Source organism: Apium graveolens, chromosome 4, assembly GCF_009905375.1.
Source record: "Apium graveolens cultivar Ventura chromosome 4, ASM990537v1, whole genome shotgun sequence".
Lineage (NCBI taxonomy): Eukaryota > Viridiplantae > Streptophyta > Magnoliopsida > Apiales > Apiaceae > Apium > Apium graveolens.
This window is the reverse complement of record NC_133650.1, coordinates 212,260,852-212,332,940: the sequence shown is the minus strand read 5'-3', so window position 1 is coordinate 212,332,940 and position 72,089 is coordinate 212,260,852. Positions and strand designations below refer to the sequence as shown.

Genomic DNA, 72,089 nt, shown 5'->3' with positions numbered 1-72,089 from the left:
AGAAAGCAATAGTGTCGTCCGACCCAGAGGATGACGAGGAATGCGCCCTTTGCTGACAACCAATAAGAGGAGTATTACTAATAATTTACTTAACCTACTCTCTCGCATAATATCTATAACCTACACACATATCCTATAACCTATTTGGGTTGTCCAGGGACTCTAAACCGAAGCTCTGATACCAAAACCTGTCACACCCCCAACTTAAACATCAAAATAAATATAGCTATTACATCATTTTAATGAAGAATACACAACCAAATCCAAAATCTTACAGTTTAGGGTTTGGAACAGCCCAACACTACCAACTATTACATCTGATTACAAATACCGAGTCCTCATACAGCTATTATTACTTATTCTACCTGAGCTCGAACATAAGCATCAGTATCACAGGTCTTACGGGCAGTCTGCTTGAATCTAACCATAGCTCTTAGCTGTAATATCAGGGTAAAGCAAGGAGTGAGCCAAATGCTCAACAAGTGCTAACAGTACGACACAAAACATAAATTGAGATATACTTTTAAGAATGACAATGGAAAGACATAACTAATGATAACGAGAGATAAAACTATGTGAGATGGCATCATTTTGCTTGCATCAAAATAATTTTAAAATCATGTCTTAATCAAAATCATTTTATGACGCTACGAATTACAGCCGGTGATCAGCCGCGAAGTAATCCTGAACCTCGCTGGGTTCTAAAACATTAACGGGAATCCCTAGGCAACTTTTAAGCCTAATATAAGTGTGGAAAGGACTCGCGTCTCAGTCCAGATCTACTATTCAAAGAAAACATTTATCCCCCTTTGGGACTGAAAACCTACATTTTATTTATTTCAAAAAAAACTGATGCCGAATTATAACAATGTCTCTTTTAACAGTAACCATTTTTATCAAGGGATTATAGATCAACTCGAAACACGAGAAATATGGTACTAAATCTCAGAGCCATGATTCACAAAACTAAACTCTATTAGGGTAACTGAATGGTTTTCATGTGTCAGAACTTGGACAGGAAAATATGGTGAGTCTAATGGTTAATATGAAGGGGTAATGCCAAACTGGGCTCAAAGCAATGGTTTCTCGTCAAGGTACAGGTGTTGGATCATTAAGAAGATAAGCTTCACGAATACTATGGGTGTTAAGGTAATGATCTCTAGCTCAGGATGTATATATATATTAGAATTGTCAAGCTTTAGGATAGGAAAGAGGGTATCAATCAATGAGGAATCATGTTGGGTAAGTTTCTGACTATCAGAGTTCAAGGTAAGGTTCTATAGGGGTTCAAGTATCAGGAAGAGATATCAATACTTAGGAATCATCAGCATGTTAATCAAGAGGATCAATCAAGTAATATAACAACTCTTTATTTTATCATGGCATTTAACTATCATGAAAAGACTTTTGAACTACTTGCAATACATACTCGAGGGTTCATGGCATTTCTATATAATTCAAAGATAAGCGAGAGATACGCTTGATTTAAACATATAAAATGACTCAGGATGATTGCATCGATATATATGAACTGTTTATAGTAAATATGAAGGTCAAGTTGAATCACTTGCCTTGAGATAGGCTGGTCTGGTCTGACTGGTAGGAGCAACTGGAGCTTCACTCGACTTTTATGGCAAGTTTTCCCTCGTCTCGAGATCATACATAAATAATAATAATCCTCATTATAATATATTCTTACCATCTTAACCTATTTACAACTTGAAATTAAACACGGATGGCACTTAGGCCTATACGCACCTAATTTATATCCACCTTTATATTTCAAATGTATACACATAGCCACATAATCACATATCGTATATTAATATCAAATAACACCATATATACCATAATGCAACACTAGGCTTGGATGATCTCGACTCACCACTTAAGTCACTTGGTCGCTAAACTAGACAAGGTCTTCTAATTTTGGCTTCCTAACACGATGTGCATTTCCTAAATTATCCAAAACCTATTGACCCTCACTTGTGCCTTTAGCTCTACTGACCTTATACCATCTTACAACTATGGTGGTCGACCTAATACTCACCTCTAAGTGTTCTAAAACTATGTGATAAGTGAAAGTGCTCACTGGTGCAAATTTCAGAATGACAACTATGGTTTCTTGAGTGCATTAGACACTCTTAAACTACAAGTTTTCCTTCAAAACTTTTACACAAGACTCTCCTGACCTAAGGGCATCTCACAAGCTTGGTGTGGCTCAAGGGCCTGGCTTGGGCCTTCTTGGGCCTATGCTAAAAGTCCAAGGTTCCCCTGCTTTTCTGGGCAGAAAACGCCCTGACTTGAATTAACTTGTGACACATGGTTCTAACTCATATCCTATGAACTATGGTTAGAAAAACTTCTCTGACACTCCCTCTAACTAAGGCCCAATTTAGGCCTAATGAGGGCCTACCCATGACATGGTCAAATCTCCCTAATTCTAAGTTGCAACAAAACTGTCCCCTGCTGGACAGATTTTGTTATTCTACTTGTGCACCTAACCAAATGACATGCAAACCTCCAACCAACTCCTAAAACCTTTTGTATACTCCCAATACTAACTTCTGGTGGCTTGGGCCTCAAAGTGCACATCAATGACATGGTCAAAACTCACTCTAAACCTCAGGGTACTAAATTGATTTTCTGCAGAAACTATAACTCTCATTTTCCAAGGTTTTGACTTGACAAACTCAATTAACAACAACTCAATACTTAAACCAAGACTTATATATGGTAATCTACTGAACTAACTCCCTTATTCTCAAAATAACCTTGGGTGAGATCATCCATGCCCAAAAACAACAACATGCAACTAAATATATAACATGCAACTCATGGAAAGCACATAACAAGATTTCGGCTAGGCATAAAGTTTTAAATACTTGCAAAATCGAATTGCACCTAATACTCATCCTTAATAATCATGAAATATAACTTCTTTTAAGGATTAATAAGAAATTTATCATGGAACCAATCTATTTTAAGCACACCTATTTCGCATTTATAGATTTTTAAACATAACAACATGATTTCGAAAAGAATAGCATGGAAAACATGGTTGATCATCATTTTAATGTCTTAAAACTAGCATGCATGGCTAAACATAAATATATAATGAAATTTCAGTAGCATGCAAAGGATTTTAAAGCATGATATCTCCATAAAACACTTAGTTAGCACATATACATAATATATCTCATAGAGAGCTCTTGAATTCACAAGAATCAAGAGTTTCTCTTTGGAGATCACATAAGAACTACACATGCATCCATGGAACTTCAACTTCCAAGTCTCAAAACACTTGGAAAGGATATAAGATGAATGTAGGTAAAAGATTTACACTTGGGAAGACGAAGAATGAATTGAAAAATGGAAGGGGGGTGGGGGATTTGGCCTTCGGCCGAGAGCAAGGTGGGAGGGGGAAAAGAGAGAAAATTTGTGGTGTGTTGGAGTGTGGAATGAGTGGAATGATTTCTCCCACTTTGATTTTTTTGTTTTATGCTTTTTGGTTGACAAATAATGAGTGGAAGTGAGAACTTACAAAAATGTCCTTTAGCTAAAGTTAGGCCATTTTGCATGCAAGGCTAATATAGTAATTTGGTAATAATCAAATGAGTTAGTGGGGTTGGAAAAGTCTTATTTGCCCTTTGAGAGAATAGAAGGGTGATTTGCATGCATGGTCTCTTATGTAATTTGATAAATATGACAACTAAAATTTATAATGATTTATTTTTATAAAATAAAATACAAGTTCAAAAATTATAAAATTTATACCATAAAATAACTTGGATTTTTAGAGACTTTATAAAATCATTTTCAAAATTTGTGAACAAAATACCTTTTAAAAGAAAATTTTTCCAAAGCTTAGAATATTCCTTATAAATCAAAAATAAAGAAATTAAATATACTCTTGCTTTGAAAAATCATATACTACACAAAGCAAATTTATAATGTAGAAATTTTCACTCACACTAGCGTACAATCATTGAATATATTTTCATTTGACTTTAATATTATACCAAATCCACAAATAATATTACATAAAATGCCGTTCGTAACAAGGGCAATTAGGGCCTAAGATAAAAGATGTTCTAAGTATGATTGAGAGTCAGTCGTGACAGTGATTAACCTCTAAAGACTGAGGCAATAACTTATGGAAAAATGGTGATATTTTTTTTACTCATCTGATTTTAAGGAAAACATCTTCACTAAAGCAGTGATTGGAAATGAGGTAGAAAATTTAGTGAAAGTGGTTAAAATGACATTGATTGTAAGGAAATATTACTATCAGGAAGGGCCAAAGAGGTGTCCGACACTTTAAGTGTAAGAAGATAATTATCGGCGCTCGTGCCAGAAGAATACAGTAATAATGGTTAAAGTCGTGAAGGTTGTATTATGATGTGAAAGATTGACATTCCTTCTGATGACTGTGCAATACCCAACCGTAATAGTAGTTTAGGAAAGGTTTAATTCATGTTAGCACTGTGAGCGGGCTATCTATTTTAGAAGGTCCTATCTTGAGATAAGCCAGGACCATGTTACGAGAGGACTAAATGAACCTTTGAGCTTTATGTTTCCTAATAAGGACATATGGTTAATAATGGTATTAACCAGCTATCGTTGCTTTCATTGAAACTCTTCTGCAATTTTATCTGCTTCATGGCATATGTACGCCAAGTTTAGGAGTGTTCTTCATGAATCATGAAATGGTAATTATGTTTCCTTCTTAGAAGAATTCTAAACGACATGTATGGACTCCGTATGGTTAGCTATTAAGATTTAGTGGAAAGTGAATGACGAAAGTAGGTCAGTGGTGGACCATAGTAATGCAGCAACGATTCTTTGAATAATGAGTCGATTACAACCGTGAGAGTTGTAGTGTATTGGATGTTGAGATTGAGTACCACTAATCGGGTCGTGGTGATGTATAAGTTAGCATTGATAGACTAACTAGTGGATTATTTATATATTGTATATTTATTCCTTCTTATCGATAAAGAGTAGTATTACTATATGAAGAAGGTTGCGGTGTAGCAATGGATTTTAATAACGATGATGTCTAGAATGAAATCCCAGATTCGATTTTCGATGTCGAGGGAGTTTCAAAGGTGATTGTTTATAAGCTCGAACAAGAGCATGGGTCCATAGAATGATGGACGGATAGCAAAAATATTTAGGCATGTGAAATGCGATGCTATAATACTTGATGTTGAGATATATACGTATATGTTTTGTTCTCCTATGACAAACCTCTATAGTTCAGAGGTAGATTCCAAGCCAGATATTTTGTGGCAGTATATTTTTTTACATATATACAATTCTCTTCAATTCGTTCTTTTCTCTTCTTTTCATTGCATGTAATCTAAGAAGAACAACCCTTCCAGAAGGGGAGGTATTGTCGAATGACTATCTATATGTGTGATAGAAGCCTAGTAGGATACCACATGTTGTTTAATTGCTTGTCAAGTACTAAAGGCTGGCCACCTTCTGTATTAACTATGCAATAGAACAAGTGTTCATGATCATAGTGATCTCTCAATAAATTTTTTTAATTCTACACGAAGGACCAATCTTTTGAAGATGGAGGCAGCTAGAGATGAAGTGGTACCAAGTATGGTGGTATTCGGAATGGAAACACATTCGTGATACTAAGGTTGACGCATTTATTAAAAGGTTATAAAACTCTAGCGAGTAAAGGTATATCTAGAATTATATTCTGTACGGAAGAGAGTAACGACTACGAACTGGAAAAGAATGGGTATTGAGAAGCAAAAGCTATAATGCTAGAAGCTATGATGAGAGTCTGTGCAATAGACTTGAATGAATTTGGAATGGTCACTTAACGCGGATTGAGTTTTCTTACGATAATAGATCATATGTCAGTATCGAGATATCGCCTTATGAGATCCTTGAGGGAAGACAATGTCGATCCCCTTATGTTAGGATGAAGTTGTAGAGCGCAAGATGCTCGGACCAGCAGTAGTCCAAAGGACCAAGGATATAATAGATCTAGTCAGAGGATGGCTAGTAGTGGCCCAAGATGGACATAAGAAGTATGCTGATTTGACAACGAAAGGACAAGGAGTATGAAGTAGGGGACCTAGTGCTGTGAAAGGTGTCCCCTTGGAAAGCCTTGGAAAGGATCGATGAGGTTTGGAAAGAAAGGAAAGCTAAGTCCACGAATTGTTGGACCCTTGGATATATTAAGACATATTGGGAAGTTATCATATGAGCTAGCCTTACCCCCGAACATGTAGCAAGTTCATAACGTGTTCCACGTATCAGTATTAAGGAAGCATAATCCGAATTTCGGACACATAGGAGAATACAAGCACATAGATATGCAACCAGACGTGACCTATATGGAGCAACCAGTAAGGGTTATCAAACTAGTCAGAGTTTGATGGTAGAACCACAATGAGGGAAAATTAAGCGAGAGTTAGAAAGTGCAATGCTAAGAGAGTATCCCTATTCATTATCTATCTGATTCCGGGACGGAATCCTTTTAAGGAGGGGAGACTGTAATAACCCCAAAAGTTTGAACTTTTTTGTAACCCTTATGAATAGTGTTTTTGCTGATTATGCTGAATGAGAAAACTTTTCATGCCACACTATGTAGGGGTTCTGTTATTGATATTATGAGATTTTATTAGTACTCTATATGGTATATAAGTGTATGTAAAGATCGTCAGAATCCAATTCTGAACACTTTGATTTTTCCCGGAAATCCACTATATACGGAAAGAATTGAGTATAAGGTAACAGGATAAAAAGGATTTAAATTAAAGGATTATAAGAGAGGATCATAAAAGGATTATAATGTATTGAGAAAGGTTAAGGAAACCCAAGTAATAAGATCCCGGGTATGATCCCTCAAACGAGAAACGAGAACGAAAGTTAAGCGAACCGTATAACAGATCAGTGGTCATTAGGCAAACAATTAGGAGTTAATCAAGGAGGTTAGGGATGATGAGGTCATCAAACCAATAAGAAGAGGGCAAGTAAGGGGTGATGATATAGCAAAGGTGACATAAGCATGACATAGGGGATGAGGAGGTGTGGTTGGTTTTTAACCACACAATTTTCAAGGTTAATAAGGTAATTAACCAAAATCAAATCAAAAGCAACCAAGCTAAGCTAAACAAATCACAAACACAAAAATCATTTCCTTTCTTCTTCAACTTTTGCTCTCGGCTTTTCTTCATTTCAAGAAGAAGAAATTTCAAAATTCAAGTTCCAAGCTTCCTTAATTAGTAAGGTAATTATCTAATACTCCTTATGCATAGATATGGCTATCCTATAAGTTTAAGCCTCCAATTCATTCTCAATCTCTTCCAAGAAATAAATGAAGAAGATAATGAATAATGATTTCAAGATTTTTTTAACTTGATTTTCTTTGTTTTTCCTTTAAGATCCAAGCATCCCTAAGATATCTCAAGGCTTCTTAAGGCTTCCTAGCTACTCAAATCACTTCAAGGAAGGTATAACATCTCCAAACCCTAACTTTACTTTGTATATCAGGATGGTTTTGATTGTTATGGTAAAAGAGAAGCTTGATGCTTGTATGTTTAGAGTTTGGGAGGGAGTTGTAGTGAATTGGATGTTGAAATCTTGTTGATTAGTTAAAGGACTTAAGTAATAGGCAGTTGGTAAGACACTCGCGAAAGAATCGCCTTAAAACTCGTAATGGTTAATTTATTAAAAATGGTGGAGCCGAGGGTACTCAAGCGACTTAAGTGAATCGTTAAGCGCAAATCGAGCGTTAGAGTCTAAATTAGTTAAAGTATAGATTTATAAGTGACTTTGGTTTAATTCCAACTTATATGTTGTTTATAGGTTACCAGACTCGTCCCAAGCCATTTATAACCCTCAGTCGCTCAGGCAAGTTTTCTACCCGTTATATTGTTGTTGTGATGTATATGTGTATATGCATGATCTTGTGGTAAATGCATATTTGTTATTAGAAAATTCTTGCGATATATTGGAGCATGTGATATGGTATATATGCATGCCTGTTTCGTATTCTTGATTTATATATCTGTTGGTTCAAATGCTTATTAGTTGCATAATACCTATGCTAGAGATAAGCAGTAGTTGCATATACCCTGAGTGTAGGGGACCCAAAGGTGAACCCTTTTCTAAAACCGGGAGTAGATGTTCCCGAGTATATTATATATATATATATATATATTGAGGTAGTTTTCAAAACTATTAATCGAATAAGGTTTATTCGATAACTTTATATTATTTAATGAATATTATTTCGAATATTCATTCGGGGGCTTATGACTCCTTTTATTTTATTTAATGAATATTATTTCGAATATTCATTCGGGGGCTTATGACTCCTTTTATTTTATTTATTGAATATTATTCGAATATTCATTCGGGGGCTTATGACTCTTTTTATTTTATTTATTGAATATTATTCGAATATTCATTCGAGGGCTTATGACTCAGTATATTTTATTAATTGAATATTATTTGGATATTCATTCGGGGATTTATGACTCCGTTTATATTATTTAATGAATATTATTTGAATATCCATTTGAGGACCTATGACTCCGATTATTTACTGAAATATATTCTTTATTTTATTAAAGAATAAGGTGTCGATAATCAAACTTAGTTTTGATTATTCAAATAAAGATAGTACTTTTATATAAGTATATCTTTCGTTATTTAATACTCATTTCAAGTATAAGTTTTACAACTTCTACTTCAATTGTTTGTATAAAGATTATTCTTTATTGGAATATTATTTAATTAATAATATTCAGATATTTCCTAATATATTGGGACTGATTTACTTTATTAAATCAGCATTACTCCAAACACTCTTTAAAGTATTTTCGAGTCTTTAAAATGATTTTTAAAAGTTAGAGCGAATCCCAAAACTCATTTTTTTTATATATTTAAGATCTTCCTTTTAAAGGGGATTTAAATACTCGCTCAAAACCAGAGGGATCAGGCTCTGTGGTGTATTTTATATTCGCAACAAGGTTGCGGTTTTGGTAAATGAATTGATTACTTACCCAACGTTCGGGAAGTAAGTCCATCTATTTGAGTCGGCATAAGCAACATGGGCTCAGTGGGCGTCTATGAAAGTGTAAGTGGCTCAGTAGGAGTCCATCAAATGCGTAAGTGGCTGAGTGGCAGTCCAGCATAAGGTCCTATTGCGGCCAGGGTGATGACCAGTGGGGAATTCGTCCATCTACTAGTAGAAAAGGTTACTTATTGGTATCTTTGCCTGATCAGCAAGATATCAGGTTTATGCCAAGGTTTTCTCCTTTCCAAATTCATTGGATATTGCAACTCTGTTTATAATTTTCATAACAGAGGTTTTCAAGGAGTGTATGAAATGTATATATATATAGATGTATATATATATCGGGACTTAATGAAGTATCTCGTAACTTCATTATTTATAATGATGTTCAAAGATTGAATCTATTCAAATCTTGTCTTGTAGTCTCATCTATGTGATGAACTTTTGAAACTAATTATAACTTGAACGTGGTAGTTCAAGTAGTATTTGGAAAAGATATAAGTATATTGGAGTATCTTGTAACTTCATCTTTTAAACTTATATCTAGCAAATGATTATCTTATGCATGTCAAAGATTTTCAGAAAAATGTTGAGACAAGGTTAGATATATGAGATCACCTTGCAACGATAGTTTTATACAGTTATAAACTGGAACTCTGTATATATTATGCATGGAAGAGGACTTCCAAGATTTTGAAAAGTATATATGTATATATACTGAATATTTTGCGACTTCATCGCATTAAGATATCAAACTTGGTCCATTTCTTTTGACCAAGACTTTCATGAGTACTATGAGAAGGCTCATATATTGTTAATCATTATACATATTATTTTGGTGGGCTTGCTGCTCACCCTTGCTTTCTTCTTTCATCACACAACAACAGATAGAAAAGATGAACAGGACCAAGCTCCCAATTTGCGAGCGGATAGGAAACGTTCCACAGTTTCCTATAGGCGTTGATGTCGTTGTAGCTGAGGTAGGAACTACCAATAGGCTAGGCTTTCAACTTTTGATGTACCATACTTATGTATCTTTATCAATTGTAATAATGGCAAAGAAATGTAAATCTATTCGGAAACCCTTTTAAGGTGTAATGGCTTATAATTTTGGAATAAAATGACTTATGTTATTTTTGGTATTCATCTCTGAGACTATAACTTGTGGTGTGTGTGTGTATATTGTGGGGTCACAGTACGCAGTAATTGGTTGATTATTAAGATTAAGTATTATTAAGGGAAATGGAACTCGTGACAACCCGGATCCCCGACCCCAGATTTGGGGGTGTTACATTAACAGGAGATGTTCCCCTCGTGTCCAGCAATCCATTTATGCAATTTATTCGACCAACAAATCACTAAATCGCCTGGAAAAATCAATTGAAATTTCTGACGCCGTTGAACGGCGTTTTTCGACGAACACGAATTATAGGTCCTCAGTTCTTCTCGTTTATGTCAATCGATTGTTTTTAAAATGATCTAAACAATGGTTGCATTCGATTCAACCCAGGATCAACGACATAAAAACCCCTAAAAATCAATTAAGAACATTCAACCAATATAAACCCTAATTTCTAATCAGAGAATCAAACATCATTTTAAGCATGTTATTGAACTCAGTTTTTAACATATAATATACCAAATTGACCAGGAAGAAAAGATCTATACGATTATGACATCAAATCATAACAAAAACATCAAGAACAAAAATTCATAATTTAATCCATAATTAATTCGAATTTAAATAATTAAATCAGAAAAATACCTTGATTTCTGGGCAAAAACAAATGGTTGATTCAGAAAGAAGATTTCGAGAGCTTCGATTTGATATGCTGCACGCCCGAATCGGAGTTCGATAACGCCTTCATTCGTATGTTTGATTCTCAAGAACGCGATATTAATTCGACATTTTCTCTGTATTTTACGGGGTTTTATTGAATGATTAAGATTATACGAATAAAATGAAATGATAAAAGGGATATATATATATATTTGGAATATTGGTTTGTTTTGGATCGTTTTGAATCGTTAAATTAGTTACTTAACCGCTAAGTAACTGTAAAAACGATTGGATTCGATACCCGTATTGGATAATTATCCAAACCGGGATTCTTATAAAAACTATATATGAAAATAACGTAATAATATCCCGTCTTTCGAGAATACGGGGTTTGTTGAATCACCGAAATGATTATCGTATCGAAAATCTTGCGCCGGGCCGCGCACGGGTCAAACCGTAATGCGGCTCGAAAAAGTGAAAACGCGGAAAATGTCCGGAATTAGCAGATTAGGTTAGGAAGGAGTTTTCGGAAGAGTTTCGGGTTGTAAAAACGTAAAAGCGGTTGAAGTCGGACGATTCCCGGCTTTATAAAATAATTTTGAAATTATTCAGAAAATAATTAATAAATTCATTAATCAATATAAAATCATATAACAGTCCAAAAATTACCAGAAAAATACCGTAATTATCTATATTTTATTCTGGTCATAATAAAATTAACATACTTATACTTTATCACATATAAGCATCCACATATCCACACCAATCATAAGATAATTTACCAAAAATCACATAATAATCATATAAAAATTATTTATTGATAAAAATAATTACACGCGATATCTCGGATGTTACATCCTTCCCCCCTTAAAAGGATTCTGTCCTCAGAATCACTCTAAGGATCAGACAGTGATGCCTTCAAGTATATCACTCTCATTTTCTCGGGTTGATCTCTCAACCTTACAACTTTCATAAACTTTTACTCGCAGCATCAATCATTACCTAACAACCTCTCGCTGACCTCATATTCTATCTGTTGCTTATATAACTCAACTCAATTCTCCATTTTATATATAATGGAGCTAAATTACTTTTCCTGAGTATACACGTATAAATACCGTATGAATCTACTAAACGTGTAGCGGTGAAGCCAACTTACTTGCACTTATCCTGACTATTTTACTGCCTCAAAAGGATCAGCGTAATTCTTACTAATTATATTTTCTTTACAATTCTAGTAATTCGTGCTCAGGAACCTTTATAATAGCTACTGGTTATTGAGCCCCATTCCCATATGTTTCTCTATTCAATTAACTTAGTTTATAATCGCTTCCAATCGCATTCGAGGCTCTTTAATCGTTCTCTTAATCTTCTCGTCCATCTGTGAATGCTATATTGAGACCATAGCGTATTCGATTTCTAACGTTCTCGAAATTACTCCAGAGTTAAAAATTAACGCAAAAATCTCGACTGGAAATGACTAATGCACAAACTTATCACTATATCTTATTTTCCTTAAATCACAGTTGAGTATATCCGTCGAGCGAACATCTCTTACCAATTTGAAGAAAGTACACTAACCTGGAGGTATCACCGGCATATTTTTAACCCATATCATTATTTATTTTGATTCTAAGGAGTTCTCATACGAAACTGACCGCGATGCTTTCCTTGACGTCTAATCACATATAACGTTTATTCTTTCCTTATGCCATACTATCAGAAAATTTTCTTTGACATCCATGTCTCGTATCATACCTTCGGAATAGCTGGAATCTCTTGAGTTATCATTGTTCAACCAGATTCCTATCTTTTTAGTTCCGCTTTACTTAATATTCGTTCATCTAGGAGTAGTACATACCATTCTTGTTCGACATAATTTATCGTATTCTGAATACTTCTGTCAAATTTCAAATCACACAATATTGACTATCTATAGTCAGTTTCTGGATCTGATGACGTACCATCATTTCTTTAAGCAACAATTAACCCACTTATGGGATAAACCGTTTATTCCTAAATGGGAATGATCAGGTCTAAATAATCTATCACTAATAATGCATTTAACGCTTCCCTTACTTTTGGTTTTCAGGTTACATCACCATGACGTTTCTTGGGGAAATATATCCATCTAGTCTTTGATATCCTGCCTTAACTCCTTGATACGTATAACATATGCTAATATATCCTACCATTTCTCTCTTCATATCTGGCCACCAATAATTTTTTTTTCTTTTCTAAATCTCTATACATATTGGAACTTTATGGATGGACCAAATGTCTTGAGTTGTAAGCTTCTTGTAAAGTTCCATCCTTCAATTTTGTCACTAGTGGAATCCTAAATTCTGAAATAAAATCTGGGAATGCCTTGATCATCTCTTTGAGTATATATACAAATATATTCTCTAATGATAATATCTTGATCTATTATTTCCCCTTGACGTTTCTTTACCTTCTCTAGCAATTCTGGCTGAAAAGTCATACTATACATCTTTGCATTGTTAGGTTTGCAAGCTCTGGCTTTAACTTTTGAAAGTCCTTGTATAATTCATCTGACACTGTCAACATGTTTGGTCTTTCTTTTCTGATTAATGCATCTGTTACTACGTTTACTCTTCTTGGCATCTTATGAAATTTCTTTATCACCCTTTTGATTCCACTTCCTTTTTTTTATCTCCGCTCTTTATTCTCATAGCTTATTCAAAACCGAACTTTTGACATTAATACTCATTTTGTTGTCATATCAAATTAAATATTAATATGAACTTTGATGCTCACATCATCCCATTATGAAGTAAGCATAAATCATCTGCATTAACACCACTTTCTATATTTAACAACAACCTAAGTATCAACATCAATCGGAAACTGAATTAAAACTGTATCTCACACTTTATCCAAAAAAAAATACTTGATAAATCATTATTGTATGATTATCAGAAACAAGATGTCCTTTGATAAAACTTTGTTACAGATGATAACGTCCCCCGGACTGTCTACTGAAATCCATACTGGTGTAGTTATTCATTCCCACTTTATTTCATCTCCCTTCTTCCTTTCTTCTCGTTGCTTTATCTTAAATCTTTAGCTCTTGAAAATATTCTGTAACGCCCCCAGATCCGGGGTCGGGGATCCGGGTCGTCACGGTCTTTCTTTCCACAATATCACTTCACTTAATTAATAAATAACCTTATGCTGTGACCCCACACTAACACACACCACAACCCGTTATAGTCTCAGAGATGAAATTTAAATAAGTACAAGTCTTTGAATCCACAATTTAAAAGTTATTACAACCCAAAATGATTACTTGATAAATTTACAGTTAATTGCCATTATCTGCCACAAGTTATAATTATACATAATTGATTCTCGAAAGTAGATGGTCTGATCTACAATAGATCTACCTCTGCAGCTATAGCAGCTACAACATCAACGGGAAGACGCAGGACGCTTCCCACGCGCTTGCGCTGGGTCTGCTGGAGTCTGGCCATCTTTCCTAACTGTTGTTGTGTGATGAAGAAATAAAGCAAGGGTGAGCAGCAAGCCCACCAAAATAATATGTATAATGATTAACAATATATGAGTCTTCTCATAGTACTCATGAAAGTCTTGGTCAAAAGAAATGAACCAAGTTGATATCTTAATGCGATGAAGTCGCAAAATATTCAGTGTATATATATATATTCATATATACTTTTCAAAATATTGGAAGTCCTCTTCCATGCATAATACACACACAGTTCCAGTGTATAACTGTATAAAAATATCGTTGCAAGGTGATCTCATATATCTAACCTTGTCTCAACATTATTCTGAAAATCTTTATCATGCATAAGATAATCATTTACTAGATATAAGTTTAAAAGATGAAGTTACCAGATACTCCAATATACTTATATCTTTTCCAAATACTACTTGAACTACCACCGTTCAAGTTATAATTAGTTCAAAAGTTCATCACATAGATGAGACTACAAGATAATACTTGAATAGATTCAACCTTTAAAATATCATCAAAATAAAATGAAGTTATGAGGTACTTCATTTGATGTAAACATCATTTTGAAAACTTGACCCTGCCAACACTCAACAATCGCCCAACCGTAGCCTTTCTATCGAAGTGCTCTGGGTAGTGTTGCAGAAATTATCCAATTGGATGATGAACTCATTACGGGAGTTTGCCGCGCCAGGAAGACCACTTACGATGATCAGTCGTAGTAGTACAACCCCACCATTTTCTACATGTAGAGGAGAACCTGTCGGATTTACTTGTCAACCGAACACTGAACTCCTAAGGAATGGACCACCTTAGCGGAACTTCCAGGCCATTTGGGCCAATATAATAAGGCTGGGCCGGCGCTACTCGACCACTTACGCCACTCCTAGTTCAGATGAAATCCATGACTCTGAAACGTAAAGCTCGTTTCCCCCCTTTCCCCAAGTAGAAACTTGTTGATACGGCTCCACCAAGAAGTCGTACCTAGTTGGAAAGGAAAACTCACCGATATTTCCCAGGCGATGCCTGTTAATGGATTAACTTGTTCCAAGAATTTTACTTCCCGAATATTGGGTAAGTAATCAAAAACTCTTTTACCAAGACAGCAACCTTGTTACGAATATAAAACACACCACCGAGCCGGATCCCCCAGGTTTTGAGCGAGTATTTAAATCCCCTTTTTAAAAGGAAGATCTTAAATATAAAAATAGTTTTGGGATCCGCTCTAACTTTTGAAAATCATTTTAAAGACTCGAAAACACTTTAAAGAGTGTTTGGAGTAAAACTGATTTAATGAAGTAAATCAGTCCCCAGAATATTTAGAAAATGTCTGAATATTATTATTTAAATAATATTCCCATAAAAAAATAATCTTTATAAAATAATTGAAGTAGAAGTATTAAAACTTATACTTGAAATGAATAGCAAATAATCAAAGATATACTTATACGAAAGTAATATCTTTATTTGAATAATCAAAAATAAGTTTGATTATCGACACCTTATTCTTTAATAAAATAAAGAATATATCTCAGCAAATAATCGGAGTCATAGATCCTCAAATGAATATTCAAATAATATTCAATAAATAAAATAAGCTGAGTCATAATACCTCGAATGAATATTATAAATAATATTCATTAAATAAAATAAAGGAGTCATACATCCTCAAATGAATATTCAAATAATATTCAATAAATAATGTAAAGGAGTCATACGCCTTCGAATAATATTCGAAATAATATTCAATAATAAAATAAAGTTAAAGTTATCGAATAAACCTTATTCGATTAATAGTTTTAAAAACTATATCCATATATATATATATATATAAATAAATATATATATATATATACTCGGGAACATCGACTCCCGGTTTAGAAATATGTTCACCTTTTATCCCCTATACTAAGGGTATACGCAACTACTTGCTTATTTCTAGCATAGGTATTATGCAACTATAAGCATTGAAATCAACAGATAGATAACCAGATTACGAAACAGACATGCATATATACCATATTAGCATGCTCCAATATATCGCAAAATTTGCTAATAACAATCATGCAATATCACAAGATAATGCATATACATATATTTACATCACAACAACAGTATAACGGGTAGAAAACTTGCCTGAGCGACTGGGGTTACGAATGGCTCGGGACGAGTCTGGTAACCTATAAACAACAAGTAAGTTGGAATTAAACCAAAGTCACTTGTAAATCTATACTTTAACTAACTTAGACTCTAACGCTTGTTTTGCGCTCACTGATTCGCTTAAGCCACTCGGGTACCCTCGGCTCCACCATTTTTAATAATTTAACCTTTACGAGTTTTAAAGCGATTCCTTCGCGAGTGTCTTACCAACTGCCTAACACACTTACCATAAATGTTTCATACATTAATTAACCCTTTTTGGTCTTTAATCTATGTTTCAAAGTAAGGCGAGGGGAAAAGTTTCGTTCGCGAAACGCCGTTACTTGAAACGGTCGTTTCTCCTAAACCGTGCATCGGAATCGAACGAACTACATATCAAAACGAAGCTCGTAACATGAGCTATCTAAAAATGGAAGTGGTCATAATCTAGCAGGGGGTTCTCGGGTCCTAATGTTATGCACAAAAACAGTCTACACGAAATCGGACGTTACGACGGCTATGTTTACGCGATTTCCCAAACTTTAAACCATTCAATACCAACCACAAATCAACCCCAAGTCAATCATACAACCAATATCCCTCCAAACCACATCATAACAGCCCCAACAAATCCACATTAACCATTTATACTTATTCCTCACATGAACTAAAGGCTTTACTTAGGTTCTTTAACTAATTACCAAGATTTACAACTCCAACAATGCAATAAAACCAACTAATCTCTACAAACTCAACCAAACCTCAACCAATCAAGCATCATGCTTCACATATGCTATATCAAACACATTCAATCCTAATTACTCAAAACTAAAGCTAGGGTTTGTAGTTTATACCTTCCTTGGAGAGTGGAGAATCAAGAGAATGGCTTGGAATCACCTTTAAAGCCCTTATCCAAGCTTAATCTAAACAAAACTTCAAGAACACAAATTTTAGTTCTTGAAAACACTATTCACCATCTTCTTTCATGATTTATAGAAAAAGATTGGCTTGGAATTAGAAGCTTAAACTTATAGGAAGTATGTAACTATCCATGGGGAAGCTTAGATAATTACCTTGCTAAATAGTAAGTGGAGGAGCTTGGACTTCCCATTTCTTAAGAAAAAACCCGAGAGCATGAAGAAGAAGAAGAGAGATTTTTGTGTTTTGGCTTGATTTGCTTTTGGTTGGTTGATTTTTGTTGTTTGCTTTAGTGAATTACCTAGTTGCCCTTGGTTTTGTGTGGTTAAAAAGTCACCACATCTCCTTCCTTTCTTGTCATGCCTATGTCATCCTCATGATGTCATCCTCCCTTCCTTGTCCTCTTTCTATTGGTTGGATGACATCATTCCCACTAATCCCTTTGATTAACTTCCTAATCGTTTGCCTAATGACCGCTGATCTGTTATACGGTTCGCTTAACTTTCGTTTTCGTTTATCGTTTGAGGGATCATACCCGGGATCTTATTACTTAGGTTCCCTTAACCTTTCTCAATATATTATATTCCTTTTATGATCCTCTCCTATAATCCTTTTATTTAAATCCTTTTTATCCTGTTACCTTTTTCTCAAATCTTTCCGTATCTAGTGTATTTCCGGGAAAAATCAAAGTGTTCGGATTTGGATTCTGACGATCTTTACATACACTTATATCCCATATAAAGTACTAATAAAATCTCAGAATATCCATATCAGAACCCCTACATAGTGTGGCATGAACAGTTTTCTCATTCAGCAAAAACACTATTCATAAGGGTTTCAAAAATTTCCAAAAATTGGGGTTATTATAGTCTCTCCTCCTTAAAAGGATTCCGTCCCGGAATCGGATAGAAATAAATAGGGATACTTTCTTAGTATTGCACTTTCTAACTCTCAAGTCAATTTTCCCACATTGTGGTTCTACCATCAAACTCTTACTAGTTTGATAACCCTTCTCCTAAGCACTCGTTCCTTTTCACTCTATAACCCTTCCTGGTTGCTCCATATAGGTTACGTCGGGTTGCATATCTATGCGCTCATATGCCCCTATTTATCTGGCATCTGAATTACACTTCCTTAACATTGATACGTGAAACACGTTACGACCTGCTACATGTTCGGGGTTAGGGCTAGCTCATATGCTAACTTCCCAAACGTCTTAATATATCCAAGGGTCCAACAAATTGTAGACTTATCTTTCCTTTCTTTTCGAACCTCATCAATCCTTTCCAAGGGATACCTATAACATTACTAGGTCCCCTATTTCATACTCTTTATTCTTTCATGTCAAATCAACATACTTATCATGACCATCTTGGGCTACTACCAGCCGTCCTCTGATTAGATCTATCATATCCTTGGTCCTTTGGACTACTGCGGGTCCGAGCATCTTGCGCTCTACAACTTCATCCTAACATAAGGGAGATCGACATTGTCTTCCCTCAATGATCTCATAAGGCGACATCTCGATAATGACATATGATCTATTGTCGTAAGATAACTCAATCCGAATTAAGTGATCATTCCAAATTCTTTCAAGTCTATTGCACAGACTCTCATTATTGCTTTTAACATTAGAGCTTCTGCTTCTCAATACCCATTCTTTTCCAGTTCGTAATCGCTACTACCTTCCGTTCCTAATATTATACTGGTTATACTTTTGCTCGTTAGCGTTCTATAACCTTTTAATAACCACGTCAACCTTAGTATCACGAATGTGTTCCCATTCCGCATACTACCACCACTTTATTACTCCTTTATCAGTTGCTTCTATTTTCCAAAATTTGATCAATCAAATAGAAGTAAAGGAATTTGTTGAGAGATCACTAAGATCATGAACACTTGTTATATCGCATAGTTAGTACAGAAGGTGGCCAGCCTTTAGTACTTGACAAGCAATTAAACAGTAGCTGGTATCCTACTAGGCTTCTATCACACAGATAGATAGTCATTCGGCAATACCTCCCCTTTCTGGAAGGGTTGTTCTTCTCAGCTTACATGAAATGAAAAGAAGAGAAAAGAACGAACTGAAGAGAATTGTATATATGAAAAAAATATACTGCCACAAAATATCTGGCTTGGAATCTACCTCTGAACTATAGAGGTTTGTCATAGGAGAACAAAACATATATGTATTTATATCAACATCAAGTATTATAGCATCGTATTTCACGTGCCTAAATATTTTCGTTATCCCGTCCATCATTCTATGGACCCATGCTCTTCCTCGAGCTTATACACAATTACCTTTGAAACTCCCTCGACATCGAAAATCGAAAATCGAATCTGGGATCTCATTCTAGACATCATCGTTACTCGAATTCTAGCTTGCACCGCAACCTTCCTCGTATAATAATACGACTTTCTATTGATAAGAAAGAATAATAATTCACTATGTAGATATTCTACTTAATTAGTTTATTAATGATAACTTATACACTACCACGACCCGATTAGTGGTACTCAATCTCAACACCCATTCCAATACAACTCTCACGGTTGTAATCAGCTCAATACTCGCAGAATCATTGCTGCCTTACTATGGTCCACCACTGACCTACTGTCGTCATTCATTTTCCATGAAGTCTTAATAGCTAACCATACGGAGTCCATACAGGTCGTATCTAATTCTCCTAAGGAGTTAACATAACCACCAATCACAATTCATGAAGAACACTCCAAACTCTGACGTACTTTCATGACATGAAGCAGATAAAATTGCAGAAGAGTTTCAATCAAAGCAACGATAGCAGGTTAATACCATTTTTAATCATATGCCTTAGATAGAAGACTTAACTCAAAGGTTCGTCTAGTCCTTTTTGGAAACATGGTCCTGGCTTATTCTCAAGATAGTACCTCCTAAGATAGATAGCCCGTTCATGGCGATTACACGAATTAAACCTTTGCCAACTACTATTACGGTTGGGTATTGCACAGTCATCAGAAGGAATGTCAATCTTCCAAACCATAATACAATCTGCATAGCTTTAACCATCATCATTGTATTCCTTTGGCACAAGCGCCTATAATTATCCTCTTACCTTTAAAGTGTCGGCCACCTCTTTGGCCTTTCCTGATAGTAAAATTTCCTTACAGTCAATGTCATTTTAACCACCTCCAAATAAATTTTTCCACCTTATTTCAATCACAGCTTATGTGAAAATGTTTTCCTTAAAATCTGATGAGTAAAAAAAAATCACCATTTTTCCATAAGTTATTGCCTCAGTCTTTAGAGGTTAATCACTGTCATGGCTGACTCTCAATCATAATTAGAACATCTTTTATCTTAAGTCCTAATTGCCCTGAACAATTTCGACCATTATTGGTTCGATCCATACCTTCTCGTGGTTTAACACGTGCCTCACTTGGCATCATTATAATTACGTCATATTTCCTTTATCAACATTTCCATTCTTGAGAATTTTGAATATTACCTTTCTCATTGCAAAACCTCTAAGTTTATCCTTGAATCGTTCCTCCTGTATTCCCTAGATACAGGGCATATCAAAATACCATTCACTATTACTAGAACCATTGTCTATATACTTCTGAAAAATTTCTCCACTGATCCTTAAAGGTCATCATTACCCTAATATTTTCCAATTCATACTGTCAAAACTCATACTATCCCTATTAAGGGTGAAATGCCAACCTGTATGCATTCCCCTAGGATTCATTTTAAGTTACCAATGTTCTATCCTTAATTCCACCTTTAAAAGGTACCTGCATCCTTCCATGGATAAATCAAGTCATATATCCTTGATAGATTATCTTATTCATCATTCCCACCTCGATAGTCTATACCTAACTTCATAATAGCATCCTTATTCAAATTGAGGTCAATCCATATGGCCTCCAAAAGATAACAATGGTCATCTGCTTTTCTTTCCTGATTTGGTAATGATAACATGGATGTTCTGGAAGATATTGGTCATGTTCAACGTGAACTTCTTTTTAATAATTCCTTATTTACTTTTGCTGTTTATCTCAACAGTCATCTCAATGTTGGGATATCTCTCATACCTGGCGTCTCCCTTTCTGGGTATCGAGCCACCGGTCTTACACTTCACATTCTTGAAGGTTACTTCCTTCATCCAATTTTCCTAATTTCTTACTTCCTTGTCTCCTCAGTCTATCTGCGTCTCATTATTTATCCTTCGAATTATCTCAAGGTTTCCTTGAATCTTCCCAACTTACAGGGGATAAAATATATGTATCTCTTATACCTTCAACCATCAATTTAACTCATGGTGAATCACTCTCATCCGGACGATTACATACTTTTCTATTTCTATTTCTACGAGTCTTTAGGGTTTCCTCATACCCAACTCCCTTATCATTCCTCAACTCTCTTGCCTTTATATTCCTTTCTCTTATCGTTATTTCATTAACCAACACAACATAAGCATTGATTTCAAACATCCCGTCATTCTGGATTCGTGTCTTCAGAACGAATCTTGATAACTTTTACAACTTAGATTCATAATTTATCATACTCGTCTGCCTTTGTTCTGGCTCTTAAGCTTTTACACTATCTCCATAACCTTGGGAAGTACTTTCCTGAAAACAATTGACTGAACTTAAATCAGTTTATTATAATCTCTTGCTCCGTGCCTTCCTTGGCCTTTCACCAACGGGTGGTCTCTCTCTTAGGAGGGTAAGTGACAAAACAGTCTTTTGTGGTTCGTCAATCATTTAGAATCTCAAATGATTCATCTATTTCCTTTAGCCAGGCTCTTGCCTCGACTGGGTCAGCTTGTTCCTTGGAACTCTGAGAGCTTAGCGACTTAAAGTTCATGAAAGAATTTCTCACCGCACTGTCTCCTCAGGGTGGTGGTTGGGGATAATAGTCTAAGTTCTTTTTATACAGGTCCATGAATTGCCGTATAGGAGTACCGTCTCGGGTCCCCTTTCCTTACTCGACTTTCTGTTTCCTTAGTATGAAATGTTTCATCCTACTCCCCATAATTGGGGTCATCTTTTAATTTAAAATCCTCATTTTCCACTCCATTATGTCATGGGTTCCTTCTATCTTGATGGCGACCTCCCTGATTATCACGTTCAGGGTTTGCTCTAAATCTTATTCCTCAAACCATGGCTCTCATCTAAGTTCTCATCCTTACGCTCTTGAACTTTCGGAACCCAAATTCTATAGGAATACCTCATTATTCCCTTATCATCTTTCTCGATATTAATCTTTTATCTAATTGTTGGCTCTCTGCCTTTATTCATAACTTTTTCTGGCACAATATGATCTTTTCCAATAATTCGGGCTGTATTGCAATCTCAAACAGCTTTTCGGTACCGGCTCCGGTTACCTTCACTACTATTTCCAAAATCTCTTATAAACTCTCCCAAAGACATTATCATCTTGAGTCTCTCCTTTTTACTAAGGGCATCAGCCACCACATTGGCTTTCCTCGAATGATAAAGAATCTGCCAATCATAATTCTTGATTAGCTCTAACCGCCTCCTCTGGCGTATGTTGAGCTCTTTCTACGTAAGAATGTACTAGAGCACTTATGGCTTAGGTAATTCTCGCACTTCTCTCCATACAAGTAGTGCCTCCAATCTTTAGGGTAAAACTATTGCCACGAGCCTAAGCTCATGGGCGGTGATATCAAATTTCATATTACCTTAATTGTCTTGACGCAGACGCGATTATCTTGTTGTGCTAAGAAGCACCCTAATTCCTTATGCGAAGCGTCACTTACAAATCACAAAATCTCCTTTTTCCATCCGGCAATGCCAGCATAGGGGCCATCACCAACCTCTGCTTCAGTTCTTGAAAGTTGTTCTCGTATTTCTCTGTCCATTCGAACTTCTCAGTCTTACGAGTAAGCCGCGTTAAAGGGGCTACTATCTTTACAACTTGAACGAACCTCCGGTAGTGACCGGCCAATCCTACCTCTGGTAGTCGACCAAACCATGATCATCAATTCATCAGTGGTCCTTTATCCAATCCTGTCAGGATCCTCCATGGGGTCCTTCTCAACAACTATCCCTACTAGGACAACATCCTTAATATCAACATCATCCGGTCCTGCATTAGGACACTCTATCGGATCCACAATCTGATCTCCAATAACTAATAAAACATCATCGCGTTGATGTTCCTCAACTTCAGGGTTCGGAGTCCCGCTACCATATACGATAACGAACTACGCTCCTATCACGATATTTATAAGGGTTCCCATAAGGGTTTTAACCGTCAGTACTACGTTAGGTAGCCCGACTATGAACTTGGCAAGAGTTCTTATTATCTTAGTGAATCTTATTATCTTAACGTCCCATCATCTCTGAGGTTTATAACGCTTAGCTCTGATACCAATTCTGTAACGCCCCCAGATCCGGGGTCGGGGATCCGGGTCGTCACGGTCTTTCTTTCCACAATATCACTTCACTTAATTAATAAATAACCTTATGCTGTGACCCCACACTAACACACACCACAACCCGTTATAGTCTCAGAGATGAAATTTAAATAAGTACAAGTCTTTGAATCCACAATTTAAAAGTTATTACAACCCAAAATGATTACTTGATAAATTTACAGTTAATTGCCATTATCTGCCACAAGTTATAATTATACATAATTGATTCTCGAAAGTAGATGGTCTGATCTACAATAGATCTACCTCTGCAGCTATAGCAGCTACAACATCAACGGGAAGACGCATGACGCTTCCCACGCGCTTGCGCTGGGTCTGCTGGAGTCTAGCCATCTTTCCTAACTGTTGTTGTGTGATGAAGAAATAAAGCAAGGGTGAGCAGCAAGCCCACCAAAATAATATGTATAATGATTAACAATATATGAGTCTTCTCATAGTACTCATGAAAGTCTTGGTCAAAAGAAATGAACCAAGTTGATATCTTAATGCGATGAAGTCGCAAAATATTCAGTGTATATATATATATTCATATATACTTTTCAAAATATTGGAAGTCCTCTTCCATGCATAATACACACACAGTTCCAGTGTATAACTGTATAAAAATATCGTTGCAAGGTGATCTCATATATCTAACCTTGTCTCAACATTATTCTGAAAATCTTTATCATGCATAAGATAATCATTTACTAGATATAAGTTTAAAAGATGAAGTTACCAGATACTCCAATATACTTATATCTTTTCCAAATACTACTTGAACTACCACCGTTCAAGTTATAATTAGTTCAAAAGTTCATCACATAGATGAGACTACAAGATAATACTTGAATAGATTCAACCTTTAAAATATCATCAAAATAAAATGAAGTTATGAGGTACTTCATTTGATGTAAACATCATTTTGAAAACTTGACCCTACCAACACTCAACAATCGCCCAACCGTAGCCTTTCTATCGAAGTGCTCTGGGTAGTGTTGCAGAAATTATCCAATTGGATGATGAACTCATTACGGGAGTTTGCCGCGCCAGGAAGACCACTTACGATGATCAGTCGTAGTAGTACAACCCCACCATTTTCTACATGTAGAGGAGAACCTGTCGGATTTACTTGTCAACCGAACACTGAACTCCTAAGGAATGGACCGCCTTAGCGGAACTTCCAGGCCATTTGGGCCAATATAATAAGGCTGGGCCGGCGCTACTCGACCACTTACGCCACTCCTAGTTCAGATGAAATCCATGACTCTGAAACGTAAAGCTCGTTTCCCCCTTTCCCCAAGTAGAAACTTGTTGATACGGCTCCACCAAGAAGTCGTACCTAGTTGGAAAGGAAAACTCACCGATATTTCCCAGGCGATGCCTGTTAATGGATTAACTTGTTCCAAGAATTTTACTTCCCGAATATTGGGTAAGTAATCAAAAACTCTTTTACCAAGACAGCAACCTTGTTGCGAATATAAAACACACCACCGAGCCGGATCCCCCAGGTTTTGAGCGAGTATTTAAATCCCCTTTTTAAAAGGAAGATCTTAAATATAAAAATAGTTTTGGGATCCGCTCTAACTTTTGAAAATCATTTTAAAGACTCGAAAACACTTTAAAGAGTGTTTGGAGTAAAACTGATTTAATGAAGTAAATCAGTCCCCAGAATATTTAGAAAATGTCTGAATATTATTATTTAAATAATATTCCCATAAAAAAATAATCTTTATAAAATAATTGAAGTAGAAGTATTAAAACTTATACTTGAAATGAATATCAAATAATCAAAGATATACTTATACGAAAGTAATATCTTTATTTGAATAATCAAAAATAAGTTTGATTATCGACACCTTATTCTTTAATAAAATAAAGAATATATCTCAGCAAATAATCGGAGTCATAGATCCTCAAATGAATATTCAAATAATATTCAATAAATAAAATAAGCTGAGTCATAATACCTCGAATGAATATTATAAATAATATTCATTAAATAAAATAAAGGAGTCATACATCCTCAAATGAATATTCAAATAATATTCAATAAATAATGTAAAGGAGTCATACGCCTTCGAATAATATTCGAAATAATATTCAATAATAAAATAAAGTTAAAGTTATTGAATAAACCTTATTCGATTAATAGTTTTAAAAACTATATCCATATATATATATATATAAATAAATATATATATATATATATATACTCGGGAACATCGACTCCCGGTTTAGAAATATGTTCACCTTTTATCCCCTATACTAAGGGTATAGGCACCTACTTGCTTATTTCTAGCATAGGTATTATGCAACTATAAGCATTGAAATCAACAGATAGATAACCAGATTACGAAACAGACATGCATATATACCATATTAGCATGCTCCAATATATCGCAAAATTTGCTAATAACAATCATGCAATATCACAAGATAATGCATATACATATATTTACATCACAACAACAGTATAACGGGTAGAAAACTTGCCTGAGCGACTGGGGTTACGAATGGCTCGGGACGAGTCTGGTAACCTATAAACAACAAGTAAGTTGGAATTAAACCAAAGTCACTTGTAAATCTATACTTTAACTAACTTAGTCGCTGAAAAAGCCTTTTTGAGTAGAATTTGACGATTTTAAGGGTCCAGGTCCACTAGGGGCGTATATATACTTAAAAAAAAGGGTTTTCATCATCCGGGAAGATTGGGATACCAAGGAGAAGACCTAGAAGCACAGAACAACTCTGAAAAAGAAGATCTTGTTTTCAACTTGTGATTCTTTGAATTAGTTGTAACTTTGGATGCTCGTTTTCGTTCTTGTTGAACCTAGATCTCGTTTATTCGTACTTTGATTATTATTTAGTTTATTAAGACCTTGTTTATACCATGATTTCATTGGAACCCATGGTGACGATGAGTTCGATTATAGGCTAATCGTTGTCATGGGATTCTAGCGAATTTACTTATGGATTTCAATAATTAATTATTTTGATATCTTGGTGTGTGGTGATTGTATGATATCCTAGTATTGGTTGTGCTTATTCATTTTATGTGTGTAGCTAACATATAAGATAGCGTGTTAATCTCTATTGAAGCGAAAGTGAATATAAGGGTTTAGAACTTGCCATGCTAGCGTAGGTTCATGTACGTGTATGCATGATTCGTAGGTAACTCTAACCGTTTTACTTGCCCTATGTAATCAAGATAGATAACTTGTGTTTAAACCATTATGTTGTCAAATTCTATAGATATATAGGGTCTTAATATAATTGGTGCCTATTCAGCTTCTATCTCTTTTGTGGATGTCTGGTAGAATGGTACTCGTGCAACGAAAGTTGGGATTTATCAGTTTCGTGTTATCTGATTAGTGTCATCACCATCGCATGCTAAGGTTAAAAACAATAAGGCTATTGAATGAAGTATATAATGAAGTTAGAATCTCATGTTTGTCATATATAGTAATTCAACTTCAATTCTCTTAGTTAATGTTATTTAGTATAATCTCTTAGTTTAATAAAAACCCAATTTGTTATTTGTCTTAGCATTGAGCGATAACCATACATTGTTGCATAGGTGCATAAATTGAACTTAACCTAAACCAGTCTCTGTGGGAACGAATCTGATTTATATCTTATACTACTTGCGAACGCGTATACTTGCGTGAATATTAGCGTGTGTTTTCGCCCTAACAAGTTTTTGGCGCCGCTGCCGGGGACTCGGTGTTAATTTTTAGTTTATGTGCTTGTCATCAGTGGTCGTTAAAGTTCACTGACTCGGATTCTTTTACTTTCACAGTTTATTTGTTTGTGTTTCAGGTCATTACAATGGGAGATCCAGCAGCACGAACGAAAGCCTTGATGGATTTTTCTCAACCCAAGATCAATGACATTCAATCTAGCATTGTCCGGCCAACTATCACAGCTAATACCTTTGAGATCAAGCCTGGCATAATTCAATGGGTACAGACTTCAGTCCAGTTTGGGGGTTCTCCAACGGAAGATCCCAATACACACATTAGGGATTTCATTGAAATATGCGACACCTTCAAGTTCAACGGTGTTTCTGAAGATGCTGTGAAGCTGAGACTGTTCCCATTCTCTCTGAAGGACAAGGCTAAGAGCTGGTTACACTCTCTACCAGCTGGTTCGATTACTACTTGGGAAGATCTTGCTCAGAAGTTTCTTACTAAATTCTTCCCTATGGCGAAGACAGCTGCACTCAGGAATGCTATTACTCAATTTGCGCAGCAAACGGGAGAATCGCTAAGTGAAGCTTGGGAGCGCTACAAGGAGATGCTTAGGAAGTGTCCTCATCATGGAATTCCTGATTGGATGATCATCACTTATTTTTACAAAGGGTTGGGAGCACAGTCCAGACCCATGCTCGATGCAGCATCAGGCGGAACATTATGGGCAAAGAGCTATAAGGAAGCTTATGATCTAATTGAACTGATGGCTGCTAATGAATATCAGTATCCAACCCAGAGATATCCACAGGGCAAGGTAGCAGGAGTTCTTGAAGTGGATACAGCTACGGCTATCACTGCTCAACTAAAGGCGTTGTCTATGAAGATTGATTCTCTGGCTAACTATGGTGTTAAACAGATAATTAGTGTTTGTGAGCTGTGTGCAGGTCCGCATGCGACAGAACAATGCGCTATATCTAGCGACTCAGCTCAGTTTGTGAGCAACTTTCAGAGATCGCAGCAACCAGTTCCAGACACTTATCATCCTGACAACTGGAATCATCCTAACTTCAGCTGGAGCAACAATCAGAATGCGATGCAACAGCCATTCCAGCAGTTTGGAAATAAGCTATTCAACCCTCCTGGTTTTCAGCAACAAATTGCACCAAAACAACAACTCCTAATTCAACAACAAAATCATGATGCAGGTCTATCTTCGAATGAAAAATCTGAATTGGAGGAGTTGCGGCTTATGTACAAAAACCAGGCTATTTCCATCAAGACTCTGGAGAACCAAATAGGGCAAATTGCTAATGCCTTATTGAATCGGCCGCCAGGAATACTTCCTAGTGATACAGAAACAAATCCAGGCAAGAGGGAAGTTGAAGAACAGGTGAACGCTATCACCTTAAGGTCTGGAAAGGTCGCAAGCCCCCAAGTTCAGCAAGACGAAGAGCCTGAAAAGTCTCAAGTTCCAGAATCTGAAGTTTTGGCTGAAGAAGATGTGCAGAAGGAAGTAGAGGTGGAACCAAGGAAGACTACTGTGGAACACACTCCTCCTGAGAGTAATACAGGGGAGAAACAGATCTATCCTCCACCTCTTTTTCTTAAGAGGCTGCAGAAGAAAAAGCTGGATAAGCAATTTGCTAAGTTTCTGGAGGTGTTCAAGAAACTTCATATCAACATACCTTTCGCTGAAGCTCTTGAACAGATGCCTAGCTATGCGAGGCTTATGAAAGGTATTCTCTCTCAGAAAGTGAATCTCGATGACTTAGAGACCGTTGCTCTAACGGAGAAATGCAGTGCTGTGCTACAACAGAAGTTGCCTCCGAAGCTTAAAGATCCTGGAAGCTTCACTATTCCTTGCACCATCGGAAACTTGTCGTTCGACAAGTGTTTATGTGATTTAGGAGCTAGCATCAATCTGATGCCCTTATCTATCTTCAAGAAGCTTGGTCTGCCTGATCTGAAACCAACATACATGTCATGTTAACTAGCTGACCGTTCCATCGCTTATCCACGAGGTATAGTGGAGGATGTCTTGGTCAAGGTGGATAAACTCATCTTTCCTGCTGACTTTGTAATTCTTGATTTCGAGGAATATAAGAAGATTCCCATTATCTTGGGAAGACCATTCTTGGCTACAGGCCGAACTATGATTGATGTGCAAAAAGGAGAGCTTTCGATGAAGGTTTACGATCAAAAGGTCACTTTTAATGTGTTCAAGGAAATAAAGTTACCCACAACTAAAGAGGAGTGCTTTAAACTAGAGCAACTGCATGTTTTCAATGCACCTCCATGGAAGAGGAAGTTGGATATGCCATTCGATTCTCTTGGGTTAGCAGAGCTGAAAATTTCTCAGGAGCGTTTTGAACCATTTACTCAAGAAGCTCCCATACTTGAGCTCAACCGACAACCAAATCACTTGAGTTATTCATTCTTAGGTGCACCCCCTGACAAGGGGTTGGGATATATCTTTGATGATGTAGAGGGTAGCCGAATGGATCCTCCAGTGCCTATAGAGGGTTCTTCTCATGTGCAATAGGTAGTTGATAGGACTGGTGTTGGTGATGAGCAGTACAGGTGAGTAATTAGGCGTATGGAGGCCATGCACGACATTCACCGTCATTTTGCTGCAGCTTTGACACATGCTTTCGGTATTGTTGTTCGAGACACTGGTGGCGAGGTTGATTGGCCACCTGATCCTCCACCCGACGAGGGTGACTCTCCCGCTAATTAGGTATGCCTGAAATCCTTATTATTACCTTCAATGAGGACATTGAAATTTTAAGTTTGGCGGTGATAATGTAAGGATTAGTAGTGTGTGTCCATATAGATTCATATAGATTCATGTTGCATGTTTAGTTGTAGTTCATTCATATTTTTGTATGATTGTTCATTTAGGACATATTTGTTTGTTTTTATGTAATTTTATATAGTGCATTTTCATACATATTTAGCATGATCCCTTAAGATGAACTATGATATTTGATGAGTTGATGTTGATTTCAGTGTGGTGATGACGAATAGAGGGATGTTTAAGTCCTAATGAATTGATTTGCATGCCAGAAACAAATATTTTCACAAAGTCTTATAGGGTTTCTTTTGATCTAGATCATGATCATACTTGTTTGTTGTTGAGATTTAATCACTTGGTTATATTTAGAATTTGTGATCTTCTCGTAGTGACGTAAAAACACTGATTCTTTTTATCTGGAGAAAAACTTGGATTTCATTGCTAGTTGTTGTAAGGCTAGGCGTCAAATGGCTAGTAGTCGGCTCATATTTTTATGAGTAGTCTAGGGTTGAATGAGATGGAGCGAAACACACTCATTCAGAAATTGTTGAAAAAAAGGAAAAAAAAGAAAAAAAAGAAAAAAAAGAAAAAAAAAGAAAGAAAAAAAGTATGTGTTTAGCACAATTGATCAAGAGTGAGCTCTTTAATACTCGAGTTATTAAGTTCTAGAGGACTTTGTGCCTAGTGACCTAAGGCTTTTATAGTCTGGGATCCGCTAACCTAACGCTCGCTACATGGGTATTATTGTATAAGTCTTTTGGGACCTCATTCATTGCACGATCAAATAAGCATCTTTGCTATGTGTTCAATAATAGTGTGAATCCTTGTATAACTCTAGTAGAAAGGAGGTGTTGTGAGTCATAATGCGTTTATTGTCTATTCTGTTTATAAACTTTTGATTGTTTCGATGATAGATAAGTTATGGTTATTGATCTAGTATCGAGAGTATATCTGTTAAGCATCCACACACGCATGTTTCTGGTTTGTGAGTTGGTTTGTGGGATTTATTCAAACTCTGTTTCAAGTTATTGCATTCTTAGAGGCATTGGTTTATTCATTTGGTTATGGTTATTCTGAGGGGATCGATTGCATTATCATTTAGTTGCATTCACATAGTTGCATTCATGTATTAGGTTTGTTTTGTAGTTTTGAGTCTGTTTATGCTTGATGACAAGCATCGATTCAAGTTTGGGGGTGTGATAAGTGGATTTTATATCCACTTGGAATGCTTTATTACAAGCTTAAATTGGTGTTTTGGACTCAAGTTGTTGGTATTTTTATGTGTTTTTGTGTTAATGCATTTCAGGTATCAGTTAAATGAAGAAAAGAGCTTTTAAAGGAAATATGATTAAAAGTGATCAGAATTGGAAGCCAAGGCCATTGTCAAGTTGTAGAGAATCTCAATAGCTTCGCGTGGGCAGTTGAATCGCCTAATTCTGACGAGTAGAACTCAAGTTATGGTCAAAACAAGATTCATCAGAATATTTTTCCAGTCAGTAGCTGAGCGCCCGCTCAGAGAACTGAGCGCCCGCTCAGGAGAGCTGAGCGGCCGCTCAGGGCGCGGCTGGTCGCTGATTTCGCTGAAAAAGCCTTTTTTGAGTAGAATTTGACGATTTTAAGGGTCCAGGTCCACTAGGGGCGTATATATACTTAAAAAAAAGGGTGTTCATCATCCGGGAAGATTGGGATACCAAGGAGAAGACCTAGAAGCACAGAACAACTCCGAAAAAGAAGATCTTGTTTTCAACTTGTGATTCTTTGAATTAGTTGTAACTTTGGATGCTTGTTTTCGTTCTTGTTGAACCTAGATCTCGTTTATTCATACTTTGATTATTATTTAGTTTATTAAGACCTTGTTTATACCATGATTTCATTGGAACCCATGGTGACGATGAGTTCGATTATGGGCTAATCGTTGTCATGGGATTCTAGCGGATTTACTTATGGATTTCAATAATTAATTATTTTGATATCTTAGTGTGTGGTGATTGTATGATATCCTAGTATTGGTTGTGCTTATTCGTCTTATGTGCGTAGCTAACATATAAGTTAGCGTGTTAATCTCTATTGAAGCGACAGTGAATATAGAGGTTTAGAACTTGCCATGCTAGCATAGGTTCATGTACGTGTATGCATGATTCGTAGGTAACTCTAACCGTTTTACTTGCCCTATATAATCAAGATAGATAACTTGTGTTTAAACCGTTATGTTGTCAAATTCTATAGACATATAGGGTGTCAATATAATTGGTGCCTATTCAGCTTCTATCTCTTTTGTGGATGTCTGGTAGAATGGTACTCGTGCAACGAAAGTTGGCGTTTATCAGTTTCGTGTTATCTGATTAGTGTCATCACCATCACATGCTAAGGTTAAAAATAATAAGGCTATTGAATGAAGTATATAATGAAGTTAGAATCTCATGTTTGTCATATATAGTAATTCAACTTCAATTCTCTTAGTTAATGTTATTTAGTATAATCTCTTAGTTTAATAAAAACCCAATTTGTTATTTATCTTAGCATTGAGCGATAACCATACATTGTTGCATAGGTGCATAAATTGAACTTAACCTAAACCAGTCTCTGTGGGAACGAATCTGATTTATATCTTATACTACTTGCGAACGCGTATACTTGCGTGAATATTAGCGTGTGTTTTCGCCCTAACACTCACCCTTGCTTCATTTCTTCATCATACAACAATAGCTAGACAAGATAAACATGACCAATATCCCAAATCGTGAACAAACTTGAAATGTTATGCAGCTTTCTGTAGGCGTTGATGCCACTATGGCTGAGGTAGTAGCTACCAATAGGCTAGGTTTCAACTTTGATGTACCAGACTTATGTATATTTATGAATTGTTATAATGGTAAAGAACACGTAAATATATACTGAAACCCTTTTGAGGTGTAATAACTATAATTGTGGATAATATGAGTTGCATTATTTTTGGTATTCATCACTGAGACTATAACTTGTGGTGTGTGTGTATTGTGGGGTCACGGTACTCAGTAATTGGTTATTTATTAATATTTACTGTTATTAATGAAAATAGAACTCGTGACAACCTGAATCCCTGACCCCAGATTTAGGGGTGTTACATGGATCTTTTAGGCGCTTGAATCGCTTGATTTCGAATTACAGTTCAAATGTTATGTCCATTTTAGTAAACACGATTTGCGCGATAAAAACGCTGCGAGTTATCAACTTTGGGAGTATAAAAAACCAAATTAAACTTATTCAAAGGTAATGAAAATTTAATAGAGATTAAGATATGGAGTAAATGAGATGCCATAAAAATTTTAAGTAAAAATATTAATTTTTCATTTTTATGAAAATGTCAGAGCCGCGATCGCGCGAGTAGAATTCCTTTGAAGTCGCGAGGGGATCCGACTTGTAGAATAAATAAGTAAAGTGGACGATAAGGATTGAAAATCTAAATCGAGGTTAATGACTATTCACGCTTTATTAAAATGATGAGAGTAGAACGAGTCAAATTATACGATTATAAAATGCTACATATTTAATAAATGACGCTAAGTACGATTAAGAACTAACAGAATGATTATGTTCGTGTTTATAGATTACCGGACAAACTCACGAGCACTTTCCACCTCAAAACCCCCAGTAAAGTTTACGAAACCTACTCAAGATTACTATTGTGTGGTGAAAATGAATTACTGTATTTACGTATGATGTCATGATTACCATGAATTTCAGTTACGAAGTATTATAAGTCGAGATTGATTGTGATATATTATGTATCCTATTATATGTTAACTCTAGCGAGTAGCATGATATATATATTTTAAACCGAGAGTCGGTCGCTATAATTTATTTAAAAACCGAAAATACTCCGAAGACATTTGGGATTAATAAAATTCTGTTAGTCCCTAACAATGCAACAAGAATTACAGAAGGGGGGTTGAATGGAATTCTTGAGCCTTTTTCAGAAATATAAATATGTTCTAACTAACTATATATATATATATATATATATATATATGACAGTGTTTTGATTTGCAAAGTGCGGAATAACAAGTTAAATATGAATCAAAACATAAAGTAATAAAAACACAAGTCTTTAAAACTTTCTGGTGGATTAAAAAGTATCCACCAGAGATATATAAATATATCGAGAGAACTCTGTGAAGCTTGAGTAGCTCACAGCTTCTTATAAATGAGAACAACTAAACTTACAGAGAAATGCTAAGAATACAGCTTACAAATGTTTCTCTTAGAGTTTACTTGCTTAGTCTTGTTGTTGTTCTAATTGCTACTCTTGGTTTATATATCACCAAGATTACACAGTAATAAGACAAGATAATAAAACAAAACCTATCAAGTCTAATATTATGCTGCTTTATTACTCTATTCCAGCATCTTTGAATATCTTCATAATAACATGGAAATGGCAATGCTTCTTTATTCTCAAAACCCAGTTGAATAGGCTTCCACATTCCTTTTGCATACACTCGACGCATGTGACTGTGTTTTCACTGTCAATAGATGTTTGAATTGATTATCCGTCGGGTACATGATCATCCGTCGGGTTACCTTGTTGATCATCCCTCGAGTGGCATTGTTGTTTATCCGTCGGGTAGCTATCTGGAACTTGACTTCATTTCATTTATGCAGAATTACAAGACATCATCTATGTACAATTAATCAACCTATTCTGTATATCTAATTAAAGTCAACATGACTTATATGCTACTACAGAATCTAAACATGGTGTATGCAAAAATGTGCTACAGACTCATTATTACACAAGCTACTCAGTCGATGGATAATAAATCATCATCCGTCGGGACTATATTGAGTCATCCGTCGGGTCTATATTCCTTATCCGTCGAGTGCTACATTTTTACTAAGTAAAATCTACTAAGGTATTTTGTTAATGAAATCATCAAGTTCACAACATATTCTCAACAATATCCCCCAATTTATGCCTACTAGAATTGTAGCCATAAATTAAGAGAAACTTGATGATGACAAAACACCCTAAAAATACAAATTTAAATGGAAGTAGATAAAACTATTAAGTGCTTCAAATGAAAAAATGTACAAAGATTTGCTCACAGTCATTTTCAAGGTGCTCCTCTAGCCTGAGCAGATTAATCTATTTCCTTGAAGATCTGGATCTCTTTCCAAGCTTTCTGTTATTCTCTTCTATCTGATTTTGGAGCTGTCTGTGGAATTTCAGTTCATCAGATTCTGAGAGGTTTAACATTTCTTGCATTTCCAAAAGAGTCTCATTGCTAGAGATACTCAATTGGTCTTCTAATCTGAAGAATCTTCTAACTCCTTTGTCATCCATGAACTCCATTAGCCAGTAGGGCCTTAGATGCACTCTACTCCCTATGTAAGGAATAGTTAGAGTCTTTGGGAGTGCATCTTTAGCTCTAATACTCCTTAGTTCTTCAATCTTCTTTAGAACAAGTCTTCTAGCTGTCACATTGAATCCAAAGTTCTTCTTGAAGGATGAATAAACCTTTATCAGCACAGATTGACTTTATTGAAGGATCCTGTGAAGTGGCCATTGTATCCATTTTCCTCCTTTGTACTTGAATACTAACCTTTCAGGTAGATTCCTGTAAGCATCAGTCCCTCTAACTTCTTCTAGTTCATCTAGATAGAGGTTTAATTCTGATAATTCCTTGATGTCACAGATGTACATGATGTCTCCCTTGTTGACTTTGGTTTGAGCTTTGGTTAGAGACTTCGATCTGAGAGTTGATGGCTTCACTTTCTTGAATGCTCTTGTCTTTTTCTTCTTTGGCTTCATGAAGTGAGGTAGATTGAGTTCAGGTATTGGTAGACTATCCCAGTCTATTGGCTCATCCTTTGGAATGATAGGTTCACCATGAAAATTCTTGGTCGGATCTATCTTGAATTCTTCTTGTGCCACAGAGAGCATGGATGTTTGAGTTGTTGTAGAAATAGACTCTTTGGGAAAGTACCCTTCCATCTCCTCATCACTGAAATCCAACTTTCTCTTTATTCTTTTTTTGTACCTTGGCTTCTTTGTCTTTGGAGGTTCATTTTGCATTACTTGATCTTGAGATTCAACTGTTTCAGATGGTTGTGCATAAACTTGTTGTGTTGGTTTCACAGCTTGTAGTTTGGCCAAGATAGTAGCTTGCTCATTCTTTTGTTTGACCTTTTTAGCATCTAGAGCAGCTTGCTTCTTTTCTTGCTTCAATCTTGCCTTTTCTTCTATCTTTGCTACAGCAAATTGAGGGTGTCCAGCCACTACACAAATTTCTTTACCATTCCTGAAAACTTTAGCAGTTCTTCTTTTCAATGCTGAATCAGCTGGATCCTTGTAGAATGTTATGGACCTGGCCAACAGTTTCTTTTCATCAGGCTTTGGTGTCTCATACACTGTGTCCAAGGGGTTCTTTAGTGAAGATTTTGGATAATTCACCCTTGGCTTCAAAGTTAGCTTAGCCTTTGGAGATTTGATGCAGGATGGTTGTCCTTTTTCCAGATTCTTCATGCTCATTTCATTCACAGATATTTGCCTGACTTGAGAGTGATGAATGGCTGATTTTTCTGGCTTCTTTACTAACCCAAATTTCTTTTGTATATATTCATCAATTTTCTCACAGTTGATTGGACTCAACAGCTTCTTCGTAGCTGCTCTCAATATGGCTGATGCTTCATTTATGAGATCAATACTGTTTGTTGTTGGTGGCTTGGTGAAAGCAATTGCAGGAACAATTACTTTACTGACTTGAATGTTAAGTTATTTCTCCCCCTCACTTGATCCTTTCTCCCCCTTTTTGTTATCTTCAAATTATGTTGGAGGGAGTTGAGCTGCCACCAGTTGTTGGAGTAATGCAGTTTGAGCTTCTTGATTGTCTAGTATCTTGGCCATTGACTTCTCTACAGCAGATAGTCTTGAGTCCATGGTCTTAACTTTCCTATTTAGATCATCCTCCTTCCTAAGTTTATGAGCAATTTTAGTTATGGTGGTTGCAGGGAGTCTAGCATCGATCCTCTCTAGAACATCCTGCTTGACTTCAGAGATTTCCTGCTTGATGGCATCCACACTTTGACTATGTTGGAGGGCTTGAATCTTATCTAGCTGGAGAGCTTCAAGATGTGCTTTCAGTAGTTTCTTTGTGCTAGCATTAGAAGATGCCTGAATGGCTGCTTGGGTGTCATAAATCAGCTTGAAAAGTGTTGATTGGAGATGTGAGTAGGAGCAATCTTTTGTGAGCATCCAGGAAGGAGTATCTGCATCTCCCCCTATGTCCATGCTATCTTCCTCACCATCACCACCATCATCCCTAAAAGAAGTCTCATCCAGTTCCAAATCACTGCCAATGTTGGAAGGCATACAGTGATTGCATCCTTTGCTCTTTGTAAAGATTGTGTTGTATGCACCAAATTTAACAATCTTTCAGCCTCCTCATTGCCCTGTACAGCTAGATTTTGGTAAGCTGTCACAGGGTGAGTAAATGTCTCAGCATCCAGGGAAATGGAATCTATGACAACTTTATATTCTTGCTGATATAGCCTTTCCCTTTCTGCATCATTGACACTCATTGACTCACTTGCAATGGTTTCCACCCTTATCACTCCTGTACCTACATTTCTTTCTTGATCTCTCTTTTGTTGCATCAAGGTCTCACCTTGGCCCCCCACCCTCACACCCTCACCTTCACCATCTAAGGTGGGACTCCTCACACTCACTTTTGCCAATCCTGAAGAACTAGATTGCATTTGTTCACTCATTTCCTCTCCTTTTTCCTGCTCACTCACTTCACTCCCTTCCCTCAATCCTAAGAAAGATTGCACTACCACTAAGTCTTCTACACTTGTGATAATTGATGAAATTTGAAGCTGTACAGAGACACTCGACAGATAAGGGATATCCGTCGGGTTAGTGGTTTGACTATACGACGGATAAATGTTGTTAAGCTTATCCGTCGGGATACAATCACTACTCGACGGATGAGCAATATCCATCGAGTGAGTAGAAATGAATGTGTTTGGAGTGGAAACTATTGTGGACTCTGTGCAGAGTGATGAGAATTTTGGCACAAATGTCTCAATAGTCTCAGAAAGAAGTGGCAAGTGAGCCAATAAATCATCTAAAAGATGATGCTCACTTGCTTGGCTTTTTGGCTTCTCCAAGAGAGTCAAAGATGGAGAATTTGGAAGTGATGTGTTTATCATATCCACACCTAAAGAGTGTGTGGGAGAGTTTGATGTTTCAGGTGCTTCTATTATTAAAGATTTTGGCTGTGACTCCATATTTATTGGAGCCACATAAAACTGATTTTGAGAAGGTGCAATGACTGTGTCTTTAGAACCAATTTGTACAGTGTGTGAACCCTGTGCATCCCCAAGGGTCTTTGGTTTCTTCTTTCTAGCATAGGTTTGGGGTGAGCTTGTGTCCCTTACCCTTTTGTCCTGTGCTCTTGGCTGAGAGCTTTGTTCAATAGTCACATCCTTTTGGGAGGATGCAACTAGGAATGAGCTTATATCCTTATTAAGCACTGCTGTTTGTTGGGAAACTACAGTGTGGCTAGGCTGGGAAACACTCACCTCTCCAACCTTATCCTTAGGGTTTCTTTGATGTTCACCCTGTCCCTCACGTTTCTTACCCACCTTCACACTCCTCTCTTTTGGTTTGGTGGATTTTACAACTGGCATCTTTTGAGAGACACCAGAGGGGGCTTTCTTTGTCTTGGTTTTTGAAATTTTGAATTTGGCAGCTTGGGTAGGCAACTGTTGGGTCAATGACACAGTTGTCATAGCTACACTAGAATGCAAAGAAGTGTGTGAGATTGGAAGAGTAGGACATATGAACTTACCTCACTTACCTGAGGTGCCTCCATAACAGGAAAATAGAAGAGTGGTACCTTTTTGTGATGGTTTGCCCTGTTCAAATCTGCAATGATTCTCCTTTCTTGAACCCAACAATCTAATTTGTTGGTTAGGTTCTCAAGCACAATATCCTCAAAGAGGTGGTTAGCAAGCATCATTAAAAATCTAGCATAGTAAACATTTTTACCCCTCTTATTTAACTCCCCTAGCTTAAACCCCAACTCAAATATGACAAGATCACTAAAGTTGAAAAATTTATCAATAACTAGCATGTTAAGCATAGAGATATTGACAGAATCAAAATTACTGATTTTACCAGAAAAGACCTTAGTAACTACATCACACAGATAACTCCATTCTTTTCTAAGACATAACCTCCTAATTTCACTTAATTTAGAAGTAGAGAGTGCATAACCCATGGAGTTAAGCATATTAACAATGTCAGTGTCTGTGTGTGGTGAAGTTACAGTATTATCAGGAATCTTGAAACATGCTTTACAAATGTCACTATTAACACATAATTCCTTACCTTTAATAGTGAAGGTGATAGTCTTATCAGCTGAGTTGTATGTAGCAGTCGTCCACATCTCTTCAACAACCTCACAGTAGATGGTGGGTGATTCCATCATGGCATAGTTAAGTTTACAGTTCTTCACAAAATCCATCATCTTGTGATAGTCACCAGACTGTTGAATCCCCTTGTTCACAAAAGCAGTGAAGTTACTCTTCTCATAGATAAATCCAGTTTGAGACATGATCTTGACGACTGGTGCCATTGTTAGAGTGTAAAAACTTGCAGAGAGAGAGAGAGAGAGTATGTGCTTTTGAGAAAGAAAGAAATTAGAGCAGATGATTTGAGAATGATAAAAGAAAAGCAATAGAAATGAATTATGCTTTTATACTATCTCAAAAAATAACTGTAAAAAATAATAAAGTAAAAATAAAGTGACCAATAAGAATTGCCCAAAATAGCCATTTAAAAATAAACTGTAAAAATTCCATCAATTATCCGTCGTGTTATGCTTACAAACTATAAGTATACTCGATGGATAATGTTCAGGAAATTAACGGCTAGGATTTAGACAATTCGACATATGAAAATTAATAGTTATCCGTCGAGTCATAAAATATTCTAGAAAAATAATTGATTTTATTAACAAAATGTATACCGACGGATGATCAAACTCGATGGATAATGATCATCTATCGAGATGTAAATTTTGACTTAGCCAAAATTTCATCCATTAATGAAAAACCAATTAAAATTCTGATTAAAATTCAACTTGCAAAATATCTTATAAAGATTCAAGAATAATTTTGCATACCTAACTCACTTACCAACCTTGAAAAGGTGGATTCATCTAGTGGCTTGGTAAAAATATCTGCAAGCTGCTTTTCACTTGGAACAAAATGTAGTTCCACAGTACCATTCATTACATGTTCCCTTATGAAGTGGTACTTGATGTCTATGTGCTTTGTTCTTGAATGTTGTACTGGATTTTCAGTGATGGCAATTGCACTTGTGTTATCACAGAAAATAGGAATCCTTTCAACTTGCAGACCATAGTCTAGCAATTAGTTTTTCATCCACAAAATTTGTGCACAGCAACTGCCAGCAGCAATATACTCAACTTCAGCTGTAGAAGTAGAAACTGAATTTTGCTTTTTACTGAACCAGGACACAAGCTTGTTTCCTAGAAATTGACAGGTTCCTGTTGTACTTTTTCTATCAATTCTACAACCTGCATAATCTGCATCTGAATAACCAGTTAAATCAAAACCAGAATCTCTAGGGTACCAAATGTCAAGTTTTGGTGTTCCTTTGAGATATCTGAAAATTCTCTTAATAGCTACTAAGTGAGATTCTCTAGGATCAGCCTGAAATCTAGCACAAAGATATGTATCAAACATTATATCTGGCCTACTAGTTGTTAAGTACAGAAGTGAACCAACCATGCCCCTATAACTTGAAATATCCACATACTTTTCAGTAGTGTTTAATTCAAGCTTAGTTGCAGTGGCCATGGGAGTTTTTGCAGATGTGCAATCCATTAGATCAAACTTCTTTGAAATATTATAAATGTATTTAGTTTGACTAATGAATATTCCATCACTAACTTGCTTAACTTGCAAACCAAGAAAGTAAGTTAGTTCTCTATAAAGTAAGTTTGCATCAATTTGGCAAACTTTTTGCAAATTTTTTCATCTGTAGAGCCAAAAATAATGTCATCTACATAAATTTCAACAAGTATACTAGAGTCATTACATTTCTAAAGAATGAAGTTTTGTCTACAGTACCTCTAGTGAAGTGATTATCTAAAAGAAACTTTGACAAAGTGTCATACCAGGCTCTAGGTGCTTGCTTCAGTCCATAAAGTTCTTTCAAAAGATAGTAGACATATTCTGGAAAATTTGGATCTTCAAAACCAGGAGGCTGACTGACATAGACTTCCTCCTCCAAATCTCCATTCAGAAAGGCACTTTTGACATCCATTTGATAGACCTTGAAATTGGCATGGGCTGCATAGGCTAAGAAAATTCTGATGGCTTCAAGTCTTGCAACAGGAGCAAATGTTTCATCAAAATCTATTCCTTCGTGTTGACAATAGCCCTTAGCAACCAATCTAGCTTTGTTCCTGACTACTATGCCATTTTTATCCATCTTGTTTCTGAACACCCATTTGGTGTCTATTGGATTCTTTCCTTTAGGCTTGGGTACCAGCTTCTATACCTTATTCCTTTCAAATTGGTTTAGCTCCTCCTGCATAGCTAAAATCCAATCAGGATCCAGTAAAGCTTCTTCTATCTTCTTTGGTTCTTCCTTAGAGAGGAAGCTGCTATATAAACATTCTTCTTGAGTTGCTCTCCTTGTTTGAACTCTAGAAGATACATCACCAATGATGAGCTCAAAGGGGTGATCCTTTGTCCATTTCCTTTGTTGAGGTAGATTAACTCTAGAAGAAGAGGCCTCAATGTTGTCTTGATGTGTGATTGAGTTTTGATTATTAGAAACTCCCCGAGTTAATGGATCTTTGATTTGAGAAAGGGGAACTTTCTGTAAGTGTTCTATTCTGACTTTCAGCTTCTTTTGATGACCCGACGGATGGTGAGTTCTGAGTACCGACGGATGAAGCTGGTTGTCTCCCGACGGATAAAGCAGATTGTCTCCCGACGGATGAAGCATTATGCAACTCGACAGATGTTGAATTTTATGCTTCATTGGTAGTGGATTTTTCTGCATTATCCTTTGATACTGTTTCTTGATCACTTTCATCATCACTGTCATCACTAATCATCTCCATATTGTCAAATTTGAGGCTCTCATGACAATCTCCATCTTACAGTCCTTGAATCTTTTTATCATCAAACACAACATGTATTGATTCCACAACAATGTTGGTTCTTAGATTATAGACTCTATATGCTTTACCAACATCATATCCAACAAAACTTCCTTCATCTGCGTAAGCATCAAACTTCCCATTCTGATCAGTTTGATTTCTCAAGATATAACATTTGCAGCCAAAGACATGAAGAAAATTTAGAGTTGGCTTCTTGTTCTTGAAAAATTGATAGGGAGTCATGCATTTTGCTTTATTAACCAGAGAAATATTCTGAGTGTAGCATGCAGTATTTACAGCTTCAGCCCAGAAATATATTGGTAACTTAGACTCTTCAAGCATTGTCCTTGCAGCTTCAATAATTGATCTGTTCTTTCTTTCTACCACTCCATTTTGTTGTGGAGTTCTTGCTGCTGAAAACTCATGCAAAATCCCACTTTCTTCACAAAATACTCTCATGATAGAATTCTTGAACTCAGTTCCATTGTCACTCCTGATTCTTCTAACTTTGAAATCAGGATGATTATTGACTTGTCTTATGTGATTGATGATGATTTCACTAGCATCATATTTAGACTTAAGGAAATATGTCTAAGAGAACTTTGAGAAATCATCTACAATTACGAGGCAAAATCTTTTTCTTGAGATGGACAACACATTGACTGGTCTAAATAAATCCATGTGTAGCAATTGCAAAGGTTCTTCAATTGTTGAATCAAGCTTCTTTTTGAATGATGCTTTAATTTGCTTTCTGTTGGGTCCCAATGTGTTTGTAGAAGGGGGGGTTGAATACAAACAGTACCGAATAATCGAATTAAATGCGGAATAAAAAAATATGAAACAAAATTCAAGTTAAATAAAAATATTATTAAACTTGAAAGGTGTTACAACAACTGTATCGATTACAAGGAATTAATCTCAAATTAATTATCACAAATTTAGAATAAATTCGACATGAACTTTTTCTATTTTTGCAATAATTAGAATCAAATGCTAAACGCGATTTGAGATTAAGTTCTAGGGATTTTGATCCGCTAGATTGTTACACAAGAACAAGATAAATAATTCTAGTGGTTTGGATTTAACTTTACAATCTAGAATTTTGATCTTGGATTAAACAGATGAAAAATGTAATATTTCAAGGCGGCTGCTTTTCTTGTTCTTTGTTCTTCTGTTTGAATGATAGATTATTGAAAGAAGGTCTTCTGCTTCTTTTTAATCAACAGCCGAAATGTTAAGCTGGTATGACAATCCTTTTTGCTCAGCAAGACTTTCGGTACGACTATCTTTTGAACTAGCAAGACTATCAGAATGAACTAGCATGACAATCAGAATGAACTAGCATGACAATCAGAATGAACTAGCAAGACAATCCTTCTCCTAGTGTAACTTTCGGTGAGACTATTGAAAATGGCCTAGCATGACAATCGGTATGACAATCCTGATTGTCATGCTAGTTCATTTTCAATTGTCTTGCTGATTTAATGCAGATTTTAATCCAATTTAAATTCTGAAAATTCCTAAAATTAATTCAGAATTAATTAATCAATTAATTCAATTAATAAATAAATTATTCTTCGCAGATATAATTTATTTTCTTAATTAAATTAGATGACTTAATTAATTAATAGAGAATTAATTCTAGTCTTGAGCAGCAACCATTCTTCTGCAAATCTTCTGAAAATCACTGAAAATTATGAATCAATTCCGCCACTTCAACGTTGACACTCGATGTACTGTCTGGTTCATGAGTGACTAACTTCCATGACGTTTCTTCATGTCTTGACTTTGACGCTTTGATTTTCTTCAGATTAAATCCTTGTAATTAATTGATACCCTGACGAGATCTCTGTCACTTGATTAAATCCACGATCTTGATTTATATCACTGAGGCATGATCAACTTCTTGAACTTCTTCCAGTGAATTAACTCCTCAAGTCTGTAGATGAACCTTGTTTCTGAATCCTTTGACAGATATTACTTTGCGAGATCTCTCTGACGGTCGATCCACTATTTACTTATTACATTCTTATTTGAGTTGAGTTGAATCCTCGAATATACAAATAGGCTATGACATATGACTTACAATCTCCCCCTATTTGTTTGTTAGACAATAACACACAAATACCTAGAGGATAACTCAACTAACAAATAAGAAAAAGATATAAAAAGAAATGTAAAGTAAATAGTAGAAAAGTTCTGGATGAGATTTAACATTTTCCAGATTCCAAGTAGATGTTCCTCTAGACTGAACATATCTTCAAGTAGTTCCATCTTCATTTGTACAACCACATTTCCTGTTGAGAAGCCCATATCTCTTGCTTCTCCCCCTATGAGAATCAACTGATTAAAGAAGATCACCTTCGTTTTACCACCTCTCCCGTAAAATAGGATCCGCAGATAAAAACCAATGGTACTCCCCTAACTGCTTCTTCCCTTACTAGGAAATCACCTTGTGTTTACCACCTCTCCCGTACAATAGGATCCGTAGTTACAAACAACAATGGTGTGGAGTAGTGTACATTTTTAGGATCTTTTTCTTCCTCCCTGCTATTTCTCCCCCTTAGTTGAGGAATCCTCCAAACTATTACTTAAGCTTTTATCTCCCCTTTAAAGAAGGAATGTATGCCGTCGTCTGAAGGAGTTCTCATATTTCACTTGGTTGGAAAAGAAATAACAAGTAGTTTCTCTTTCTTCCTCACTGTGAGTGTGTGATTGTGTTTAGTGTACCTCTCATGAGTTTCACTCTTCTCTCCACTCGTGTTTACACTCATTCTCACAAGTGTATCACTCTTCTCTCATAGCTCCATAATCCAGCTGTACCTGCAAGGAAAATCACCTTAGCCATCCTTAAGGAGGTCACAGGTGGTGCAATGGGAGTTCACAAATCCCCATCCTTGTTAAACTCGTCAGATGAATCTGAGTCATAATCTACAAGTTGCTAGTTTCCCTTTTAGGGTTCCAGATTTGAATTCTGGGAAGGTAAACAATGATCCAACGATTTTAGCATAAAGATCAAAGTTCCCTTCTAATGTCTGTGAAGACACTTCCTTGTGACTTATCAGGTAATATCTGAATCATTGTCAACAAGTTGCCGATCTGCACCTATGTCAGATCCACTATCCGCAGATGCATCCAGGGGATTTAAGCCTGGGGAGGTAGACACTAACCACTGACATATGGCTTTTGGATCAGTATCCTCTCCTAACACCTGTAAAGGCAATTGGTCCACTAACGAACCTTGAACAATCGAATCTGACCTTAAAATGGTCGAAACTCTTGTTTCCGTCAACTCATCCTTTGTGTGTGTAACGTTTCCTTGTGCATCAAGAATTGTTTATGTTTGAAATGGTGACACTACATCGGATACCTTGGCCGACAGGCAAAATTCAATGGACTCACCCTGTTGAGAGAATGAATCTAGTAACTGTTTTTGTGCCTTTTCAGCCATTACATCTTTTTAAGAAGATGTATGGGGGCTAGCAGTTGTCTCGGTTTAAATACTACTCATCTATGTAGGAGACAGAGCTACTGGGTTGACTACAGAACCTTCCTTATGTGGTGCACTAGGCACTATCTCCCTCACGCTCATTCATACTACATTTAGTGGTAAGAGAGTGTTGGTTGGTTCTGTTTTTGTGTTTGTCTTTACAGTCTGGGATAGACGTTGTGGGTTTTCAACCTCATGACTGTTAATGAAAGAAAGTCATTGGAGACTGAACCTGTAACACAGAATATATGGTAATAGAGAGAAAATGATTTACAATAGTGATTTCAAAAGATTTTACATGAAATAAGAAATCACTAATGTAGAAAGAAGTTTGATTTTGTTTTTCAATATAAATGAGTTTTTGATAAAACATTGATCACTTAGGGTAAAGTCTAAGTAATTCTCATTCATGTCAAAAGCTTACAAATATCTGCAACATAATGTTAACAACATATCATTGACCGATACTTGTCAAGTACTTTAGATACTAATTGTTATGTTGCATTATCAATATACCACTGCACATATAAAACAATATGATTGTGCTTAGTGATAAGATAGTTATTAATATGACGACTCTACTTATTCATATAAAATTATAACTTCTGTTAGAGTGCCATACCATGTCCTTGACGATTGCTTGAGCAGTATACTAGTTCATACCAACCTGAAGTGAGATTGTGAAGAAGAAATTGCATAGTCCAATAGATCTGCAGCTGCAAAGTCCATGAACTGTGGTGCACTGACTTCCTCTGTTGACTCACCAAACAGGAGTACACTTGTACACATCTTACTAGAGTACAATTCCAAGTGTAATGTGCAGCAGGTGTCTGATATGTCGTAATATTCTCAAGTCTCGTCACTGGTGCTATATGTTAGATACTGCTTCCTGATAATATCCTAGCACAATATACAAAATTACAATGATAACATTCCCAGCTTGCAAACAGCCATATCCCTCAGATAAACCTTTGCTGTTATCTCAAAAGGTAACCATGGGGCCAGCTTTCTCAACCACATTTGATAGCAGGGCTCTATCTCCGGTCATATGTCTTGATGATCCACTGTCAAGAATCCACACTACCGGTTATACTTGTTTAATGCCCTGCACTACAAATGGATTAGACCTTCTTCGGAACCCAAACTTGGTTGGGCCCGGCATACTTGTAGAACTGTCCTTTGTCAGGCAAAACAACATTTTTAGTTTTAATTGCCTCAACTTTCTCAATGACTGAACATTTGACCTTGTAAACAGCGTTAACAAATTTCTGTTTAAGCTTAGGCACAAATGTCTCCTTTCTAGCCTTAGAAGGACTAGCAGTCTTAGACCTATCATGCTTCTTGTTATTCACATGCTGACGAGGAGTAGTCTTATCATTAGACACATGCTTACCATTAAAATAAGCATACATCATATTAAAAGCACAAGACATACAATTAGCAACACCACATGCTTTATGAGAGTGATTAACAGCAGGTAATTTATGCATGGTAGACATGGCATTATTGTTATCCAACTCATGTGTGTCTGAGTTAGTCTCAGTTGCTTTCACAACTTTGACTGGAACTTTCGACTCACTTGACTTGGAAACAATCTTCTCATTAGCATGATCCTCAGCACGTATTTCTTCTTGAATAACAGAAGAGGTCGCATCAAATGGTTCAGCAATTGATGCTTTATAGAGGGGTTCATCAACACCCTTAAGCACATGTGATACTTCCCTCCCTTTAGCACAGACATGAGGAGGGGAGTTTATGCCTAATTCTCCAATAGCAGCATTGTAATCATATCATATTCCAGATGTTTGATTAACAGCTTGCTTACTGTAGAACTCTTTAGCCTTCGAACAAGAATTGAAGTAGGCTCTAACCTTAGTCTCAAGACCGGTGATCTTGTCTTTGAGAATAGTTTCGAGTTTTCTATAACAGTCAACTCTATTCTCTAGAAAAGATACCTGTTCTTTTAATTTGTCTTGATTAATGTGCACAAGTCTTAATTCATTGACCTCTTTCTCAAGGTCTGTGATCTTTAAACTTAACAGTTCATTATCACGACGTGCACAATCTAAGTTACCTCTTAGATGATAAACCATTTCAGCATCAGAAAGTTTTACCTCTATTCTTGACGATGAAGCTTTTCCATCAATAGCCATAAGAGCAAGATTTCCTTCATCTTCATCTTCACTGTCAGTATCATCCCAGCTTCTTCCCTTTGCCAGATAAGCCCTTTCAGAGTTCTTTCTTACTTGCTTTGGCTTCCTATATTCTGTGGCAAAGTGTCCCAACTCATTGCAGTTATAGCATCTAATGGTGCTTCGATCAACCATCCCTGTTTTGTACCCACCACTGCTGGTGTTAGAGGATGAAGATCCACCTTTCTGGAATTTGTTGTAGTTGGACTTGTACTTAAGCTTGGGATTCCTCCTGAATCTGACATTAGAGAATCTCTTGACAATTTGGGCCATTGATTCATCTTCCAATTGCTCCAGCTCTACCAAGGAATAAAAATCATCACTTGATTGATTTGTAGTAGGAGGATCATATTCTGCTACTAACTCATTTTCCTCACCCTTGGAAAACTGTACCATTCTTTCTAACTGTTGAGATTGTTGTTGTTGTTGACCTTCAGCTACAAGTGCAGTAGATGTGCTGACCATTCTATCCTTCCCGTAGACTTCCTTCTGTTGAATCTGCTCCAACTCATAGGTTTTTAACACTCCATAGAGCCTGTCCAAAGAAATCTCACTCAGATCTCTAGCTTCTCTAATGGCAGTGATTCTATGTTCAAGATGAGCTGGCAGTGTTAAAAGGAACTTTTTGTTGACCTCCCTGATTGAATAATACTTTCCATTGATGTTCAGGTTGTTGATCAACGCATTGTACCTCTCAAACACTTCAGTAATTCCTTCTCCTGGATTTGATTTGAAATGTTCATATTCAGAGGTTAGGATTTCCAACTTGTTCTCCCTAACTTCCTCTGTGCCTTCATTAATCACCTCAATAGTTTCCCACATGTGTTTGGAATTTTTACAGTTCATCACATGTCTGTTCATCAAGGGATCAAGGGAATCAATTAATATTAATTGAAGGCTGGCATCCAAGGAGGCTTCTTCCTTCTCAGCAGGAGTAAAATCTTCAGGCTCTTTTGGATAGGTTCTAGCTTCAGTAGTCACCACACCATCTATTATTACCTCCGGTTCAATAACCATCGGAGTTTTTATACCCTTCTTTAACAAGTTTGAATATTTGGGATTTGCAACTTGTAAAAATAATAGCATCTTCTTCTTCCACATGATATAATTCTCTTTATCAAATTATGGAATTTTAACGGTTCCAACTTTATGTGAAGTCATTATGAATTTTTGAATAAATAAAAAATTCAAGGAGTTGAAAAATCACAAAAGTCTAGGATCTTGATTTGTTCGTTAATCAGAAGGCTCTGATACCAATTGTTGGGTCCCAATGTGTTTGTAGAAGGGGGGGTTGAATACAAACAGTACCGAATAATCGAATTAAATACGGAATAAAAAAATGTGAAACAAAATTCAAGTTAAATAAAAATATTATTAAACTTGAAAGGTGTTACAACAACTGTATCGATTACAAGGAATTAATCTCAAATTAATTATCACAAATTTAGAATAAATTCGACATGAACTTTTTCTATTTTTGCAATAATTAGAATCAAATGCTAAACGCGATTTGAGATTAAGTTCTAGGGATTTTGATCCGCTAGATTGTTACACAAGAACAAGATAAATAATTCTAGTGGTTTGGATTTAACTTTACAATCTAGAATTTTGATCTTGGATTAAACAGATGAAAAATGTAATATTTCAAGGCGGCTGCTTTTCTTGTTCTTTGTTCTTCTGTTTGAATGATAGATTATTGAAAGAAGGTCTTCTGCTTCTTTTTAATCAACAGCCGAAATGTTAAGCTGGTATGACAATCCTTTTTGCTCAGCAAGACTTTCGGTAGGACTATCTTTTGAACTAGCAAGACTATCAGAATGAACTAGCATGACAATCAGAATGAACTAGCATGACAATCAGAATGAACTAGCAAGACAATCCTTCTCCTAGTGTAACTTTCAGTGAGACTATTGAAAATGGCCTAGCATGACAATCGGTATGACAATCTTGATTGTCATGCTAGTTCATTTTCAATTGTCTTGCTGATTTAATGCAGATTTTAATCCAATTTAAATTCTGAAAATTCCTAAAATTAATTCAGAATTAATTAATCAATTAATTCAATTAATAAATAAATTATTCTTCGCAGATATAATTTATTTTCTTAATTAAATTAGATGACTTAATTAATTAATAGAGAATTAATTCTAGTCTTGAGCAGCAACCATTCTTCTGCAAATCTTCTGAAAATCACTGAAAATTATGAATCAATTCCGCCACTTCAACGTTGACACTCGATGTACTGTCTGGTTCATGAGTGACTAACTTCCGTGACGTTTCTTCATGTCTTGACTTTGACGCTTTGATTTTCTTCAGATTAAATCCTTGTAATTAATTGATACCCTGACGAGATCTCTGTCACTTGATTAAATCCACGATCTTGATTTATATCACTGAGGCATGATCAACTTCTTGAACTTCTTCCAGTGAATTAACTCCTCAAGTCTGTAGATGAACCTTGTTTCTGAATCCTTTGACAGATATTACTTTGCGAGATCTCTCTGACGGTCGATCCACTATTTACTTATTACATTCTTATTTGAGTTGAGTTGAATCCTCGAATATACAAATAGGCTATGATATATGACTTACACTTTCCCTTTTGGCAAGCATCACACAGTCCACCCTTAGAAAACTCCACTTGAGGAATGCCTCTAACCAGTTCTTTCTTTAGAAGTTCATTCATGGTCTTGAAGTTTAGATGGGATAGCTTCTTGTGCCATAGCCAACTTTCATCTTGACTTGCTTTACTGAGAAGACAAGTAACAGATTCTGCATGTGATGAGTTGAAGTCGGCTAAGTACACATTTCCTTTTCTCACCCCAGTGAGAACCACTTTGTTGCTCCTTTTGTTATTTACAATACAAGCTTCTGAGTTGAAGGTTACTGAATTGCCTTTATCACATAGCTGGCTGATACTCCACAAATTGTGCTTGAGACCATCCACTAAGGCAACCTTCTCAATAATGACATTGTCTTTTGAAATCAAGCTATATCCCACAGTATAACCCGTGCTGTCATCTCCAAAAGTAATACTTGGGCCAGCTCTCTCCTTGAACTCTGTGAGCAGGTTAGAATCACCAGTCATGTGTCTTGAACAACCACTATCCAAGTACCATAGATTCTTTCTGTTTCCCTGCACACATTAAAATCAAATCAAGTTGATTTTGGTACCCAAGTTTCCTTGGGTCCTGCCTTATTAGCTTTCTTTTTATGTTTCTTAGGCTTTATCTCATTTGACTTGGGGATATTAGATTCATCCTTAGTCATTTGAGTTGAATCTTTGAAACCATTCATTACAACAGAATTATTAAGCATATTTTGATTAACAGGAAATGACATGCTATTAGTAAACATGTTATTCCAGTAGGGCATGCTAAATGGCATTTGAGGCATACTAAATGCAGCATAATAAGGATTAGGTGTAAATGGCATATTAGCAAATTGTGCATTCATATTCTGTGCAGACATAGCATTCATAGGCATATAAGGCATGACATTCATGTTGGGAAAGGGAGGTGGCACAGATATGGAAGTAGGCATGGCAGTTTTGCAATTAACAGACAAATGATTTGCACTACCACACTTAACACAGATTTTTCTTGGAGCATACTTATCAGGTGTGTAGTTGTTATACTTGTTAATCCCTACTTTACCATTTCTATTGTTTTTCTTTTTAGCCTCTGTTTTAACCTCAATCTTTTCTAGTATGTCATTCAATTGCTTGATAGACAGATGACCAACATTCACTTTCTTTTCCTTCTTTACTTGACTAGATTCTCCTGTAATGAAGTTTTTGGAAACTGATCCATATTTTTCATTTAACTTGGAAAGTTTGGCTTTACTCGCAGATTTGCTCACAGCTGACGGATGAGGATTTATATCACTCGACCAATCTTCAAGAAATCGCTAGGCGTCCCAGGGTGGTTAGGGTACCTTCTAGCGATTAATCGGGAAATCGAGGATTAATCGGAAGGATTAATCGGAGCATTAATCGGTAATATTTAAATATTATTTTTATTTATTAAAATTAATTATATATATGTTATTACAAAATATAACATTTGACAAGCCTTTTTCTTTCATTCAAGCATTGATCATAAGTCATAACAAACTTACAAGATAGATTAAAGTGGAACATAATGTTTTGTTATCGACAAAATAAAAATTTGAGTGAAAACAGAACTTTCAGATGGCACTCCTATACTAATATAAGTACAAAACCATGAAACTGAGACCACTATTAAATATTAATTGAATTTTTCAGTCCAGGCCCTCCAGGGATATATCCTTTGTGTTGAAAATGCTTTCTTTCAAAATTTTGGATCTTGCATCTCCCAAAAACTCTAGCTGCATAAATGTAAAAAATTTACTACTATCAATTGTCACAGTACTGCAGTACTATAGTCTATAGCTTAACAAAAACAGAGGGAAACAAAAATAAACTTACAGGCTACAGACAATAACTAATATTAAGTTACACTAATAGTTTAATACTTACCCGTTAAATTCACCAGTGACAATTAATTTCCTCATCTTCTTCGAATGTTAATTCTGCATTAACTTCTTCATCATCCGATTCAAAATTATATTCATCAAGATCTCGAAATATTTCATCTACAATGCTAGTAGACCCCTGAGATTCAACATCTTCCTCATCTGCTTCTACAATCCATGCTTAAGCCATGCTAGCATCATCGGCTAATAAAATATCATGAGCTTCCCTCTTCTTCTTTTTATTGAGAAGTTTCGAATTAAATTGAACATACACAAGGTCTCTCATTCTATTAGCATCAAGTCTATTTCTTTTTTTTTGTATGAACCTATAAATCATATGATTAAACCAAATTAAATGTGAACGATAATAATGAATTATAAAATGATATTAAATCTTATATAGTATAGATTGTATAGTTAAATTCTTACCCCTTCAAAAGTGCTCCAATTTCTCTCACAACTTGAAGAACTTGTAGTAAGTGATAGTATTTTTCATCGCCATAGATTGCAGATTCGGTGTTTCAGATCCATAATTAGACCACCAAGAAACTAAACCAAAAATTTAATATAAGAATTAGTATAGAAGTATAGGATAACATAAATCTAAATTCTAAATACTTATAACTTATAAGTTATAACATTTACCAGGATTAAAAGTATCATTATTGTTTGATCTTCCGGAAATAGCTAACTTTCTTCCAAATATTCCCTCCATTGCCTTGTACTTTAAAAGCTCGTGATTACATACCAAATTCTGTTTATCATAATCATCGGGTAAAAAAGGACTCAACACAAGTTAGTAGAGCTTCCATGCATTTTGGATCCGTTTGAGCTTCATCATCTCGATAGAAAAAGTAGGGATTTAATAGATAGCCAGCAAGATGTAATAGACAGTAAAGTCGACCTTTAGATTTGGACTCTATGATATCAAGAATGGGTTCGTACATATCTGCTGCACCTTTGCAAATATGGATGATTTCTTTTTTAGCATCCTTAAGTTCACCATACACAAAGCCCATAGATGGTCTCCAATCCCCATCAACAAGTCGAAGAACCTTTACCAAAGGCTTAAAAATTTCCACGCACATCGAAAGAGCCTGCCAATAGGTTTCGCTAACAATGGTTCTATATATCTTAGTACCTTTTGCAGTTGAAGACCATTTACATTCCAGCCATTCTTTGGAAAGAAACATAAATTTCAGATTCTTTTGTTTTTCCAGCATACTTTGCATAGTAAGGAAGGAACTAGCAAATCTTGTTATTCCAGGCCTCACTATATCCCTCTTCTTGGTGAACTTTCTCATCAAGGACAATGTCTTGTGATGAGCATAAATAAATATCGTCAACTCTTTAGACTTGTCAATAACAAAATTTGAACTTTGGCATCTTCCCTGTCAATAACAATGTCTTTCCAGTGTTAGTAATCTGCAGAGTATAATAAGCTGCCACAAACGTAAATATTTCCAGATTTAATTATTCAATTACATAATAAATAATAATTTATATACCTATTCCTTCAAGAATGAGATTTAAAGTATGTGTAGCACAAGAGGTCCAGAAGATGTAAGGCCTATTCTCATTTAAGAGTTTTGCAGCTGCCATATTGTTAGACGCGTTATCCGTTACTACTTGAATAACGTTTTTTGAACCAACTTCTTCAATCCATTTGTCCACATAATCAAAGATATATTTTCCTATATGAGCATCAGTTGAACTCTCGATAGAAGATAAGAATGTTGTGCCAAGTTTGTAATTAACACATAAGTTCTTTATACTCCGCCGCTTTCTATCAGCCCATGCATCTATCATAATTGAACAACCACTTTTATTCCACTCTTTTTCTTGTTTTTTACCTGTTTCCTTAGTTGTCTCAACTGCTTGCTTTAACAGAGGCTCCCTAAGTTGATATTGAGTAGGCGGAATATACCCAGGACCAAATTGACCCACAGCCTCAAGAAGTTGCTAAAATGCATCATTGTTGACAACATTAAAAGGTAATGCAGATTCATACACCCGGCGTGCCAAGTACGCATGCACCTCACTAGTCCTTTTCTTAAATATGACATCATTAATATTTTGTTGTCTCAGTTTTTTGCGTGATTAAACCAATGAATCTGTCGGAGATATTGGCCTGGCAAAGCTATAAATGGGACCGAGCGAATATGGTGTCATACAACTTTTAAGAATCTCAAATTCATTTGAGCTTTTTTCAGAAATATTAACACGCTCCTGCAATTCTTGAAGTTTTTCCCTCTTTTCTTCTTTTTTCTTTTCCTAATGATGTAATGCTTGCATACACTTTGCTTTGTCAATTGGAGTAGCTTTTTGACAAGAGGCCACATTTCCTTTAATATGGGCAATATGTTGTTTTAGCCGATGGACACCTCCACTGATCACTCTATTGCATAGGTTATACTTCACTTTGTCCGGATCATTTGTAACTGCTAGTTCACAGAACTCCCAACCAACATCATCAGATTTTTTTTTAAAGAGGTGACTGAACCAACAGCTTCTGAATTAGATGCAGGTGTAGAGGAATTGTCCATTTTTCTATAAACACAAACATAACACAAAAATCATAACTTAATTTGATTGTCGAGAAACAACTAATAATATATAACGGATAACAAGAAACAACAAGAAAATACAAATCAATTAACAACACAAGAACACTAACCCATGTAAATATAAGTATATAACGAATGAAAAATCAACGAATCATCGAATCTATACAAGCCTACAAGCTACAATGGTACAGATATATACTTATACAATACATTATAAGCATTGGTGAAGAAAACTAAAAGTGGGGATGTAATTAACCATATCAATTTGTGAAATGGAGATGAGAACTTGAAGAACTTACCTATCGCCGCGAAGAGAATTAGGGAAATATGAGTTTAATTTGGGTATCGCGTAACTCTGTAACTACTCTCCCAAATATCTACCTATTTTCAAATTAAATATTTATTTGTTTTGTTTTGTGAATTACCTATAATGCCCTCATTTTATTTTACCATCTGAAAGATTTTTTTGGACGATTTGGACCGCCTAGGCAGATTTTGACTCGCCTTAATCCGAGGTTGACCGACTTTTCGAAAAAACGTCTAAAATCCCGCCTAGCCACTTCTCTGGGCATTTTCCATCCGCCTAGCGCCTAGGCGGCCGCCTAGACCGATTTTTAGAACAGTACACTCGATAGATAATCCTTTTGATTATCCGACGGATGACTCTGATCATCCGTCGAGTCCACATATGTTAGCAATCCTTCAACCAAATTGGATTCCAGCTTCTCCTTATTCTTCTTCCAGGCTGAATCACAAAAGGACTCAATGCTTTGAACTTTGGTGATTTGAGCATGAACATCTCTAGATATTTTTCATGCCTTAATCACTTCTTGTTCTCGTTCAAGCTGCTTCTTCAAGATCTCTTCTTTCTTCAAGGACTCCGTTAATTCATCCTTAGCAATTTTACACTCAATTATCAATTTTTCAAATTCAATAAACTGAGATTCTAGCGCATTATTCCTCTCACTCAAAAACAAATTGTTTTATTTGATTTTAGCATTTTCCTTAGTAAGAGACTTAAGTGTAACACGCAAATGATATAATTCTGTAGACATATCATTTATTACATCATTACACTCAGCTTTAGATAAATTTGCTAGGTTAGTGGTGATTACCTAATTACTTGAAGAACTTGTCTCCGTTTGATAAGACTTGACCATTAGGGCTAGATTGACATAGCTGACATCCTCATCCTCATCCAGACCATCTGTTGCCCAGTCATTTTCTTGTGTAATAAAAGCCCTTTCCTTTTGTTTGAACAACTCAAAATATTTATGTTTATAATCCACAGGCTCAAACTTCTCCTTGTTGAAATCTGACTTTCTACACTCACTGGCAAAGTGCCCTGCTAAGCCACATTAGAAACATTGGAATTTTGATTTATCCACCATGTTTCTATTTCGCTTAGCTGCTCCAAAGTTCTTCTTGAACTTGAGCTTGGAAAATCTTCTGGAAAGAAATGCTAGATGTTCATCAATGTCATCCATATCATCTTGGCTTAAAATATCTTCATTTTCTGCTACTAGCCCACCCCTTGCCCTTGTTTTTACAGACCTTTGAAGTTGACTCAACAGCTTCTATCTTCATCTCCTTCTCTTTCTCTAACTCAGCAACTAGTGTAATGGACCCTCCTTTCTTCTTTCCTCTCTCCATCATCTCATCTTTCTCTATTTCAAGCTCATAAGTTTTCAGGATGCCATACAGTCTCTCCAAAGTAAACTCCTTATAATCTTGAGAGTTTCTCAATGAGACTATCATTGGTTTTCATTCCTTTGGAAGAGATCTAAGGAACTTAAGATTGGAGTCTTTTGTCTGATAGACCCTTCCATGCAACTTCAGAGCATTTAGTAGTTTTTGAAATCTACTAAAAAATATCAGTGAGAGACTCACTATCTTCACTATAAAAGTGCTCATATTGCTGAATTAACAGTTGTATCTTATTTTCCCTGACTTGTTCAGTGCCATCACAGATAATCTGTATTATATCCCAAACTTCCTTGGCAGTTTTGCAATTGATGATGTTATCAAACATGCCACCATCAACTCCATTGAACAGAATATTCATGGCCTTCTTGTCCTTCCTGACTTGTTCAATATCAGGATCTGACCATTCATGCCTTGCCTTGGGGATTGATGGCTCATTTCCAGTTGCAGCTCTCATTGGTACATGAGGGCCTCTCTCTATGCAATCTACATAGGCCTCATCTTGAGAAAGTAAATGAAGATGCATCTTTACCTTCCAGTTATGGTAATTGTCCTTATCCAGGAAATGAATCTTGACTCCAACATCCTTCTTGTTCATCTTGCTGTTTGTTGTGATCTTTAAACTCTTTGTTCTTTAAGAGCTTGCTCTAATACCAATTGTTAGTCCCTAACAATGCAACAAGAATTACAGAAGGGGGGTTGAATGGAATTCTTGAACCTTTTTCAGAAATATAAAAATGTTCTAACTAAATATATATATATAACAGTGTTTTGATTTGCAAAGTGCGGAATAACAAGTTAAATATGAATCAAAACACAAAGTAATAAAAACACAAGCCTTTAAAACATTCAAGTGGATTAGAAAGTATCCACCAGAGATATATAAATATATCGAGAGAACTCTGTGAAGCTTGAGTAGCTCACAACTGCTTACAAATGAGAACAACTAAACTTACAGAGAAATGCTAATAATACAGCTTACAAATGTTTCTCTTAGAGTTTACTTGCTTAGTCTTGTGGTTCTAATTGCTACTCTTGGTTTATATATGTAAGACAAGATAATAAAACAAAACCTATCAAGTCTAATACTATTCTGCTTCATTACTCTATTCCAGCATCTTTGAATATCTTCATAATAGCATGGAAATGGCAATGCTTCTTTGTTCTCAAAACCCAGTTGAATAGGCTTCCACATTCCTTTTGCATACACTCGACGCATGTGACTGTGTTGTCACTGTCAACAGATATTTGAATTGATTATCCGGCGGGTACATGATCATCCGTCGGGTTGCCTTGTTGATCATCCGTCGAGTGGCATTGTTGTTTATCCGTCGGGTAGCTATCTGGCACTTGACTTCATTTCATTTATGCAGAATTACAAGACATCATATATGTACAATTAATCAACCTATTCTGCATATCTAATTAAAGTCAACATGACTTATATACTACTACAGAATCTAAACAAGGTGAATACAGAAATGTGCTACAGACTTATTATTACACAAGCTACTCACTCGATGGATAATAAATCATCATCCGTCGGGACTATATTGAGTCATCCGTCGGGACTATATTCCTTATCCTTCGAGTGCTACATTTTTCACTAAGTAAAATCTACTAAGGTGTTTTGTTAATGAAATCATCAAGTTCACCACATATTCACAACAAGTTTGTATCTACGTCTATTATTTAAGTAATTATTTAAAAGGACTCGATGTCCTCCTACGATTTATTAAATACATCGAATTTTTATTAAAACGATTCCTAAAGATCATATTCCCTCAACTTATATATTATATATTTAAACGATGAATATTAATTTAAATATTTATTTAAAAAAAGAAGTGTTCACAAACAGGTACTTAATTATTAATTTTAATAATTAAATATTTATTAAAGATTTAATTAAATTATTTAAATAATAATCAGTTAGGGAATATTATTTAAGTAACTTTAAATATTCGAAAACTATTATTTCAACTTATTTTAAATATTTTGACTATAGTGTCAAAACAAAATCCCCCTTAATTATTTATCTGTTGACAACGGCCAACTCACATTATCATAATACTTCCTCAAAAAATTCTCGAAAGTATGTGTACGTATATATCGGTGTGTACCTATCAACAAGCGGTATGCTTGGGGAACAACATAAATTCTAGATATATGATATGACTCTTAAAGCACCAGGGATGGTAGACTCCAGTACCTGTCTACTGGGGAGACTACCAAATTTTACCGCATGAGAAGATACAATAAATACCGATGGACATGTGAAGTATGTATACCTTATGGGGATGGACACATAATGTGTAACTGAGGGGGACGGACACATAAAAATTCCTGAATGCGGCCAGGGTGATAACCGATAATGAAGGAAATCATCTTTCTACATGTAGAGAACAATAATAACGTTCTACTATACAATTGATCATCGTATAGTAGCGGCTTCGGTGAATGTCCTAACAATTTCCCACTTGGAATTAATATGCAATACCGTAACCCAAGCATTGGTGCTGGGTTTACTAAAAAGGTATTCCCATAATAAATGAGTCAATAAAGACATTATTTTAAAAAGAGGTGTGTATCACCAGAAAAACAACTTTTGAACACACATATATATCCTTACACGGAATAAAACAAATTCTTTAACAGTCTTTTCATACTGTTGATTATTATGCTGGGCAATTTAGCTCAAACTTGTTTCTTTAAACTGTCACAACACAACAGTTAACCAAGATGCCGATGCGAAAGTTGACAGCCAGGAAGCGCGTTGGAAACGTGCAGCTTTTCCGTAGATTGTTTTGGGCCATGCCACAGGTAGAACATATGAGATGGTTTAGTTTTTAGTTGTTTTGGTTCGGCTCATATATCAGTATGACTTATATAAGGTATTCATGAACAAATGATTATCAGGCCACCGGTCTAACCTTAAATAGTGGCTAAACCCGTGACATAACATAATTACTTTTGGGTTGTAATAACTATCATTTGTTGGATTTAAAAACTCCAGTAATGCATTGTTTTTGTTTCCAAGACAATAATATGTGATTGTATGTAATAGTAAGTGTGGGGTCATAAATGCGTGAGTTAATTTATATTATTGTACAAGATAAGTATTGAAACAAGATTTAAGACGGCGTAACCTTCTAAATCCCTGACCCCGGATTTGGGGGTGTCACATAGAGTCAGCCGAGTAGGCTCAATGGGAGGCTTTTCACCCGAATAGGACAACCTACTACGCTTACTTTCAAAAGAGTAGGATTATATTTAAAGGCTTTTCAGCAGTGGTTGTAACTTCGTATACTCACAAAAAAGTGGATTCAAAAGAGTAGTATTATATTTTAAGGCTTTTCAGCCATGGGTGTAACCTTGTATATTCTCGAAAGAGTGGCTCAAAAGAATAGGAATACACATTAAGGCTTTTCAGCCATGGGTGTGACCTCGTATACTCTCGGAAGAGAAGGATTACATTTGAAGGCTTCTGAGCTGTGGTAGCCACATCACATACTCTCGGAAGAGTGGGATTATAAATGAAGGCTTTTCAGCCTAATAGAGCACCACAAACAAGCTAAAGCTTTAGGATCTAGTACCCTTGGCCGAGTAGGCTCAAAGGAAGCCTCTCAACCGAGTAGGAGACATCCATGAAACAAAAAAGGGAAAAAAATCATCCAAGGAAGCCACGAGCACACCCCCCAGCTGAGTAGGGGGCATGGTGCCACCCATTGGCCGAGTGGAGTGAGCCGAGTGGGCTCCAGAGGATTCCCTCGAGTATCGTCGCCTAGATGGTGATCAAAAAATGGAACTTTTGCTGTGGAAGCCAGGACCACATTACTCGGTCGAGTAGAGGGCACGGTGAAGCCTCCAGGCCGAGTAGGGTGAGCCAAGTAGGCTCTAGAGGAGCCCCTCGGCCATCTTTGCTTACACGGAGACGGGAAGGGAGAAATTACAACCACGTAGGCCTCCACCATAGAGCCTCTCAATCAAGTAGGAGGAGTCGAGTAGGCTCCGGGGGACCCTTCGGCCCTCCATTGCGGCCACGGACGAAATGCTTTCCTTCGTCGCGCCCACGAACAAAGTGGATTGTGGCGACCACGACAATGTAGGTCATGACGATCACGAACAAAGTGGGTCGTCGCGACCACGGACCAACCTCTCAGAAGAGTGGACTCGGAAGAGTAGGCTCCAGAGGAGCCCTCAGGCCTCTATGGCTAAGACCGTGGAAAATCAGCTTGCCCGTCGCGATCACAAACCAAAATTTTGGCTCCCTAATGAGAACACAGACAAAAATTTACGATGATTTTTCGCCGAAAAATGAAAATTTTCCGATTTAATAATTAGCCCCGATTAGGGCCAATTAGGCTCGATTAAGGTCAATTAGCATAATATAATTTGTAATTAGTTTATATTATGGTTAATTAACAACTTACGCTTAATGATTAGCCCCAATTAGGGTCGATTAGCCTCGATTAAGGCCAATTAGCATAATATAATTTATAATTAGATTATATGAAGGTTAACTAATAATATGCGCTCGATAATTAGCCCCTATTAACCTCTATTAAGGTCAATTAGCGTAATATAGTTCATACTTAGCCTATATTAAGGTTAATTAACAACTTACACTCAATAATTATCCCCAGTTAGATCAATTAGCCGTGATTAAGGCCACTTATCATAATATAGTTTTAATTAGCCTATATTAAGGTTAATTAACAACTTACGCTCAATAAATAGCCCCAATTAGGGCCGATTAGCCTCGATTAAGGCCAATTAGTGTAATATAGTTCATAGTTAGCCTATAATAAGGTAAATAAACAACTTAAGCTCAATAATTAGCCTAGATTAAGGCCTATTAGTCCCGACTAGGATCGATTATAAGCTGTCACCTTATAATCAAACTTTGTTAAGATTAAAAGGTGGTCAACGCTCAACTATTAGCCCCGTTTAGGGCCAATTAAACCCCAATTAGGGTTTGTTAGTGGATTTCACCTTATAATTAACCTTGAAAAAGATTAAAAGGTGGTTAACGTCTAGCACACGGCTCTGATTTGGACAATTTAGCACCGAATGCTATCCAATTATCACTTTATAATGAATAAGTCACTGTGAATGTGTAGTTCGCTCCACTCTTCATAATATGACCGAACCCAAGAAGCGATGAAATTACCCCTGAGTTGTGATTAGACCATTATAACTTGCACGAAAACTAAAGAAGCTTTCCCGAGAGTTGGGGGGAAAATGACATGGATGAAAAGTAATCCGTAAAAATGTAATTAATATTGAATTAATTATGTCCCAAATTTGACTGGTCAAAGACCGTGAACGGAACAGCTCAAAGCAGGTCATCACGGCCATGACCCAATAATAGTTTTGATAGTCCGAGTTGACCATTACGGCCACGACCCAAGATGGGTCATGTTGCCCACGGTCCAAAATCAGCTACATGATAGGCCCGCCGAGCAGACCCGAGAATAAGTTCGACAATAACACCAACGTCTTATCCAACATGAAAATGGACTCCTCATGGGAATGATCCATAATCCACCGTCTAGAGGAGTCCTAGTTACCATCTAAGTAAGAGACTTTTCTACCAAGTCTCCCGATCCTAGCCTAACCCTAGACTTAATATCTATATAAAAGGCTCTACCGCTGAACCTAGAACTATATTTTGGATCAATCCTCGAATAAGGACATACAATCCACTACGTCCTTGGTCTGCCCTCGCCGCCATAGCTTCGAGGGCATCATCTAGAACTACGTTTTGTCTTGATTCTCCGAGGGAAATGACATTCAGTCCACGATCGCAAGTGCGGTCATTAAAACTCGAAACTCAGCAACCCTAACATTAATTACAATCACTACCCGAGTTTTTATTCCACAACACATAGATTAAATAGATTATCTTCTTGGAAATCTAACTTATATTTTCTATGTTATTATATTTATTTTTAAGTACTATTTCTTTCAAAACCTAATGCCAAATGAGCTACAACAAATATATTTTAATTTTATATAAAGATTTCATATAATCAAAAGATAAAGTTATTATTATTTGCATATTATTATACAATATTTGATATTCGCTATAATATTTTCTAAATATTGTATGAAATGGTTTGTTTAATAAATTTTTGATTAATATAAAAACTCTACTATTTTTCGCGGGAACATGAACAGAGAATTATATCTAGTCCTTGACGGGAAATGTGTGAGAACAAGGATCGTTTTAAAGTTGACGATCAAGGATCAGATTCAAAGAAATGTGTTTCACGTTTGCATGAGACGGTACATTACAATATTAGTCGGTAGTAAATAGAGTTGAAAGCCAGATACGGGGAGAGGTATCGGAGTAAAAACACAAGGCTCAGTTCAGTTTATAACATCCACGATTCCAAAAAACACAGTCGTTTGTAAATAAAATTCGATATTATCTCATTTAAGTAGATATAGTTTGGTTCGCTTTTTTAAATGAGTTAATCTTGAACATTAAAATAAGTTCAGATAAATAAACGAGCCGAACAGAAAAAATACTCGATTTCAGCTCTTTTATCTCGGAATCGGCTCGATTAAAGTTTATTATATATATATATACAGGGGAATGATCAAATACAAACTAAATTTAAAATAAAAAACTAGAAGCTAATGTAAGCCATTAGATAAATATAATCTAATTGTCCCCTAAAAGTACCACACCCAACTAATTTGACCCTCCAACACACAATTTCAGTGTTTCCCCTCCGTTTTTAATTTTATTTTTCCCGTCAAACGGTAAGTTTTTTTTAAAATCCATCTTCACTGTATTTTTCTCCATCTCTCAACGATCGATTTGCATACCATATGTCTTATATTTTGAAGTAATTTTAAAAAAATAATTTATTTTATTTATAGGTTATATTCTATTCATCTTAAATGATTCAAATTTTTGAAAACAATATTAAATAACTTGTAAAAATATCAAAACATAATAAATTGTGACATCGACAATTTAAAAAGTAATGCTCGTTTTATTAAGTTATGAATCTCTCAATAATTTATAATAAAATTGATATATTTTAAAACTCGACTAGAAAAATAAAAGCATATTGATTAAAAAATAAGTGTGAAGTGTGAGTGTATAAAATAAAAATTAGCATTTGATCTTGATGTAACATGTAAAACTATTAATTATATTATAATGTTGGTCGATGTAAGCGAACTACTAGTTAACAACCGGACTATATTCGAACTCGGCTCAAATACGGATCAGGTCAATTCTTCGTGAGAAAATTCGTGTTCGACTGGGGTTCTGCTCGTTTATTAACGAGTCAATCTTTAACATTACTTTATGTTCAGTTATTAAACTCGACTCGACTCAATTCATTTTAAAAATACATTAAGCTCGGCTCCGCTCGAACATAACTCGGCTCTAACATGTTCATTTCTTGTTTTATTAACATGTACAAGTAGATCTGGTAATTTTGGTATATAACGTGAACACCGTACAAAACGATACGAATAATTGTTGTTTAGTTACGAAAATTTGGTATACGAACACGAAAAACACGAATATAATTAGTGTCGGGTTTGATTTTCCGATTAAATAAATAACTAAATATTGAAAATATGTAATATTTATAATATAATTTATAAATCTTATTTTATACTAAATAACAAATATGAACAACCTATTTTATTTCTAAATTACCAATATAAATACTAAATATATTATATTTTGACTAATATATTTACTATCCTGAACTTTTTATCCATTTTCTGATCAGCAATTTTTTTTTCTGTATATAATAATTGCGCTTCCGGATATTGGATGAATAGATACAAATATATATTATTTTCAAATTAATATCAATCAAATAATACAAGTATATAAATTCGGATACGATTCTAGATGTTAATTTGTAAAGAAAAAGAAGCAAGCTAATTACACCAGGACTCTCTAGTAGTGGCTACCGTATTTTTTGGATTCTCTACAATTTTCCTGTGCGCTAACCACACTTCACCAAGTGATGTACACATAAATTTTTAGAATGACCACACACGCAGATGCACTCCCCGAAAAGCCAACGCAATATTGTTCAGATAATTTCAAGTTTATGCATATTGTCTGTTTGTGATCACCACAAAGTGGAAAGATCCACTTCATGACTTTCTGAGCTTGGCCGAACCATTCCCCAAAAGATGTTGATCTCAATATATATACTAACTAACGAACTTTAAGAACTTTTATCTGCTAGAATCTGATTGGCGGCTTATCGTGCTGAGCCGGTATATGACTTCAGGCTTAAGCTTTAGCTATCTTTATCAGTATATCGTGGAGGTGATCTAGAGCTTTCCGAGCTAAGGGTTATTTGGCAGTTGAGTTTCCGTGAATATAGGAAATTTATTAAAATAATGAATTTTTAACTGACATTATATTTTTATTCCAAATTCTCCTCTTTAAAGTGTATTTAAATTTTTCAACCATGTCATCATATTCTTAAAACGTGTTGTTCATGACTAAATATATATAGTTTGTATCTGATTTTAATACCAAAAAATTTACACGATCAACCCAAGTTATAATGTGACACTCTTGATCTGCCCAGTTGCATTTCTCTTGACTTTGAGAGTCAAACAAAAATTATAATTTAATAACTTTTGTTTGAGAGTCAAATAAAAGTTATAATTTAATAAAGATAATGCTAAAACATCATCTTTATTCGGCGAACAGCAGCACAAAGAAGAAAATGATACCTTCACATTCACCACTGCTCACTTACGCATACACGTATACAAGTACACATATGTACTGACGTGTCATTCAAATTCCAGTATGGAATATCGAAATTGTGTCATGCAAGTATACGCATTAGGTCTTCCACACACCATAAACATTTACACTCGTTCATTATGTGCCAAACCACAGCAAACAAAACTTGAACACTTGCAGCCTCGTTGTTACCTGTTTACATCTTTATATACTGCGTCATTCTTGTTGGAATTAATCTAAACATGTTTTAGTTAATTAAATATATGTTATAATATGCTGGATATTGTCAGCTTAGTTAAGTATTTGAATCAGTCATAGAACGTTCGGGAGTATTTGTAGGGAGCAATAAGGTGGTGGCATCATAGTAGGAGTCGGGTGCTATTTTCTAGCAAGTCACGATAGGTGTAGTTCATCTTTTATATATTTTGTAATCGTTCTTATTTTGTGCACTAATACAATTTGTTTTTCTCTCAGTTAACAACTTCCAGTGTTCTAATTCACATCACACACAAATTAATTCCAACATTTGGTATCAGAGCTGTTAAACAATCGTGACAAAAGCCAGCAGATTGTATGATCCAAAGGTGGTATTTCCAGGCGTAGAATCAAGCTCTGTTGTTGAACATTTAGTCGAGGAGACAATTGAAACAAGTTGGGAAGACTCGATGGTTGAACCTGTCACACCTATACAAAGCTATGGAGAAATGACAACTGAAGGATCAATGACAGGTGAACAGGAATCAGGGTCGAGTACTGCAAATTCAGAACAGAGGAATTACCGTTTATTAAGTGATGTGTATAATGTTACAGAGGAAATTGAGTTAGCAGATGATTTGTTGATGTTAAGTGTTGAAGAACCCAGCTCGTATGATCAAGCAGCACAGGACAAGGAGTGGCAACGAGCAATGGAGGTTGAACTTGAGTCGATTGAGAAAAATAAGACATGGCAACTGACTGATTTGCCACCTGGTCATAAAGCGATTGGGTTAAAATGGGTATACAAGCTTAAGAAGGATACAAAAGGAGCTATAATCAAGTATAAGGAACGTCTTGTGGTGAAAGGGTACGTGCAAAAACAGGGGGTGGATTTTGAAGAAGCGTTTGCACCGGTCACAAGGCTGAAGACTGTGGGACTCTTGCTTGCTCTGTCTGCTACGAAAGGATGGGAAGTTCATCATCTAGATGTAAAGTCTGCCTTCTTAAATGGTGAGATTCAAGAGGAGGTTTATGTGTTGCAGCCATGAAAGGCATATGTCATAGCCTACTCGTTTATTCGAGTATTTAACTCAACTCAAATAAGATTGTAATAAGTAAATAGTGGATCAAGCATCAGAGAGATCTCACAAAGTAACATCTGTCAAAGAATAAAGAAACATTGTTCATCTGCAGACTTGAAGATTCACTGGAAGAAGTTCAAGAATTTGATCATGCCTCAGTGATATAAATCAAGATCGTGGATTTAATCAAGTGACAGAGATCTCGTCAAGGTATCATTTATTACAAGGATTCAATCAGAACAACAAAGTCAAGACATGAAGAAACGTCACGAAAGTTAGTCACTCATGAACCAGACATTACATCGAGTGTCAGCATTGAAGTGGCGGAATTGATTCATAAGTCTCAATGACTTTCAGAAGATTGTCAGAAGAATGGATGCTGCTCAGGGTTAGTATTAATTCTCTATTAATTAATTAAGTCATATAATTTAATTAAGAAAATAAATTATATCTGCAAGGATTAATTTATTGTTTAATTGAATTAAATTGATTAATTAATTTAGAATTAATATTAAGGATTTTCAGAATGTTAATTGATTAAAATCTGTGATAATTCTAAGTAAGACAACTGATTGTACTAGTATGACAATCGGTATGACAATTGATAGTCATACCGAATGTCATGCTAATTCAGTTGATTGTATTGATAGAATTATTATTTAGATTAAAATCAATTATTAATTCAGTAAAACAATTTCATTTGAACTAATATGACAATCGGTATGACAATCAATAGTCATACCGAAAGTCTTGCTAGTTCATTTTAATTGTCTTGCTAGCTCTAATAGATTGTCTCACCGAAAGTCTTTCAAGCTAAAAAGGATTGTCATTCCAGTTCTTTTCCTCTCGGTTGGATTGTTAAATAGAAGCAGAAGCAGCAATTCATGATATTCATTCAATCATTCATTCATACAGAACAAGAGAACTCAGCAGAGAACAAAAGAAAAATATTTCATCATCCATCTGCTTATTCAAGATCAAATATTCTAGTTTGTTAATGTTAAATCCAAACCACTAGAATTACTTATCTTGTTCTTGTATATCTATCTAGCGGATTAAAATCCCTAGAACTTAATCTCAAATCGCTTTTAGCATTTGATCTTTTAATTACAAAAATAGAAAAAGTTCATGTCGAATTTATTCTAAATTTGTAATAATTGATTTGAGATTAATCCCTTGTAATCGATACCGTAGTTGTAACACCTTTCAAGTTTAATAAAAGTTTTATTTAACTTGAATTTTGTTTCACAATTTTATTCCGCATTTTATTCGACGAAACGGTATTGTTTGCATTCAACCCCCCCTTCTACAAACAAATTGGGACCTAACAATTGGTATCAGAGCCTTCTGATTAACGTACAAATCAAGATCCTAGACTTTTGTGTTTCTTTCACTTCTTGAATTTTTATTCACTCAAAAATTCATAATGACTACACAAAAAGTTGGAACCGTTAAAATTCCACTTTTCGATAAAGAAAATTATGTGATGTGGAAGAAGAAGATGCTACTGTTTTTACAGGTTGCTAATCCCAAATATTTGCAAGTGTTGAAGAAGGGTCCAAAAATTCCTATGGTTATTGAACCAGAGGTAATAGAGAATGATGTGGTGATCACCAAAGCGAGAACTTATGTGAAGGATCCTGAGGACTTCTCTCCTGCTGAAATAGAAGAAGCTTCCCTGGATGCTAGCCTTCAATTAATCTTAGTAGATTCCCTTAATCCCCTAATGAACAGACATGTGATGAATTGTAAAGATTCTAAACATATCTGGGAAACTATTGAGATTATTAATGAAGGCACAGAGGAAGTTAGGGAGAACAAACTAGAAATCCTAACCTCTGAGTATGAATACTTTAAATCTAATCCAGGAGAAGGAATCACTGAAGTGTTTGAGAGGTACAATGCATTGATCAACAACCTGAACATTAATGGTAAATACTATTCCATCAGGGAGGTCAATAAAAAGTTCCTTTTGACACTGCCAACTCATCTCGAACATAGAATCACTGCCATAAGAGAAGCAAGAGATCTGAGTGAGATTTCTTTGGAAAGGCTATATGGTGTGTTAAAGACTTATGAGTTGGAGCAGATTCAGCAGAAGGAAGTTTACGGGAAAGGAAGAGTGGTCAGCACGTCTACTGCTCTGGTAGCTGATGAACAACAACAACAACCACTATATCAACAACAATCTCAACAGTCAGATAGAATGGTACAGTCTTCCAAGGTTGAAGATAATGTGATAGTAGCAGAATTTTATTCACCTACTACAAATCAATCAGGAGATGATTATTATTCCTTGGAAGAACTGGAGCAATTGGAGGATGAGTCAATGGCCCTGATTGTCAAGAGATTCTCAAATGTCAGATTCAAAAGGAATCCCAAGTTCAAGTACAAGTCCAACTACAACAGATTCCAGAAAGGTGGATCTTCATCCTCTAACACCAGCAGTGGTGGGTATAAAACAGGGATGGTTGATCGAAGCACCATTCGATGCTTCAACTGTAATGAGTTGGGACACTTTGCCACAGAATGCAGGAAGCCAAAACAAGCAAGGAAGAACTCTTATGATTCTAATCAGAAGAGTAAATCTGAAAGGGCGTACCTGGCAAAGGGAAGAAGTTGGGATGATACTGACAGTGAAGACGAAGAAGTTGGGAATCTTGCTCTCATGGCTAGTGATGCAAGCACCTCATCGTCAAGAAAAGAGGTAAAACTTTCTGATGCTGAAATGGTTTATCATCTAAGAGGTAACTTAGATTGTGCTCGTCGTGATAATGAATTGTTAAATCAACAAATCAAAGACCTTGAGAAAGAGGTCAATGAATTAAGACTTGTGCACATTAATCAAGATAAACTTAAAGACCAAGTATCTTTCCTAGAGAATAGAGTTGACTGTTATAGACAACTCGAAACTATTCTCAAAGACAAGATCACCGGTCTTGAGGCTAAGGTTAAAGCTTACTTTAATTCTTGTTCGAAGTCCAAAGAGTTTTACAATAAGCAAGCTGTTAATCAAACACATGGAATAGGTTATGATTACAATGCTGCTATTGGAAAATTAGGCATAAACTCCCCTCCTCATGTATGTGCTAAAGGCAGGGAAGTACCACATGTGCTTAAGGGTGTTGATGAACCCCTCTATAAGGAATCAATTGCTGAACCATTTGATGAGACCTCTTTTATTATTCAAGAAGAAATCCGTGCTGAAGATAATGCTAATGGGAAAGCTGTCTCCAAGTCAAGTGTGTCAAAAGTTCCAGTCAAGGTTGTGAAGGCAACTGAGACTAACTCAGACACACATGAGTTGGATAACACAAATGCCATGTCTACCATGCATAAGTTGCCTATTGTTAATCCTTCTCATAAAGCATGTGGTGTTCCTGATTGTATGTCTTGTGCTTTTAATCTGTTGTTTGCTTATTTTAATGGTAAGCATGCTTCTAATGATAAGACTACTCCTCGTCAGCATGTGAATAATAGAAAGCATGATAGGTCTAAGACTGCTAGTCCTCCTAAAGCTAGAAAGGAGACATTTGTGCCTAAGCCTAAACATAAATCTGATAAGGCTGTTTTAAAGGTCAAATGTTCAGTCATTGAGAATGTTGAGAATAGTGAAATTAAGAATGTTGTTTTGCCTGATAAAGGCCAATTTTACAAGTATGCCGGACCCAGCCAAGCTTGGGTTCCGAAGAAGTTCTAATCCATTTGTATTGCAGGGCATTAAACAGGTACAACCGGTAGTGTGGATTCTTGACAGTGGATCGTCAAGACATATGACCGGAGATAGAGCCCTGCTATCAAATGTGGTTGAGAAAGCTGGCCCAGTGGTTACCTTTGGAGATAACAGCAAAGGTTTAACGGAGGGATATGGCTGTTTGCAAGCTGGAAATGTTATCATTGAAAATGTATATCTTGTGCAAGGACTTGAACACAATCTGCTTAGCATTAGTCAGTTCTGTGACAACGGCTACAATGTTTTATTCGACAAGCTGAAGTGTCAGATTCTGCACAAGAAAAGTGAAAAACCCTCCTTAATGGGAATACGGAAAGGAAATCTGTTCGTAGCTGACATGAACTCTGGAAGCAATCTTGAAGTCAATTGTTTCTATGCAAAAGCATCGTCAAATGAGAGTTGGCTATGGCACAAGAGACTTTCCCATCTCAATTTCAAGACAATGAATTCTCTTGTCAAAAGAGAATTGGTAAGAGGTCTGCCTCAGCTGGAATTCTCTCCAGAAGGACTATGTGAGGCTTGCCAGAAAGGAAAGTCAAAGAAAGCAAGTCACAAAGGCACTGACACATCTTTCATAACTGGTGTTCTGCAATTATTGCACATGGATTTATTTGGTCCAGTTAATATCCTTTCTATGTCAAAGAAGTGTTACTGTCTTGTGATAGTTGATGACTATTCCAAGTATACGTGGGTTTTATTTCTTCACTCTAAGGATGAAACACCACAAGTTGTGATTGATCATATCAAGATGATTGAGTTAGATTCTAACGTCCCTGTTAGAGCAATAAGGTCAGATAATGGAACAGAATTCAAGAATGCACTTCTAAATGGATTCTGTACAGACAAAGGGATTACCAGACAATTTTCAGCTCCTAGAACCCCTCAGCAAAATGGAGTGGTAGAAAGGAAGAATCGTACATTGATTGAAGCTGCAAGAACGATGTTAAATGAATCAGGTCTTCCAATGTACTTTTGGGCTGAAGCTGTCAATACTGCATGTTATACTCAGAATCGAACTCTAATCAACAAAGACTTCATGAAAACTCCTTATGAGATTTTGAATGAACAGAAACCTTCTATCAAATACTTTCATGTATTTGGTGCCAGATGCTTCGTGCTCAAGGATGGAGATGATCGTCGTGGTAAGTTCGAGGCAAAGACATATGAGGGTATTTTTGTTGGATATGGAAGAAGATCATATAGAGTGTATATCATTGATCAACACAAAGTAACTGAAAGTGTCAATGTTACATTTGATGACACTAAACTCCCTAGTATCCAAACTGAAGATCCTTCTGAGAAACTGAAGTTTAATGATACGTCAGATTCAGAGTCAGAACATGGTCAAAAACCTGAGGTTGTTGCTGTTGAAGAACCTGTT

At 35.9% G+C, this 72,089-nt stretch overlaps 1 protein-coding gene and 1 non-coding gene across 2 annotated transcripts; both read right to left on the bottom strand.

Moving 5' to 3' along the window:
* Positions 1–28,040: 28,040 nt before the first annotated feature.
* Positions 28,041–28,147, bottom strand: LOC141723241 (small nucleolar RNA R71). Its single transcript, XR_012576226.1, has one exon. It is a non-coding gene; the product is annotated as a small nucleolar RNA R71 (small nucleolar RNA).
* A 25,295-nt stretch (positions 28,148–53,442) lies between these two features.
* LOC141719352 (uncharacterized) lies at positions 53,443–55,221 on the bottom strand. The gene is made up of 3 exons (XM_074521726.1): positions 55,129–55,221; positions 54,305–54,637; positions 53,443–54,066 (listed from the first exon to the last, which is right to left on the bottom strand). The coding sequence occupies exons 1-3, from the start codon at positions 55,219–55,221 to the stop codon at positions 53,443–53,445; spliced, it is 1,050 nt and encodes a 349-aa protein (XP_074377827.1).
* Positions 55,222–72,089: the final 16,868 nt, after the last annotated feature.

Excerpts from the sequence above, each read along its gene's own strand:
- LOC141719352 (XM_074521726.1), bottom strand. The coding sequence starts at position 55,221 with ATGGACAATTCCTCTACACCTGCATCTAATTCAGAAGCTGTTGGTTCA. Across the intron at positions 54,638-55,128 it reads TGATGTTGGTTGGGAGTTCT|CAACTTCTTGAGGCTGTGGG; the intron begins GTGAACTAGCAG and ends GATGCATTTTAG. Across the intron at positions 54,067-54,304 it reads GTTCAAAAAACGTTATTCAA|GGAAGATGCCAAAGTTCAAA; the intron begins GTAGTAACGGAT and ends TGTTATTGACAG.